Consider the following 72,089-nt stretch of genomic DNA (forward strand, 5'->3'; position numbering starts at 1 on the left):
TCCAGGGCACGATGATGAGTGGGCGTCCTTTCGCCATGTGGAACACATGCATTCCGCTGATGCACGCATACGTACGGCGACGAGCAGCAGCTACCTAGGTCGTCCTCGCTCTACTCGACCATTGCCATCAGCCCGCGCGATCTCAATGTGTGTTCTCATGTGCGGTTCTTTCGTGGTCACATGTACAAGGAACGGCGGTACATCGATCATGTCAGGAAAAAAGGTGACGACGAAGAACAGGGAGGAAGAGGAAGCACGTTGTGGCCACAAAGGTTGACTCCGGCGACCCACCGTATCGATTCTCCTACGGCAGGCACACCGGCCGGCAGGGTGAGTATATTATATTGCATGCCTTGGTGCGTGGAGCACACCCTCCTAATCTCAAGCCATCCAAGCGTGGAGCACACCCTCCTAATCTCAAGCCACCCGGCATTCTGGACATACGCCCTTAAGCTAGCTAGTGTCTTCGTCATCTATGGACGTACGTAGGCAAGCTTGCATCACGAATCGAAGATAACGTAAGCATGCAACAGGTATACAAGGATCATGACGTCTCTGATTTGATCAAAGAAATCAGGGGCTGTGAAGATCCTTAGGCTAGAAGGATGATGATGATATATCCAACCAATGGTCTCTTACCTTTTGCCGTGGTTGATACGTGCACGGTAAAATGTTAACAGAGTAGATCACAGGCTATAGAGCAAAGAACTATTCTCCCTGCAGTATCTATCACCCCTTTTTTTAGGAGATGCAGTATTTATCACCTGATGGCACACTCACCATGCCTTGTGTCCTATTAGACCATCTCCAGCAGCTACTTTAAAATTCTATACTCTAAAATACTATTACAACATCATCTATTACTGTTATAGTATCTCTCATTTTATATATCTCTAGCAAAAATTTTATATCTCATCCACTATCTTCTCTCTCCTATATTAAATAGTTTTTTCTCCAACCGCAATAACCACCAAAGCAGCATCGTTTTTTACATATTCCCGTTGCAACGGCTATTGAATGGCACGGTAAAAGTTGGTGGGACGTTTATTAATTTTATTTATTTGGAAAATATATATATATTCTAAATGGACTGTTGCACTACAAATTTGGTCAATTGTTTAATTCGGAAGGACCAATTTTGTTGGCATGAATTTTTTGAGAGTACAATATTTTCCCGACAACTGCAACTATGCAGTCACAAATGGTTTCTTCCAACGTACGAAAATGGACGGTGCTACCACTGCAATTTTGCTTGTAGAGGAAGGTCACTCGTCTTGCAGCGGAAGCCTCACGACCAGTGACTTCCAGGGGAAGGAAGTGCGGTGGCTTCCATCACAAGACTCAGCATCTCACTATATATATGAGGCTGGGGTACTCGCATATATACAAGGCAGCAAATGAATCCTCGTTTAGCTTGGAAGCAGTGCTTGAGAGAGCTGTGTTTCTCCTCCAACGAATTTTCCGATGAGGAAGATGATATGTTCTTAGAGACTCTGAGCGCCTGGCAAGCTAAGTCAGAGGCATCCCAGTGGCGACCTTGGGGTGGTTCAGTGCCTGGTCACCAGCGTATCCACCGTTATCGATTGGAGGGCGCTATTAGGTTGTACAATGACTACTTCGCTGATCCCCCGTGTACCCCAACTATATTCTCCGTCGCCAGTAATATTGTAACAGAAACTCTCTTGTGTAAGTGTTATATACTGATGTATGTGGGAGGTGCCTAATGATCGTTGTTGGTGCAGGTTTAGGATGAAACGTAACATTTTTCTCAATATTGTGCAGGCAGTTGAGGAGCATGACCCGTGGTTTCAACAGAGGAGAAACGCTGCAGGCGAGCTAGGGCTATCCGTGTTGCAAAAAGTGACTGCGGCGTTCCGTACGCTAGCATACGATGCTCCTGCTGATTCTCTAGATGGGTGCCTCTGGCTAGGGGAGAGCACCATCATTGAGAGCATGAGGTGATTTATCCGTTCCGTCGTCGAGGTGTTCGGCGATGAGTACCTCCGTTCTTCGAACGATGAGAACACTGCTCGTTTGCTTGCTATTAACGAGCGAAGAGGGTTCCCCAAGATGCTGAGAAGCATTGATTGTTTGCGGTGGAAGAACTGTCCGACGGTGTGGTCGGGTTCTTTTACCAGCCATGTTAACACATCGATGATCATTCTCGAGGCGGTGGCGTCGCAGGACCTGTGGATTTGGCATGCCTTTTTCGGCATGCCAGGTTCTCTGAACGACATTAACGTTCTCCACTGCTCACATCTCCTCAACGATCTTGCCGCAGGCAAGGCCCTAAAGGTACAATACTCCATTAATAGGCACCATTACACCATAGGGTACTATCTTGCAGACGGCATGTATCCGGAATGGGCCACATTCGTAAAGCCCATACAATCTCCAGTTGGGAGCAAGCGACAACTTCGTGCTTCAGCAGGTGGTAGCACGGAAGGATGTGGAGCGCACCTTCGGAGTACTGCAGTCCCTGTTTCCCATAGTCCGGGGGGCATTGAGGTTATGGGATTAGGAAACCCTTAACAACATCATGACCGCCTGCATTATCATGCACAACATGATAATCGAAGATGAGAGATTGGATGAGAAAGTCAAACATGTGTACGAGGGTGCTGTTGAGGATGTGCAGCCATCGCACGACCTAACCCCCGCCCCCCAATTGCTAGCATTCAGCCAACAGTATGGTGCTATAAGAAGCAGGCAGGGTCATCAGCACCTCCGTGACGACCTTGTTGAACACCTTTGGTAGATCCACGGAGGAGAGTAGTATCAGTCTCTTCTAGTTCTATGTTAATATGTTTAGCACTATGTCCTATGCAAGTGCGTATTATGTATAGTATGTCCTATGTTAGTGCATATTGGAGTAGAATATTGTATTAAGCCCGGTTTTTATCATGTAAACATGTCAGCAAATGAAAAAAACGCTCAGGCTGAGCTACACCTTTGCTGAAAATTTGTCCCTGTGAGGAGAATGAGGGCTCAACAGCCCAAATTGTCAAAGCAACGTTCAACATAACATAATACAATTGTAGTTGTCCAGCAAATGAAGGTCCATACAGGTTTCGCTCAACCAAATTCACAATCAAGATCACAAATTAGAAGGATGTTCCAGAAGTGGCGCGCCTAGCTGCAATAATGCTATGCCTGAGATTTTTGTAGTATGCCTTTTGGTCCTCATCCATTTAGGAAAGATCCATGTTCATTATGAGCATCTACTTCTTTACCTTTTCCATTTGCATACACTCCTCCTTGAGCCTGAGCCTCTGACGCTCCACATTCATCATCTCAACAAACCTCTCCGCCCTATGCTTCTCAATCCTTTCTTTCAACGAGAACTGGCGGTCAAATATCTCCTTCATGGGGGCAGAAGCTGAGTTCGACAAGGAAGAACCGCAGGTAACCTCCTTCGAGCGAGTGTGGGCAGGTGGCCGTTTAGGACGTGGACTGGCAATGAAAGCAGGGGCATCCCAGGGCATCCCCAGCTTCTGCTCTGAGAGAAGACTCAACATGCTGCGTCGAGGTGGGGCTACCGACAGCGGAGGTCTTCTGCTTCTTGCGCGAGGACTCTGATTGCCACTTGGAATGATGCCGCAACTCCCTCCAACAAGGCAGCAACATGAACTCTTTGTGCTCGACGGCCTGGAACATCTTGCATGCCTCCACGATCTGCCACTAGTAACCATTTTTATCATGAAAATATCATAAAACAACAACACTTATAAATCAGTTCGAAAAAACAACAACACGTATAAATCAGTTCTACACCATATTGTCCTGCCCTCGGTCGTCCCACTCCTCCTAGAACGTAGGGCCCTAGCATAGTGACCGTAGAACTTCTACACCATACCATTGATGAACGTCCACCTCCCCTGCAGCGACTTCTTATTACGGGTAGAAGGGAAGTCTTTGTTGTCATGGAAGTATGTCTCGATCCTCTGCCAGAAAGCCCCTAAACTCTAGTTGCTCCCCACCACGGGATCCATGCTCACGTTCTACCATAAGGACACAAGTAGTAGGTCCTCCTTCATGGTGTAACTTTGTCCACGGCCACCGCCAGCTGCTATCTCTCTCGGTGCCTCTTGGGACTGCACCTCTGCCAAAGGAGGTTGTGTGCCAATGATGCCTTCTTGGGTGTGCGGCACAACGTCATCCCAAGGGATGCCATCATCGTCACCACGAAGGAAGTCGGCGTACTCCATAGAGTCCCTGCACACTAGCAAATAAGCACTGAAATACAACAAGTATTGATTAACTTGAACATGCTTTCCTTCCTGTGAATAAGAAAGACTTCCCCCAAATGTCATATCCAACATTCTTGAAAAAACATAGACAGTTCACACTTTTTCATAACATAAGCAAGAGACACTCGATAACTTAAATCACATTACGCCAAACGTCATAATGGGAGTACCGGAGGTCACGACCAACTACTAGAGGTTAACTGTAAACATATAGGGACCGGCTACCTCGACTCGATAAATCCCGAACACCTAAGTATTAACCCTACCCGACTACAGCCTCCATGAACGATCCGATTCAATGGATATGCCATCATCCGAATCAGTACACAATAGGGTATCTGAGCTCCAGTCAACGGGAAGGACGTGGTCGTCGTCAATGCCCTTTGATCCCGACGCTTCCTCATCAACTGCCACACTTCTATTGTCGGCGTCACCAACATGGTTGGGCACGCCACCACCGCTCAGAGCATCTTCAACTTGGAACACGAGCTACTCCAACTCCGTCGCAATGGTGTCGACCTCCAGAAGCGCTATGTTGAGTTCCACGGTAGCAGGGGTGCTGTCCGTACTCAAGTTGTCGTTGGCAACCTTCTTCAACGCCGCAGCCACCTGCACATGGTCCTGCATCATCGACACAAGAGCTCCAAGCGCTGCAGTGTCCATCTACAAGCATGAAAAAAGCGCTTCGGTGACCTCAAACTATGCCAATGAACGTATATACTAAAACTAGGCATTGACAAGTATATGCACGATCATAGTTTTCAAAACCAAGGGTAATGGAGTCTACCAATATGGCAACAACTACAGACAGTGCAGCAAATATCAACTTCAGACATGAGCAAATATTTTTGAACATGAGAAATACATTTCTGATTACCTAATAGTCAGTTCAGACTCCAGAATGCATAAGCTACAAATTCAGACAGTGAAGGCAATGCAAGAGAGTGAATTTGCTTAATTTCTAAACAACACCTAACAGGTAGGAGCTTCATGCATTCTCTATGAACTTTGAATAGTTTGAAATTAATTAGAAGCTATGAATGACAATGTGTTCTTCTGGATTGCAGATTGCCATGACACTAGGCACATCAATTTGCATACTAGGTTTTCATATTTGAGCAGCAGCCATGGTACAAAAGTACGTAGTAGGGCCTAAGATCACGATACAAATTTCAACAAAATAAAATTTGCTCCACACAAGAGGAGACAACTATACACAAGCATACACGAGCTTCAAACTAGATAATCATTTTAAGCAAGATTCATGCTTCTTTTTGAAGGCAAGGCAATGTGAGTAGGAAAACTGGCAAAGAAGGTACACAACAAAGATTCCAAGCAACAGGAATCTTTGAACCTCCAATGGTCAAACAATCCTCTCCATTTTCACCCAAACCCTGTCTAATTCACAGGAGGGTATCGAAGCAATTGATCGATGCAATTGATCCACGCCAATAGCCAGGTTGCAAACAATCCTCTCCACTTTCACCCTTCAATGTCTACTTCACAGGAGGGGATCAATTGCTTCGACTATTGCAGAACGATGCCATCTCCTGCTAAACAACGCATCACAGTTATCCATTCCTCAAATAAATTCGCCCAGCTATGCACATACAACGGGAATAGCAACATATGAAATCAGCAGAACCCCAGGAAGGAGGAGCAGTGGAGCGAGGCAAGACGAAGAAGAAGAAGCATCCCCGATTCACTGAGGGCGAAGGAGACAAAAGAATAGCTCCTCCCCCTGCCCCCCCCCCCCCTCTCTCGCACCTTCCCTCCGGTGGAGACCAACCAGAGATCTGGCCGGCCACCCTGCAAACAAATCGATATGTGAACCCAGGACTTACCAGAGGCTTGGCGACGACCATGGACCTGCTACTGCGATAGAGCACACCGACCGAGGGGGGACCTGGGAGCGCGGTGGCCGGATCTGCAGCGGCCAAGTCGTCAGTCGCGGGGACGATGCGTCGTCTACCCGGTCGCTGGATGTTGCTCGCTTCCGCCGGCCATCGAGGCCGCCCGTCTCGCCTCCGCACACGCCCGCCAGCTCCCCTTCCACAAAAATGTCATTGTCGGACCCCTCCCCGCAACTCTGTTCAACTCGATACGGACTCCGCTGGAGACCGCAACCGGCCTCATGACGAGCGGCATCTGACGTGGATGCAGGTCATGGGCCGGATACGGCCTCTACTAGAGTTACCCTTAGATCGAGAAAGGTCTTGACCTCTGGGTCCAGGCTTCGGTGCGCGTGCGCAGCCTAGCGGATCGAAAAACAGCAAGAGGCCCATGGCCCATCAATGGATTCCCATGGGCGGCTCGGGGGTTATTGTGCAAGCATAAGTCAATTTTTTTATTTTAAAAATAAAAAATTATAAAAATAATCGTCCGTTTGAAAAAATGGTAGAACTATATTGTCGCCCACTAGAAGGGTGACAAGTGACTATCGCTCTTTCAACAGATTATGTACAACAGGTTAAAAAAATTAAAATACAACATTTTAATGCTGTCAAAATTCAAAACACTATCAAAATAGTCATGTATTTTTTTTAAAAAAAAAATATGGTGTAAAGGATGCTATAATGTAGCTCTCCTAAATTTTTTAACTCAAATCATTACTTGTACAATGAAATAAATAAGACAAATTTTATTGTATAGAGTATATAGTTTAGTTTTGCAATTTATTTCAAATGGATGCTTATTTTTATAACTTTTATTTTCGAAATATATAAAAAAGCTCAGCATTAGTCTGAGTTCGCGAGTTTTTTTATTTTTATATTTTCTAACTTAAAAAATAAAATAAATAGCTCCCTGATAAAAAAATTTACAGGCATAGACGTCTATCGCCCTCTCAAAGGGCTGCAGTCCTTTAAGAGGGCGGTAAGAATCCTTAGCATTCTCTCAAAGGGCGGTTAGCCCTTGCAGCCAACTGAGAGGCGGTTAGGGTACTGTTCCCATGGTGAATAGTACTCAACGCTCAATTTTTTCTTCCCATCTCTTCTGTTCAAAATAGTAGTCTTCTGTTGCTCCAAAAATCTTAAAAATATTTATACATATTCCATAATCCATGTGCAACCCATTTTAATTTGATTCACTTAGAAATCTTGTGAATAATTTAAACTAAAGTTCTCTAAAAAAGGGTACTTTTATAACTTCTAGAAATTGTTAGGGGCATTAAATAAATTCTCAAAAATCTAGAACAATTCACTAATATTCTTCTTTTATGATGGAATAATTTCTAAAATTATTTTTAGCCCTAGGTTATATGGTGAAAAAGTGAGTTCCTTTGTAATGCTCTATTTATATGTATTTTTATAATTTCATGTGATATTCTTCTTTTAACTCTATTTGAATTCAAACATATAAAAAAACTAGGGCTAAAATTTTTTTTAGAAATTATTCCATCTTATAAGAAGAATATTAGTGAATTTTTCTATATTTTTGGGAATTTATTAGGTGCCTTAACAATTTCTAGAAGTTATAAAAGTACCCTTTTTTAAGAATTTTAGTTTAAATTATACACATGATTTTTAAGTTAATCCAATTAAAATGGATTTTACATGTATTATGAAACATGTAAAAAAAATTAAATTTTTTGGAGCAATAGAAAACTACTATTTTGAATAGAGGAGATGGGAAGAGAAAATTGAACGTTAAGTACTGTTTATCACGGTAACAGTAGCCTAACCGCCTCTCGATTGGTTGCAAGGGCTAACCCTCTTTGAGAGGGCGATAAGGCCTGTGCTTACCATCGTGGCATTCTTACCGTCCTCTGGGCGGTAGGCGTCTATTCCTTAAATTTTTTCATCTGAAAGCTATTTATTTAATTTTTTAAGTTAGAAAATGTAAAAAAAAAAACTCCTGAGTTCGACCCCGCGTCGGCCCCAAATATCCCTGCAGTTGGCCCACGAAGGCCCAGCAGCGCCCTGCATCTCAGCTCAAAGCCAGCGCTCTTCTTCCCCACGCAGTTCAGCACCGCCACCCCACCTCATGCGCCCCGCCTCAACCAGCCGCCAGCGTCGCGACCTCCTCCAGCAAACCCTCACCGCCAAAAGCGAAATGTTCCAGCCGGAGACGAAGATTGTTCCAATCACAAAAAAGAACATTGATCCAAGCAAAACAAACTCAAATAATCCAATTTCTTTGCTGCTTCTTCCTCTGCGGCGGCTTCGGGACCTGCCTTGGGCTGGTCGCAGGCTTCAGGACGCTATCCGATGGTGTACATGGTGTGCATCGTGCAGTTGCATCTCGTCGGAGCTCAACTCAAACGCTATCACCCTGGACACACGCGCGCACACACACACAAGGCCAGGCGCGCTACAGTAAACTGAATGAGAGTACTCTGAACACAGGCGATTTTGGTGCTGCTTCTCAACGAATTGCAGCGTTTTATGGACTCGATTAAATAGACAAACTAACATGCGAGTACATGGGCCATTTTCCCGATTCTTCAGCCATGATCTCCCGATATGCCATCCCATGTCATCGGGTCATGGCCTTGACAGAAAACTCAACTAACCTACTAACTTTCAGCTGACGCCTACTGAACAAATCCTACTGACCGGTCTGACCTCAGGACTATTTCCCGAGTTCAACATTTATTCCAAAATGTAAACTAAGACATGATTAGTTATTCTAACAAATCACCCCCTAATCATGGATTTCTCACCTCCACTACGCCCATTTTCTCCTGTAGCTCAGTGAACTTCACACGACCGAGGGACTTCGTCAGAATATCAGCGAATTGTTCTTCAGTGCAGATGTGCTCTATGTCCACCTTGCCTTTATTGACACATTCCGTGATGAAATGATATCTAGTGTCAATATGCTTACTTCTATCATGGTGCACTAGGTTCTTGCAGAGCTCGATTTCAGAATTGTTGTCGATTAACAACTTTAACTTCACTGGTTCGATTTCTGTCAAATCTCCAATAAGCCTGCTCAACCAGACTCCCAGACATGCTGTTGTGGCAGCTAAGATTTACTCCACTTCACAAGATGAGAGTGATATGACCTTTTGCTTGTGTGAAGACCAGGTGATCAAGCTTTTGCCAGATCATTCCAGATGTACTCTTCCTGTAATCCAGGTCGCCAACCAAATTACTGTCAGAATACCCAATCAGTCCAGCTCCTGCTCCTCCTAGATGAGTATACCGACACCCATAATTCAGAGTGCCATTCACATATCTAAGGTGCTTCACTGCTGCCATATGTTGTGAGGTTGATGCTTCCATGAACCTGCTTACCATGCCCACTGAAAAAGCAAAATCAGCACGGGTACGTGTTCACCAAATATCTCAAACTTCCCACAATGCTCCTATACTTAGTGGCATTCACTGCAGCAGAATCACTCTCCTTTGTTAGCTTAAGCCTTATGTCCATGGGTGTTGCACACGGACTACACCCAGATAGCCTTGCCAGATCGATGATCTTCCTTGCATAGCTGCTTTGGCTAATAGAAATTGAACTAGGCTCCTCAATTATCTCAATGCCGAGATAGTACGACAACAGACCGAGATCGGTCATGCTGAACGTATTCCTCATCTCCTGCTTGAAGATGTCGATGACGCCGATTGTTGATCCGGTGATGACAAGACCATCACCTTCCTTCCTCCGGTACACTGCATTCTCCAACAGACTTCGCCTGAACCCAAGCCACAGCAGTACTTCGTCCAACTTTGCATTCCATGAATGCGGCGCCTGCCTCAGCCCATACAAGGTCGTGCGCAAATGATACACTAGATGCTCTTGTTCATGGTTGATGAAGCCAGGGGGCTGCCGGACGTAGACCTTCTCCTTCAGATCTCCATTGAGAAACACTGACTTAATATGTGATGGACTTGCCAGCCGGCGTGCGCAGACAAAGCCAGCAGTATGTGCATGGTCCCCATCCAAGCCACTGGCGCAAAGACTCCGTCAAAGTCAATTCCTTACTGTTGTGCATAGCCCTTCATGACCAACCGTCAAGAGGACCGTGAAGGACGCACCTCTGGTGTACCAGTTATTGTGCCTACGGTAAACGCTTTGTGTTTCACAATCTTGCTGTGTGGATACTTCTTCAACTTGAACACCCATTTGAGGTCGATAGCTCAGTGTCCAGCTGGCAGCTGCGCGAGCTCCCACGCCGTGTTCTCGGCTATTGACTGCAATTCTTCCTTCATCACCTGCCACCAGCATCCTTCCTTGAGGGCTTTCTCAATGTTCGTCGGCTCTTTGCCCATGAGCATGCACAACCCACCGAAGTCTAGCTCGCGTGCGTCCAGGACATTAGTGACATTCTAGATTGGATCGTCCTAAACCGGAGCGGCATGTCTTTGGAGTCATGAGTTTCCCTGGTCGATGGCATGGCCCACTCCACTTCGCTTCGCCTTGTGAGTGACATCTCCGGCGCACCCATCTCGGTTCCACCCCTTGCCTGGAGGCTTGGTGCAGTTTTGTCGCCATCCTATGACACTGGCTTATGGTGTGCACTGTAGTGTGTTCAATGGTGAATGTATCCGTGCGCAGCGCAACACCACGACCCTTGTTTTGTTCGGACTAGGCCCATGGTCGATCTTCCTTGAAGATTACATCATTGGTAATGTGAAGCTTCTTCTCTCTTGGATCATAGGCGCAGTAGGCCTTGCTCCCTTCTTCATATCTAGCGAAGACCATCGAATTAAGCGATCTAAGAGCTTGGTAACGCCAGGGCAAGTCTTCTTCATGTGAACCATAGAATCAAAGGTCTAGAGGTATGACACATTAGGTCGTCGTCCATACCATGCCTCATATGGCGTTCTTCCCTTCAAGCTCCTCATCAGCGCGTGATTCAGGATGTGAACCGCCATCTTCATGGCCTTGGACCAAAATATGGCGGGCACGCACATTCTCTTGAGGAGAGCGTGTGCCATTTTGACCACGGTTTGGTTCCAGCGTCCCACCACCCCATTTGTTGCAGTGAGTAAGGTGTCGTGGTGTATTGACGGATCCCCTCCTAATCACACCATGCGTTGAACTTGCCGTCATGGTCGCTTTAGAACACCTTCAATTTGACATCGCACTCATTTTCACCAAGCGCCTTGATCCTCATGAACAATCTTAACACCTCATCCTTCATGTGTAGTATCTCCACCCACATGAACCTACTTTAGTCGTCGATGATCAGCATGAAATACTTGTTACCTCGTAGCGACATCAGACTGATCGATCTGCATAAATCACCATGCACGAGCTCAAAGATATGCTCGATGTGGTAAGAGGATGTCTGTGGGAATGTCGTTCAGTGTCGTTTTGGCTAGTGAGAAACCATCACACAACTGCTCAACGTGATCAATCGCTGGTATGCCATCGACCATCCTTTTGGTGGTGTGGTCTTGCAATGCCCTAAAGTGCAGATGGTCGCAGCGTGCATGCCAGCACCACGCTAGGTCATTTGCCTTTGCCAAGAAACACACTGGCTCGGTGATGTTCAGTTGAAGAGTGTACAACAAATTGCCATTGTACCTCACTTGCTCCAGCATCAGGAGTGTAGTGGCGAAGATGGTGAGCATGCCATCCTCAATGACCACCTTGCAACCATTTTCATCTAGCTGCCCAAGACTCACTATATTACTGTGCAATCGAGGAATGTAATATACCTCCGTGTGTACTCGATGTTCTTCGTTCTTGCAGGTAAACATGACTACCCCCTTTCCTCGGATCTCCACCAACAAGCCATCTCTAAACTTCATGGTGCCATGTATAGCTTCGTCTAGCGATGCGATTAGTGAGCGATCGCCGGTCATGTGGTTACTAGTGCTGGTATCTAGATACCACACGTCGAGGCTGCCTTCCCTAGGCATCACCTTCTCCACATTGAGATGCATGTCCTATGGCCCGTCGTCCACCGTCTTGTCAATCTCGACCATCAAGAGCATCGGCTGCTCATCCTACACCTCCACAAGATTTACCTCCTCCTTGCACTCTCGGCATGGCTTACTGCAACAGTTGCAAGCCCAGTGCCCAATCATTCTGCAATTGTGGCATTTGTCCCGAGAAACATCACGCGTTCCTCCCTTTGTGTCACGCACACCATCGCTTCTGCGTGCGGACGCCTTGCGGCCACGCCGTTGTATGAGGCCCGATCTAGGACTACCGAAAGACTCCTCTCCAGCTTGGCGATTCTTCAGACGTGTCATCCACTCCTCAGTGAGAAACAGTTTGCCACTCGAGTTGGAGCCCAACGCAACATCGGCATTGTGATGCTCTTCAACTGCCTTGAGCCGACCAACCAGTTCTTCCACAGACAACGCCCCAAATCGAGCAATGTTTCGATTGAGAGTGCAATCTGGGAGTACTTAGGTATGACCGCCTGTAGAAATCACCAATGATTATTTCCTCATCGTGGGTGTCGCCGAGGGTCTTCAATTGGTTTGCGAGGCTGGTGATCCTCATTGTGAAGTCATCGACCATCTCGTCGTGCCGGAATGTGAGCGCGTCGAATTCCCGATGAAGATTCTGTGCTTTGGCCCTATGGACGCGATCTACACCCACATACATGACTTTGATCACTTCCCATGCCAATTTTGCACTACTCTTCCTGGCGAGACTGGCCATCATCTCTGGCGGGGCCGCCCAGAGAATGGCCTCCAGTGCCATCCATTCTTCGAGAACGTTGATGATGTCAATGCTCACCATGTCGCATAGACCACGAGCTTGAAGCATCACCTTCATCAGTGCTGCCCAATCGGTGTGGTCGGTGCGCATGAGGGTGGGGTAGTTTGTCGTTCCACCAATTTCCCGAACCACCTTATGTACTGCCAAGTTGCGGTTGCCGCCACCACCATCTGGACGCGTAGCTCGTGGCATTGCGGATCATCACGACTGGCTCTGAAGCCATTTGTAGTTGCAGCTCGTCGGAGCTCAACTCAAACGCTATCACCCTGGACACACGCTCACACACTGGAACTCGCTGGGTTCAGACAGAAACAAACAACGCTCAAAGATGACAAAAATCGACAAGGCCAGACACGCTACAGTAAACTGAATGAGAGTACTCTGAACACAGGCGATTTTGGAGCTGCTTCTCAACGAATTGCAGCATTTTCTGGACTTGATTAAATAGACAAACTAACATGCGAGTACATGGGCCATTTGCCCGATTCTTCAGCCATGATCTCCCGATATGCCATCCCATATCATCGGGTCACGGCCTTGACTGAAAACTCAACTAACCTGCTAACTTTCAGCTGACACCTACTGACCGGTCTGACGTCAAGACTATTTCCCGTGTTCAACATTCCAAAATGTAAACTAAGACATGATTAGTTAATCTAACACATCGGTGCACACGTCGGGCAAGGCGCGGAAGCTTCAGGATGGAGGGACTTCGGGAGGTGCGGGTGCGTTGATGGAAGCGGCGGCAGGGCGCTGGTGTTGCGGCGCGCAGAGAAGGAGAGAGAGGGGGATGTGAACAGTGGATTCCAGTCGCCGTAGATGATATATAACATTGCCGGCGGCTCGTGCGCGTGAGGAGCCCATTGCTTGCAGCGGCTGATGAGCCGAGGCTTGGAACGGATGGAAAGCTTAGGCGGAGGAGGAAGTGTGCGCGTCGTGAGCTGGTGTCCTAGCGCGGTACCAACCCAACGGGCTGTCACCTCGTGGCGCGCAAGCCTTTGTTTATCAAGAGCGAGATATCAAAGAAGAAAAATATATGTTAAACAAAGAAGAAGAAAAATATATAGCGGAATAGGTTGGGCCGGCAGGTGAGAGAGAGTTGGCCGTGTACTGAGCTTGAATCAGGAGCCCAGTGTAGGATACCTCCTTTTGTCATCTTCTTTGCACGAGGGGTGTTGTGAGGGCGTGTGGGTAAGTGGTGGCGATTCTGGGTGGATCAGATGGAAATATTATATGTCGCCTAGGGGTACAGTTGGTGTGCATTAGTCCAATCCACCCCCTCCCCTCCTTTCCGCATTCTCACTACTTGGTGGGCCATGCTCGCAGTTGCTTCTTCAATCTGGTGTCATGCTCGCCAGCAACAAGGGTTAGGGTTAAGATCTAGAGATGTCGGGGTTAGAGATTGGTGGCTACCAGCTAGGCGTAGAGGGAGCGGTTCGTAGGCCAAAAGCAAGCCTAGTGGTGCCAACGAGTGGTAGACGGAGTGGGGCATTGCTAGCCGTAAGGTGTGGAGGACGGTCGATGAGCGGGCAGTGTTGGGGGAGTCAAGCAAACTGCTCAATGAAGCTAGGTTAGCATGACGACAGATGACAAATCTGGATCCAATGATGACGCAGGACTAGATCCCGTGGCAGCATGAGCCTGAATTCAGTGATGGATACGCTATTGAAAACATAGTAAGAGGGCAAGGTGAGTGAAGAACAAAAGCTTGCCGAAGACGAGGAAGGAGGGAGAGGGACGGCTCATTGGAGGGCCCGTCAGTATTTGACGAGTTGCAGGGAGGAGACGGCGTGAGTTAGGAGAGGTGCGTGACGTGAGGGTACTGTCCCCTAAGCTACATATAACAGGCCCCTGGACCAGGTGCAGTGTGCAGCGCCGTGGTTATACGCGTGCTTGGCGTCTTCAGCAATTGTCACCACCTGCTAGAGCTGGTGTATGCTCCTATACCACTGTTTGAGCTTGGTATTATTTTATTCCAAGATGCAAAAGTGAACTCATGTGAACGTCTCCAAAATGTATTAATCTCGAATTAGGAGGCGTCGTGGGTTTTACCTGTGGAAGAGCGAGGCTATCTTTCTTTGGGTTGGAAAGCAGCTTGACCGCTAAGCTACCGCGTTTGGTATCAGAATCGGATACAACGAAAACTTCGTTGTCATTTACCGTGCAAACATACTACTTGTCGACGATTTGCAAATTGCTAATCTAACAAACTTATTAAAAAAATTAAAAATATTTTGAGTAAACAAATCATAGAAGAACATGGGGTTTTTATACAAGTTTGGATTTTTTAGGATAATAACCATACGCCATGTTTATTTTGTATTAATCTAAGTCTGTTACAAGAGGTATATGTCTAGCTTAGATATATCTAAATCTAGTCGGAAATTTTCTTACTCGGCTTCGGGTATCTTCTAGTTTGTTGAAAGGTTTGAGCGACTTCGACTTCTATAGGCTCTTATTTAACTTGTGCTCCGCAGTTTTTTGGCTCTATATATATATAGGGGTGTCGTATGTTCTCTGGTAACCTCTTTTTTATTTTTAGAGATAAACTTGCCCGTTTAGAGGATGCTCTGGGATATCTTGAATACCTACGAGTAGTTTTTTTTTTATTCAGAGATTTTCTTCCTGAAGATAGATATGTTCCAAGAATTACGAAAACCATATGATGTCCTGGATACAGTAACTATCCTATATCCATCATCACTATTATATGTAACTTGAACCATGCTATGCTGGTGTATAAAACCATATCAACGGTTCCAGGAAAATCCTGCAGATTTCGACCGAAAGCTATAGAAATTTTAACCACGCTACTAACCCCATGTCAACTTGCCCATAAAAGATGACAGCCGCTCGTTTGGGTAAATGATCCAATGCACCATACGAGGCAATCCTTAGACAATTGCACCGAAGCCGACTAGACGAGCACCACAAATTAAACAAGGAAAAAGCCTATACTAATCTCTGGGATGCAGTGTTCTTTAGAGATGGACCACAATGCAGTTAGCTGTTAGCAGCTTTAACTCCAGAATGTGTGCTCCATAATTTCCCTATTCCTATTATTCATATTTAAGTAATACATTCGGATTGTAATAACGAATCAAACTGTGTTCATTTCAAGGTGCAGAGGCCCAAAACTTGTTAAAAGGCTAAATGCGTACCGAAGCATCATTGCCCATGCCATATTTTGCCTCAAGCCCTCAACCATATGAGTCTCGCTAGCTCTTCGAGCTTGGCCTATTCTACGCACGTTTCGAGCTCCAAATGAGCAGAACTTGAACTTGGACTAAGCTCGCAAACCTAAAGACCACGAGCTGGACTAGTTTGGTTTACTTCTTCCTGATTTTCCCTCGCCTGTTCCCCTCCCAATTTTTCGAGACGAGCTTGATCTTCTCCATCTTTGACTGCGCTTTTATACGAGGTATTATATTTGAGGTATAGTTTCCCAGTTTTTTAACTGAACTCGAGCTTTTATGATCTTATTAGAGATAAAGTTTATATTGAAGCGTAGTTGTTCTGCTTCGTCAAACCAATCTCGAGCGCAAATCTAAGCTGAAGGCTAATTTAGACTCGGCTCGAGCCTGTACCGAGCTCACTTGAGTTCAGCTTGCTTAATTATAGCCCTACACCAGGTACATACATACATGCACACATACGCAAGTGCTTCTAAGTTATAACACGCATAGAATTGTAGAGGCTACATACAAATTACTAGCCCAGCAAATGCGGACATACATTCTCCCACGAAGATCGATTGTACCCTTGGTTCTAACAATTAGCTACTGTACCAAACGTTATTCGCAGACCAAATTGATATCGTTTTATTCCACACAAGAGCATACTCCCTTCGTTTCATAATGTTTGTCCATAGCCTACTGTATCCATCCATGAGGAAAGTATTAGGGTTTAACAAAAATCAACAAGAAATGATCATCTATACCCTTATTAACTGATATGATATAACCGCCTTCTCTTTCTCAGAGCATTTAATTAGGGATAAGAGTGAAAACGTTGCAATAACTACACTTTTGATCTGCTCAATGGACAAAATTTTGAAACGCATTCTCCCGAGGCCATGGATAAACATGGTGAAATAGAGAGAGTAAATTTTAATTGGTTTAACTTTTTGTCATAAATTACAAAAGGCGCTTACAAAACATATATATTGACAAAAAGCATATACACCAAAGAGAATAGCAAAGGGCCAAAATATCAGTGTTTTTGTAGTTCGCAAATGGGAGTACAACTTTTGAATAGTAGTTGGACTTAAACATGTGGCAACAAAGTGAGAAACAGAAAGGGTCGCCACTACAACAGAATAGGTCATCCGAGTCGGGTCATCAGTGCCGACTAGGCTAGAATCGGCATTGATGAAGTATCAATGCTAGCTCGGATTAAAAACCGATATTGATACTATAAGTGTCGGTTTATTATTCGAGCCGCCACTGATAAGGAGTGCGGACCCAAAATTTTGATGTCCTGTGATTTTAGCTGGTGCCCTCAGGTCCGGCTTCATTCTCTCTCCCTTATCTCTTGGCGCATGCCCACAGCTCCGCACTCCATCACTGGCCTCTCTCTCTATCTCCTCTCACTAGCCTCTCTCTTTCACCAACCTCTCTCTCTCTCTCTCTCTCTCTCTCTCTCTCTCTCTCTCTCTCACCAGCCTCCTCCCACTGGTGCGCGGTGTGCAACCTAGTTCGCGTGCGGACCTGTCGGTGGATCTATGGTGGCACCCAACGCACGCACGATGAAAATGGAGACCACACCAGTGAGGAGCCAACGCGCACACAGGAGGTGGCGGCAGCGTCGTGAAGTTGCAGGAGACGAAAGGATCCACATGCGACCCAAACCCTAGGAGATGAACACACTAAAGAAGAAGGGGTCTAGGAGCTCCGGCGGCCGCATCAGCGACCAAAAATCGTAAGTACGCCTCCTCCTTTAGGTATAGGGTTTGAAATTTTGTGGGATTTGCACTACAAAAATGAGATTAGGGTTTCAAATTGAGGACACGTCTTAGGGTTTGACTTTAGGTTCTAGAAATTCCCCAAAATTGGGTTCTAGGGTTTTGGATTTGGGGATAAATATTAGCATTTGACTTTAGGGTTCTTGAAAATTCCTTAATCCCCTCCTTCTACTTGCTATCTGAGCCCCATTCATCCCGATCTGAGCCCAAATTGTCCCCAGTCCGATCCGATAAGCACATATACACACATATATATGTAAAATGACTAGTTCGTGTTCAATCCAAAGCCAATTAGGACCAAACGTAATCACAGATAGCAAATCATGAACATGTCTGATAATTAAAATCAAATTTGGCAAGGTCTGACAACTATTACTAACATTTTCATAGTTGTCTTGTATGTTGTGCAGAGCATAAATTACCGAAAGAGAAGCTTCGTACCACTAGTATTTGAGAAGACATTGAAGCCAACTTTTGACATCCCAAGTGAAGATTGAAGATACTGTAGCTGCAACTAATTTTTATTTTCTCTGCTGGGTTCTGAGAAATCAGCAAGAGCAGCCACCATCTGTGATTTGAAGAAACATAAAAAAAATCCCGGAGACTTCAGTTCTCATCCAACAAGCTTGCTTTCAACCATTTGCTTTTATTTTCCCTAAGAAAATGTTGAGGATAGATGATCATTTGCTTTTATTTTTCCTGAGAAAATGATGAGGATTGATGATCAAAAGATCTCTATCTGTATGAGCAAATGTTGTTGGTCAATGAAACCGAACTACCATTTGCTTTTATTTTCCATGAGAAAATGTTGAGGATAAAGTGCTCTGCAGTACTTTGTAAGCTTGCTTTGTGTGAGGATAAATGTTGTTGGTCCATGAAATCGAACTACCAATTGCTTTTGCAGGATTTCTTTGTGTGCTGTTTTCTGTAAGGGGAAGGCCATCAGTGCCGGCTTGTTTCACAAACTGGTACTGATAATTTAAGTATCAGTACCGGTTTATTTTTATAAACCGACACTGCTACTTATTAACAGTGTCGATTCATAAAACAGCATTGATAGTCCGTGAATATTAGTACTAAGTAATCAGTGTTGGTTCAAAAACCGTCACTGATAGCGTTTTTGAGTAGACACTAATGATTGTTATGTTGTAGTGTGCATAGCTAGTTTTTATTGTCTTATGTATCTGCCTTGGTGAAAATGCTGATTGGCTCACTGCCCACGGTTAGGCTTAGGTTTCGATCGGCACACTGGTTGGTCGAAGCAAGCCCACATGGTCCTCCAACAAAATTTTGCAAGATTAGTTGGGAATGGTGAATTCACGTGCACAGCTGGGGGCACGCCAAGAGATCTCGATCACCAAAATCTGAGCACATGCATGGTTGTCTGGCTAGCTTCTCCTTCAATTTTGTCTAGTACAAACAAAATGGAGGCTTCAGGTCATTGTTTCCGTTTCAAGGGATTCCACAGTGCCTCTAAAAAAAAAAGGGATTCCACAGTGCAGTGGTCCCGTTTTATTTCTTTGGCACGCATTGGTCCGGTTCTGAAAAATTTTGTTAATTATTTCTAGCTCTTAGACATGTGGTTCAGTGGGAGAGGCTCTACTTCTCATGTACTTCTGTCAGTTTGATCTGTGTTTCTGTAGCAAGATAGATGTAAAGTTAATACAAGAGCGTCAGAAAAATACAAAAGATTTGGTAGAATGATGGGCTATAACAGTAGGTTATAAATGCCAATTATAAGTATCGTTTTATCAGTGTCAATTATAAAAAAATCATTATTAAAAATATATCAGTATCAGTTTTTAATCTCTCACACCTCAAAAACAACTAAGACGTTAAAAACAGGTATTGAAACCAACTATCAATACCGGTTCAGCTTACAACCGGCACTAGAGGTATGCTCGGACCCGAATTTTTATTTGAATCACGTTTTGACTCGTCTCACGTCCATTCGGCTCTGATCTTATCTTTTTGGAACAATTACAAAGAAATCACTACTTTCGGTGTTATTGTAAGCTTACTACTAAAAAATTAAAAAATACTATTAAAACTGTCATTCGAGTAATATTTTTTTTAAAAATAAAAAATCATAAAAGTATTTACAAATACCCCTATCTCTTTCTCACGCGTCCTCCACTGCAAACTAGCCTCTCTCGCAAGCCAGCACGCTGCTAGCTTCCGTCCTGTTCTCCGCGCTGCTCTTCGGAGGCGCAAAGGTCTTGCCCGCATGCGTTACTTCTCCCTCCAGATTTTTATCGCCGGGGATGCTTAGATCTCCTCGTTCCTGTTCTTGGCGTCCATAATCAGATCTTTTTCTTTCCTCATTGCCTTTTTGTTTACGATTGTTGTTCCTCCGATTGTTTTCCTTTAGCTTTTCGTTCGAAAAAAAAACCTAATTCTTTTGCTCCTTCCTCTATGTGGAATGAAACTCAATTTGGTTTTATTATGAGCATCTTGCATGACGCTGGTTACATTATCTTTTTACTGTGAATGAAAATTGAGCCTCTTGGCATTTTACTCTAACGTGAATGAAAACTAGAGTGTAGGTTTTGAAATATAAATTATTTTCTAATTTGTTTGCTCAAACATATTTTCTAAAATTTAGGACTGCTATGATATAGTATATTGTTCATCATGGTTGGTAATAAAGTAGAGTGTTTTTCAGTTATGAGGCATGCCACGTAGTTAATGGATTCAAATGAGCATGTTATAAACGATACAAGTCTAAACATGAAGCTGTTGGGGCATACAACAGTCAAGTCATCTAAGCTGAGTTAAATTGGCTAACTTTAAAAATAAGGAGAAGTGTGATTTCACGTGTAAAGATATCGTAATCCTAGTTCTGGTTATAATCATCATTATTTTGCTATGTAATATGATGTGACTTGTAAGATCAATGTGTCACTTGTCAGTGTGTTTGTGCATATTTGTGCATATTTTGCTATGTAAGATGTGACTTTTTTTTAAACGTGATCATAATGTACTCAATTACAATATTGTATGTGTTTGTATTATATCTATCAACACCTTTATGGTTATCTCACTCTTTCGACAGCCTCTCTCCCTCCCTCGTTGGTTTTATCTCTATCTCTCTCCTTCCTTAGCTCTCTATAAGTAGAATACTCAACCATTCGTCGTCATCGTATGCAGAACTCCCATAAAGGGATGGTACCACCAACCGCCGATCCGGCCTAGGTGCCAAAAGGAGATGTAGTTCCACCATCAAACATTGAAGAAGGTAGACCGAGTTACTACCTCAACCTGGACCAAACAGATGCTTGTGGAGGCGATGAGGTAATTCATAAGTAGATGAATATATCTGTTCTATATATTATCGTATATGTTCTCAATAATTATTTCGCTTATGCTCATATGCCTGATGCACTGGAGGGTCACAACAATGAGCAATCCCAGGAGCGGCATCGTGCCCGAGGTCCCTTGAAGATGCCTACATGACGATTTGTGATCATGGAGGTCTCACTAGAAGGGGAGCCAACTGCACCAGAGAGAGTTATGGGGCCATATAAATTAGTCTGTGGGATAGCTGTTAAGGATCACGTGTCCATCAACTACAGATTGTGGACTCATGAATGAGGTGATCCGCATGTAATTCCTGATTCAATCAAGAACGACATCTTCTGACCTAAGATATTAGAGAGGTTCGAGTTCCCTGCAGAGACAGATATGGACGTAGTTAAGTGTAAGGTGCGAATGATTATGGGGCTTTCATTTATGAATTGGAAGGGCACACTGAACAGAACCTATGTGCAGAAAGGTACAATGCCAGATTTCATCAAATGGCCACAACTGGAAAATCATTAGCAACCCTTTGCGGAGTAAAAGTTATCAGAAGAATCACAAAGGTTGAGTGAGGTGAACAAAGAAAACTCGAAGAAGAACGTCTACCTCCACAAAGTCGGCAGTCGTGGGTACATGAGGAAAGAATGGTAGTGAAAACAACAGCTAGATGAACTACGAGAGAGAGGTGTCACACCTGAGACGGAGGGCTGGATTAAACAATCGACGCGCTTCCTTCTTGGGTGGGGTGCTTCTTACTCATATGATGGAAGCTTATGCTTTATGACCTTCAAAGACTAGGAAGTGACGCAAACTCCTGAAAAAAGCTTGTGGAAGCCCACACGCAGTCTGCATAAGGCTCTTTCAAGCTAGAAAAGGATAGGGATGAGCTCATCTTGGCCCTAAGAAACAAGGAGCACAGTGGTCGCACATGAGGCATTAGTGTGATGGGTTGTAAATATGGATTCCCAGACGTCGTTGACAGTTACAAGAGTCAAAAGAGATCCTAAGTAGAGCGAGATGCAGAACGAGAGGCAGAACAAGGTAGGATGATGAAAATATTTGAACAAACGCTACAACGTGAGAGGGAGCATAAAAATAAAAAATAGCATAAGCAGTACAATAAGCCCTCATGCATGAACGTGGCACCATTGGGAATGAACAAGAATGGCCGGCAGCATCTCTTAATGTTGCACGTTCCAACCTTGGTGGTCGTTGCAGTAGTTGTGCGTCCATGGGAGTTCCGAGAGCTGACTCCATCACTTATCTCGTGGACCATATCAAAGCACGGACACCGTGCGAACTACACATTGGTGCTAAGAACATTACCATCAAGGTGGCTTCCAGCGTGACTTACCATCGTGACGCCCATGACCTTTTGCACGGACATCCGATACCGGAGGGCTACGTCATGGTTGAAGTAGATGAGGCATTTGACAATTACCGTCATGTTCAGGTGGACTACCCCGCAGAGGAGGGGGCGAACACTATAGGAGAGAACGAGCACATATTCATCATATGGGAGAAGGTCTACATAGTGTTTCCACTAGGGATAACTCCTCAGAACCTCTGCTCTCCACTGCACCCTGGGCCATCGTCGCCTCGTAGATCTCCCTCTCCTCAGATATATCCTAGGAGAAGTCCACCTCCCCAGCCATTGCCTCGAAAAAGTCCACCGCTCAAGAAGCCAACACCATCAAGAAGCCAGCCATCATCTCAGAAAACATGATCAGGTTCTGCATCATCCAAGCAGACGATATCATCTAAGAAGTTGGTGCCATCTAAGAAGTTGGCGGAACTCAAGGATGTCTATTCACTTACTCCTAAGGAAACCAAAAAGATTATGGACACCAGTGTCACGGCTCATTTCCATCCTCCACAGAAGCCTGTTGTGCCTGAAGATAGCATGAAAGTTTTCATGAATATAGCCAAAGTTAAATAGACGACGGCGGCTTCAAGAAAGCCAATGACTAACTACGAATGCATCAGCAAGAAGCAGGCTATGAGCAAATCAGGTCCAATCATTTTGGATGCTCCAAGCATTGGGGACTTCCTGGCTTCTTCTAGATTAACAGCCGAAGAACTAGCATGGCTTACTGTGAGAGCGGATATCCCAAAGCTGGACATTACGTGGCTATTTGAGTTGAGCAAACATTTGGTTAAATCAGGTATAGGAAGGAACCTTACAACTCAAATATGTCGATTACATCAGTGGTGCTTGGAACAGTCCAGACAGGATTTTGAGGTGTTCCCTATAATATACAGAGAAGGATATTTCCTCAACGGGGATGGCTCCTTAAGATGCCCTCGATGTGGCTATAGTCAGAGCGTGAACTCTGCAAGTGACTTATGCATATAATTCATATTATATGATCTTGTACCTTCAAATTGCATGGCTAACTTCTCTGTTTCGTAGAATGGGGATCCACACATGCAGACAAGAATTAGATACAAAGTAGAATTCATCGATCTCGGGCTTGTGAATGAGGAAATTGTAAGGGATAGTCCATACTTTACCGAGGACTATTTATTAAAGTGTCTGCTTCACCACCACCACAAGAAATCCATACTCTTACCCTACATCTTTGAGTACATATTTGCGTGCCAGGGCATTCTCCTTTTATGCGCAACTCAATTCTAGTACTAATTTGCTATGGTATCACATATTCCTGCAGTTTTCATTGGATCCTCCTTGACATCCACCCAGACTTGAGCAAGATCATTTTCTTGGACTCGCAAAAGAGAGATAAGATGACTTACCAAGACCATATTGACATGCTAAATAGGTAAACTCGATCATTTAATCTTCTCATCGATTGAATTTAAGTTTAATTGGTATTCATATTCATGTACAGGCGTGCACAAGATACTTCAAAAAGAGTGATATCTACTTTCCATTCAGGACGCAGTACGATGTAAAAACTGACTTTTTGATACGTAGGGAATATTTATGTCTTGCATTTCCTACTAAATAAAAAGGTTCAATTCATTCCATTGACGAATCATTTCCTCTTGAAGTGTATGAGGCAACCACTCGACAAAAATCTCTACAGGTTTTATGTTTTATTTTCATTCACACATTCAGCCCTGACAGAGATGGTTTCCGCAGCACTCCAAACTAAACACAAGTGCATTACAACCTACGAAAATACATGCCCTTCAAGAACATATCACCCTGTTCTTCATGGAACATGTTATTAACCCAAACGGCGAGTTTAATAAACCCATCGTGTCATCGATGCATGAGACTTTCAGATGACACTGTACCTTCTAGTAGAGAGTATGCGACAAGGAGAAAGTCTACCAAGGGGTTTGACAACTTATTATATTTTGATAAACAACACAATATTAATGAATGACATTAATTACTATGTCTTAATGAAGGACATGAATCGCTATATATTAATGAATGTTTCTTTATTAATTATTGATTTATATTAAATATATTGATTTATATTAAATGTGTGTCTCATTCTATGCATGTATATTGAGAGGGAGAGAGATGGAGAAATGGAGGAGAGAGAGAGGGAGGACAGAGAGGAGAGAGACAAGAAGGGAGGAAAGAGAGAGGGAGGAGAGAGAGAGAGAGGAGAGGCAAAACACTGTTGGCTGAAGGCTTCAGCTGGCAGTGATGCCTTGGACATCACTGCTGGTCGAAACTACCAGCCGGTAGTGATAACCCACTTCACTGCCAGTCCCCCAGGCAGGCAGTGATAGTCGGGGACTATCACCGCCCGTTACCCATTGCTGGCTCCAAAACCAACAATGAAAGGGGTTTTGGAGCTGGCAGTGAAGCATGTTTATGTAGTAGTGACATGCTAAGACTCCACCATAGCAGTATCATCTAAAATGGTATTAAAGACTTCCTGGCAACATAAGATCAACATCGATGAATTTAAAGTAAAGATATCTATATGAATGTAGATGTATGCACATGGCATGATCTTCCTCACCCTTACCCATCCACTGGTAACGCAAGGGTGTGCGTTGTACCCCTCCACGGGCAACGTACGGCGTTGTACCAGTATGGTCGCGGCTATAAGATGGCGAGAAAACATTCAATGCAAGATGGCATGCTTATGATATGCTTCATGTATAGCCAACAACATAACTTCTAAGCTATGCATAATACTTCAAGAATTGCATACCATGATAGAGTTGCATACTGTGATAGAGAATAACTGCAAAGCGATGTATCTTGGTTCTTGCACTTCATAACTTAAGAATCAAGTAAACTTCGGAAAAAGTAAATATTAAGGTAACAAGCTCATACATAAACGAAAAACATAACTTCCAACATAGGTATATACTTCATGCTTCGCATACAAAGAATATGAACAATTGCAAGAAAGAAGACATGACCCACTTCCTTTACTTCATAATCTAGAGAAAACATCCAATCTTCAGAAGGTAGAAAGCAAGTAACACACTCACGTTTAATTTGATAAATTATTAGTAAGTGTGGCAATTAAAATATGGAGGTAACCAAATAACAAGTTAAAGCATAGCTATCCGCTATATTCACTTGCCTTCACCGACGATGAAGGTAGAACTAGCTGCGTCTCGAACGGCACCACCTGAACAAGTGCATGAATTAGCACCAAAATGCCGCAACAACAAAAGCAAAGGAGACATGCTCCTATGCCTGAAAACCCTGCAAACATGACAACAAAGGTCTACGGAAAGATATCTACCACTTAGATTGCAAGACGCCAAGCGAGAACCTCCTCTAGCTAGCTTGAAGACTAAAGAACAAGACCCAATGCACGGTCTAACCCTCACCGGACATCGACATCGATTAGCCAAAAACTCCTAAACCTCTTAACCAAAAAGAACAAGACTAATGCCATCAGAAAGATAGTGACTAGACCTAAAACTTTCATTTTTAGCCTATAGTCTCATTTGACACCGATTAGGCCTCAACTTCCAAACTAAATCGATGCACGCAACAGATCAAAAAAATCACTAATCTGACAACAGAATCGACCATTCTCAGCTATCCACAAGCATCTAAGGACTAATTAGAAGTCAGCTTCGTGGAGAAGAAGTTGAATTGACGATGGCTTCGGTGATTCCCACCAAAACCCCTCCTCTTTCCTCCTCCTTCCTTTTCTTCTTCTTCTTCCTCTTCCTTTTCCTCTTCTTCTTCCTTCTTTTTTTCTTCTTTTCCTTTCTTCTTTCTTCATTTATTCCCTTTCTTCTTGGCCGATTGACCCTTCTTCCCACCCCTCTCCATGCCCACCCCACCCCTGCTTCCCCCTTGCGCCACTGGCTGATGGCACGGCAGGAGGCCAGGCAACAGCAACTAGGCACACGATGGCGGGAGGCGGCGATGACGGCTGCGGCCAGGTAGCTAGGGTTAGAGAGCCATGGGGAGTTGGGCGGATGGGGGTAGTTGGGCGAAGTGGAGGTGGGATTGGCTCCCACCCAATCCCACCTAAGCCTTATCCACATTTTTTTTATTTTTTTCCTCTTATCCAATGGTCTAGATTTTTCAGGCTTGCTACAGCTTCATCGTGTGTCCAAAAGGGGCATTAGATAGCAAAACGGAACCGTCTCGATGAGATCTGCGCATCTATCGTATCCGATCGTCCATCCGAGCAATGGTTCAAAAGGTCAAAATCCGCACTGCTCACGGGTCCCACAGTCAACAAGTGAATGTTCATATTTTCGGGTATTACATTATCAAATTACAAGAATTTTGGTTATTATAACGAAGAGAGAATGATATGATAGCCACTTGGGACACAATCTTTAGAAGTCGTCGGAAAATAGATAGTGTTGTGTCCTAGACACATTGCTCAATTCAATACATTGGAAGTATATAGAAGATGGTGTATGTCTTATATCGGAGTTTTCATGCGGTGTGTTAATAATCTAAAGAGGAATGAGTTAACATTGGAGTTCGCATAATAGAAATGATTTCTTTGGCTAGTGAACCTTTCTTGCATTCCTACTTGGACTCAACTACAGCCCATGCATATCTGAAACAAAGCTTTGGCCGGTATGACGAATTGACGATGGTGGACCGTACCCAGGTTGTCCATGAAGGATAATAATCTTCAATTAACATGTAAGTTTCAATCCTTCTTCTCATGGGAGTTTTAATTTAACCCCTTATCCTCTCTGGGTTAAAACGGGTCTCTAGGAGAGCCACAAATCAGTATAAATACAAAACATTTATACATACATACATACATACATACATACATACATACATACATACATACATACATACATACATACATACATACATACATACATACATACATATACATACATACATATACATACATACATATATATATATATATATACATATATATATATATGTATATACATATATACATATATATATATATATACATATATATATATATATATATATATATATATATATATATATATATCATAGAGAGAGGTGCTGGAAAAAATAGGGAGATTGGATCACAAGATGATTGGGAGGATACATAAACCCATATATATTTCAAACAAGACAAGCATCTGGTAGCGAGTCTTGAATCCATCAACTTTGCAAGAAAGGTAAGCTAACAGATAGCAAGATTAATTAGATGATGACATCTCAAGATTTGCTTACCAAGATATAGCAAATTAGTAATTTATACAAATTAGACACATTCTCCAAATTTGATAGACCCTCTTCAAAGTAATGCAATGCACCAAAACGCTGCTGCAAAAGAACAACCTAACTAAAAAGCAACAACCGCCAAATGTAGGACACAAAAAGGAAGTTAGTGGTCGAGACATATGATATACACTCCACCCTGCGCGCATTTCCCTTTCCAAAGACCAAAACAAGACAAAGGGGGAAAGAAGCGCAATTAGCTGATATAATATTAAGAGCTGGAATAAAGAAATTTGCAGCGTCATGGGCATCCGCGCACGCGTCAGATCCTGATATGTCGAATGTGGCTAATGATGCAGATATGTTTATCATTCATTAGACACCAATCAACAATGAGGACGAGGTAGACGAAATCAAAAACCAGGAAGAGCTGTACTCTTGCTTCCAAAGGTCTTGTCGTACTTCTATATATGCGTTTTTCCATCTGGTCCTAGAATACTTCCTTAGGGAAGAACAGGCACATCAAGGCTGCAACCAATCTCAAAAGGGAATAGGAATAGCTGTCCTGTATAGAGAATCAGAAAGAGAGAGATTAGAAGGCCAAAGTAGTCTTTGATCTCCAATTAGTCAGAGGAGAGAGATAGTGTTATTGTGTTCACCAAGGTATATCCAGACCTCCTTTCTCTTTATTTAGATCTGTATTGTGGGGAGGAGATGGGGAGAGGGAAGATAGAGATAAAGAGGATCGACAACACGACGAGCCGGCAGGTGACGTTCTCGAAGCGGCGGAGCGGGCTGTTCAAGAAGGCCAAGGAGCTCGCCATCCTTTGCGACGCCGAGGTCGGCCTAGTCGTCTTCTCCAGCACCGGCCGCCTGTATGACTTCGCCAGCAGCAGGTTTGTGTTTGCTTCTTCCTTGCTTGTTTGTCTAGCTCTAGCTCGATGTCTAGTTATTAGATCTGCTAACTACCAATCAAACATATCGCGCGCACTCTCACTACTAATCGTTAGGGTTTGGGTTACTTCAATTAGGGCAGAGAGAGAGAAACTTCGTACTACTGGTACCAACTTGGTGATATTTTTACTTATTTATGTGTCTTGGAAGGTGAAATGTAAGCAATTTGTGTAGGCACTGTTTTATTTGCCAGCTTCAAGATTCAATAAACTGATCCAGCGGTGAATCCAGGAAATATTAATTTATAGGTCGGGTTGCTGATATATTTGACCATATCAAGCGGCATCGTGTCTTGAGTCATTGCAGTTGCACAATAACTTCTTTTATTTGGGCATCATGAAGATAACTCTTGGGAAAAAATGATGATGTCGCCTATGGTGTATCGTAACTCGTATCTCCTTCAAAATACTAACTTGAAACACAAAATGAGATAGAAGACAATAAATGTTAATATTTGCTGCGAATTGTAACATTTGTCCTTTTCTTGATGGGTTCGAACTTGACATTCTACACATAGGTACAGTGACAAGCACTATTATAGAATGTAACTGACAGTGATAATATATCATTGATGGTTCTTAAGATCTAGACGCAAAAAAAAGCCATGCCAATAAGAACCGGCCGTGATAGTGGTTATCACCATCGGTTCGTGTAACATGAACTAGCAGTGTTATATACGAACCAGCAGTGATATTCAAATTATCACTATTGGTTCTTAAAAAGATGTGCATAAAAAGACATGTCTTTAATAATCGGCAGTGATAATATTTATCTTAACTGGTTTGTATTCCAAACTAGCAGTGATAAATGTTTATAATTGTCAGTTCTTAAAAAGACATGCATAAAAAAGTACCTTTAATAACTGACAATAATATTGTTTATCACTGCTGGTTCATAAGTTGTATCGACGAAGCAATAATTGAGGATAATGAACCGACAGTGTTAATTATTATACTGACGGTTTGTATTCCCAACCGGCAGTGACTATTTTTCTATAAATTGAACCATTCTCCCTCAGCTGCGCCCATCTCTCGTTTTGCTCTCCCTGAAGCCACTCCCGAGGGGTAGTGACGGTCAAAATGGAGCGGTGGTAACTGGCCATCTCCACTACGGCCACATCTATCCCTCATGCCCAGCTTCAACACCACTCACACAAGCTCCTCGTTGTAGCCACCGTTCGCCGAGCTCGATGTCCGTCGTGCCCCTCATCTCCCGAGTCAACACGCACCTTCCCCGTCTCCTCATCTCCTCTCCCCACGGTCTCCTCTCACCGTCTCCTCATCTCCTCTCACGTCCTCCGAGTAGGTAGTCGCCTCACATACGTTTGCCAAGCCCACCGTCTCCTGAGCCAACGCGCAACCATGTGCCTTCTCCATCTCCTCTCTCCATGTCTCCACTACGCTAATGTTGTGTGAAGATAGTTGTGGCAATAGATAGATATAAGGGAATGGTAAAAGGTACAGTCAATTCAAATTAAGTTTGAGTGCTAAAGATTGTGATTTTGCCGTTCGTTTAGAGTTACTATTGTTACTCTCTCAGATAGTAAATTCAGTCAGCTAGCGCACAACATGTATAATAGATAGGGCATGGCTGCTGTATCAGGAGCTCTTTGACGTGAAACATCTGAAGAGCTCTTGGTACAACAACTTTGCAATATCTGTTTCTATTTTTAGATTTAGGTCTAAAATACTCTACAACGAATATTTTGACATGGGGTTTCTGTCTTAAGTTTGGCATCAAACTTAAGACAGATCCTCATGATAAAGAGTTCGTGGTAGAGTATTTTTGCATATATGAAAGGATTATTACTACTGGTTCATGCCTTGAACGAGCAGTGGTAGTGATTATCACTGCCAATTCATTTCACTACAGGTTCAACGCCTAAACCGTCAGTGATACTTACTATCGCTGTCGGTTCATAAGCTGGCAGTGATAATCATAGATTATCACTGTCAGTTCACAAACGAGTAGTGATGTCAATTTTGAACTGACAGTGATGACATTTTCTGTAGTAGTGAAGGCTATGTAACTTCCTCTTTCTTTGAAACATTGTTTTGTTGATGTACTATCTAAACCAAAAATGATGACATGATTGCATATATATAATTACACTTGAGAAAATATCATGAATGATAAATATATTGGCAATCTTTTTCTTGTTTCTTCTAATAACACATTTTGAGCCTAAAATCCAAAGGTTGTCATAACACTCCATAGACTACATGATCAGTTTTTCTTAAACTTTTTATGTCGAATTGGGTGCCCAAAATCAAATTACGATTTTATGATTGCACTTGATATGTTGCCTATACGTATGGGATAATAGTGTGATTGCTTATCTGGAAGGTACACAACATTTCTAAGGGCTAAACCAATATGTGATTCTAAAGAAGGATAAACAAAGACAGCTGAAGTTTCACAATTTTCGCTCTCCTAATTTATTTATTTCATGGTTACTGTGTGATACAACTCAAAGTTGTGACAAGAAGATGAGTACTAAGACTTTATTTCACCACTTTAATACAACCCAAATTAAGAGCATAGACTTCCTCTCTTAGATGGTTATATTTTGCTCTCTATCTCTGTGATCTCTTATAAAATCCTATAAGACCTCCACGTGTGCGCCCAACAGTAGTATGTGACAAGAAACTAAGTGGCTATTGGTGAGGTTACTATATATTCAAGAAATGGTGATTTTGAGAGAAACAAAACAATAAATCTCTAGTCTAATACTATACACTCAAGAATGGCTAGCTTCTATCTAAAAGGCTATGTAGTATTTAAATTCTTATAAGTGGTAATATATCCTATAGTGAACATATATTGGTTGCCTAAGAACTTCTTTTAAAACATCATATCTATAAATATTTATCTTTTTATCAGAAGGAGTTTATACAACATCCTAAAATATTGGATTGTAAACCGTTACACTTATTACCTCAGTGTTCCTCAACCGGAGAAAATAATCCCCTAACATAGAGTTTGGAGACGATTTGTGAGGTGGCAAGACATGGCCAACATCGTTTGTGATGATTTAGCGAATCATCTAGCCCTTGTTATTGTTCTGGAATATTACAATCTTCGAGGTATGCTTCACTAATTGATTCACAACAGTTGTTTGTGTTCTTGCTAGTCGAAAGGGCATGCTAGATACTTCACTTTTATTTTGTTGAGAAGACTAGCTCAAACATCTTCGGTCCTAATCCTTAATAAAAACAAGAAAATAAAAAATGATTCATTTGCACAATTACTCTTTTGGGTTTTTACTGTTAAAAGGAGATTTTGTGTTCATTGTTCCTTTCCTTTCCTAGTTTTAACATCCTTGTTTTAATCCATCGAGAAAACAACTAGATGAGAGAAATTACCCACCCAGTGCAGATGTCTTCAGTTCTCTCGCTCTTAACCACATGGATAAGTTTAAGAAGTATATTAGTCTTTTTGTCTAAAGATTGAACTGTCATCAACATCCCACTGAGATGTCATGTTTTAATCAGCAAAAACATGGCATACAACTGTTTAGTGTCTCGTTCTTTTGGCACCACAAGTATCGTTACTGTATATTGCAGCATGAGCACTTCCTGTCAACATTCTAACGAGAAGCTGATTTTTTGTGGACCAGCATGAAATCTGTGATCGAAAGATACAATGAGGCAAAAGAGGACAACCATCTGATCATGAGCGCAAGTGCGGAGGCTAAGGTATGCGATACATACAATCCATATTCGTTTGCAATATATATAGATAAAGTTAATTTGTAATTGTGTTTAAAATAACTTATAAGCATATATGATTGACTCGTATGTGTACGATAGATAAAGTCGATCAGACGTTCCGTGTATAGAATTGCTAATGTATATGTAGTTGCATCGCAGTAAATATTCTAAGACTTCCGGTATGCTCTTTCCAGAAGCTCAATACATACATTGCGAGCATAGATGGACAGGAGCTATTTGGTCCATCTTATTTTTCTAAACTTCTGCTAGAACTTGCGGGTGAACTTCACACACAAGAAACAGTAGATGATTACTAAATCCTACTTGTTTTATTTTTCGCAGTGGCATTCTGATGACAAAAAAGCACATAAATTCGAAAGAGTACAGCATTTAACCTACATTTTTTGAGGCATCCTGCAATTTTTGCACAAGCAGGGTGATCAGATTAGGGGCTTAGATATCAGGTTTTCTTGCATCGCAGTAAATTGTAGTCCGAGAGAGTATTCTGTGAGCCGAGAGAACATACAGCGTCCATGTATACAGAGTACATAGCTAGCGCCCAGTAGTCGAAACAATGTTGATCAATGTCTGGGAAATAATATGTTTGTGTTCAATCAGAATGGATTACAAACAGGACCGGTTTTGTTGCACTACTGTAATCTTCCCGCAAACAAGATATTTACAGGATCAAAGAACTAAAATAGACAATAAGGAAATATATTAGCAATATCATGAGAAGTATGACCTTAATGCATATATCTGAAATATCAAAGTAAGTAGTACCTGTGGTATCAATCAGGGTTGATGTTGGAGTGAATTGCCTAAAGAATCAAAACAAAGGTGTTAGTTACTCATAATTTTCATTAAGCTCAAGTTACGAGACAGAAGTAACATAAAGATGAGTCACACGGCATAGCATATATCACGCTGCTTCGACAGTTACGTGGACTAGTTCAGATTTAAATGTGTTCGCCAGGTTCTTTCACATGGCTGTCAATATAAATTAGCATATTGCATCTTTAACCTTCTCCTCAGTTGTTTGCATGCATACTTTGGGACAAATACACTAATCCGAACAATGCGCAGTCAAATGTCAATGCATTGAAACCAGAAGCTTATACCTTCACCATGACAAACACGAACTGCATCTCTAAAGCACTGGTTAGAGAGGCTGGATATACTCTCATTAAGTCATAACACTATATTCTTCAGCAGTCAACACCTCCCAGTATGTGTAGAAAAAATGACACCATCTACACTGCCAGCACCCTTCTTTGTTATCCTGCTCAAGGCCACCCTTGCATAGCTGACAAGAAGACGTGGCACTGAAGCTTGAGGGAATTGCCTGGCAATAGACTGTGAAATTGCCTGGCAGTAGACTGAAATTCGTTTGTTTCAATGATGATGTGGAGCAAAGTTAAACAGGCACCTTTTTCCCCTACTGTAGTGGAATAAACAAGCTTTACTATATACGTTATGATTACGCATGGGCCATCCAAGTCCAGGAAACAAAGGAAGAACTAAACAGATAGTAATGAAATTTTCTAATGATGGCTGCAACAAACCTGAACATGGATGGCACAAATAAACTCTTAGATCTACATGCATTTTTCCGCTGGTACCGTACAAATAAACTCTTACATGTTAATTGGACCAAACGAAACACAGATCATGATCAAATTTTTAATTGAATGCTGCTTCGATCAGAATATATTGCGGCTGCATTTTCAGATGGTAGACATAAACTCTTAAATGCTAAACAGACCAAACTGAAACACAGGTCTTGACTGTTTTTAACTCAATGTTGGTCTGATCAGAATATGTCTACCACAGGAGAAGAATATCAAAGTGAACACAAGTTACTTTGATACTCAGATCAAGTTATCTTAGAAAAGATAATTAAATATTCCGGTTAAGTAAACAAGGATGGCAAACGAAGTAACAACTACCAGTTTCAAGAATTCAATTGGGTTGCTAATTACACAATATCCAAAGAATTAATTGGTACTATAACATTAACATTTTCAAACCAAAGATATCCTCATATGATCTGCTAGTACACACAAATGATATTGTACATTGAGCCTGCAATAGCCTTGTAGCACCTGCTTGGATGTTGCATGTTTAAATCTTAATTCCACATGCTAACAGTTAACATACAGAACATATGGCTGCAAAGTCACTCATCTATGTTAATTGATAGCTTTTTTGTCTTTCTAGCTTTGGCAAAAGGAGGCGGGAAGCTTGAGACAGCAACTGCATAACTTGCAAGAGCATCATCGGTATGACCCTCAGCCCACCTACAATACATAATGCAAATCATTATGAGTACAAGAACGTGTCCATTGCATTTTTTTTTTCCTTAGTATGCATGCTACTGCTAATAATCATTAGATAACCATTTTACTTAGTTCTGAAAAAAATAACACCAGTAGAGAAGAGAGGCCATATATTTTCACTTTTTATGCTCAGACACGGAATCAATGGGAACAAATTCTCAGCACATGACGAATGATCACAATATACAATTGGATCAAGGTTCTAGGCCTCTATTATGCTACGTCCAGGAAGCTAAAAAGTGACCAAAAACAAAGTTGGACCTTATAGGTCTTTAGGTACACAATCCAAAATGAACTGTACTATACTTTCCTCAAGTGTATGGCTCCGCTTTATTTCTGTACTTAATTAAATTTGTGTCCTTACTCCTTCTACACAAGAATTTTAGTTTATGCATTAGTTGAATTCACCTGTATGCTTGTTAGCCACGTTCTGCATAGAGCAGTTGAGCTTACACTGAGTATTTATGACCAACAAATTGTCACACTACAAAATGATGTGCTCAAAAAATAGGTTTTAAGTCGAAAAAAATAAAATTACACATAAAAATAGAATGACAGTTTACAAGAAAGGCACTTTATTTTACTGTTTTCTCATTAAACATGAAATATTAAAAAATCATGTGCATTTCCAGAAAAGCATAATGAATGTGCAACTCAATGCATCACTGCAGGCAGTTGTTGGGTCAGCAGCTTTCTGGTCTGGATGTAAAAGATTTGCAGAATCTAGAGAATAAGCTGGAGATGAGCCTAAGAAATATTCGTCTGACGAAGGTTACATTGCAATTTGTTGAGGCTCTATGCCTCCATCATCATATAGTTCTATCATGACATGGATATCAATGATTAATTTTGACTAACTTTTACTTAACAGGACCAACTGATGATTGATCAAATTCAAGAATTAAACAGGAAGGTTCGTTCGTACAACTTATTCAGAATTACTAATTTATTCCAGTGACTCACTTTTATAGAAAAACTTCTTATTTGACTTATAGGGAGGCCTAGTGCACCAGGAAAACATAGAACTATACAACGAAGTCAACCTTGTTCATCAAGAGAACATCGAGTTACAGAAAAAGGTACATGCATCTGGGAACTGGGAACTGGGAACATTTTGCCAAACAGAGATGTAGCATGTACAAGTCATCTTTTGTTTTTCCATTCCATTTGCTCAGTGTACGTGAATATCATTTGTTTTTTGCATTTAGGTGTATGGACTCGTAAATGAGGATCTGACAGGTACTACCATTAGATACAGTATTCTGAATACGGAGAATGAAAATGTTCCAGGTAATCTTGGGCTGAGTCAGCCACAGAATGTGGAAAGAGAGGAGTCAGGAACACCAAGTCTGAGGTGAGTTCTTGTCCAAATTCAAATACTATTCAGATTCAGCAAACTACATGAGTTAATATAGTTCACTGAAAGTGCATCAGACTTCAACTGCAGTGAGGATGACCAAAACCAAGAGACAAGCAAACTATAATCTTGGGTTGAATTACAAGACCTACCAGCTAAACTTTAAAGCTAGTAGAGACAATAAATTATGCATGAACAAGAGTGTTGATTGTACTTCAGCTTTTCATATTACTTGCTTGGAATTCATTCAGATACCGCAGAGTTTATGTCATGTATACTATTGTTCTGAAGTATGCAGCAGAAAAGGGCTCAACACTAGTTGGTAACATGTTAAGTATACAAAGATGATCCTGTACTGATTAGAACTTAGTACAATAAAAATACATTTACTTTTAAAATGCAAAAAGAAAAGGCATGGAGGGCACAGGACAGTGATTTTGTAAAATAACGATCTTAAAGAGAGGCTGGTGTTGGCCAAATCTAACATGGGAGTAAGCAGTAACAGAGATAAAGAATTACCTTTGGATAGGAAAGCATGGAAATTAGCAACCATGACCTATAATAGTGACCTCCAAAAACCTAACAGTATGGGCATATAATAGGAAATTGGCTTAAGACAAGGGGAGCTATTTCGAATTCCCAAGTTCTAGTAAGGGTGGATGTCATCTTTTAGTCTATATGGCTCTGCCGTAATGATATTGTATTTAACAAAAAAAAAACCCTAACTTTAATGCAGAGAATTTTCAGGAGAACCTATTAGTTACGTTTCTGGAGGCTCCTACAAAAGAAAACATAAAGGGAAGATATTCTGAAGTCATGTCATTCTTTAGAGGTGATGGCCATGCAAATCTTTATCAAGATTGGGTAGTCGGTTAATAATAGTCTACGTGCTTAATGCTATGTCTTTTCCTTATTTCCTTTATATCGAATCATCAATGATGTAATAATGAATTGAGGCTATACGTATCGGAAGATACAAAAGGTTGGAACTCTTTCCTTTATCTAAAAAATTAAATATACTTTTTTTACTCTTCTATATATATTATATCCTTTGTTTTGGTTCTTATTGAGTTTCATCTCTATCCTACCTAACTTGTTTGGGACAAAATGTTATGGTGTTGTTGTAACTATCTTTAACATCAAACCAGAATAGCCCGAGTCTGCTGTACTACATATTACTAAACAAAACAGACATCCAAATGTGCACTTGGTCTCAAATCTGAGAGCTGCTATAATGCTATGTCACAAACAGAAAGTCATAGACTCTTAGCAGGTCTGGTTAGGGTGGAATCCATGTACGCAGTGGGCACTGCTCAGGGTCTGTCAGACTGTCACATATCCATGTTTTTTTATGTACAGCTTATTTCACCCCAGAATTCACGGGATGCATTGTAACTACACCCTTTACCCACCTTCACTATATATTATATTCTTAAGTTCTATTTGTATAGATTACAAAATGAAGACAAAGCGACACCAGTTTCAAGAGAACATGTAAACTTAACATTCTACTTCCAAGTACCTCTAAGAGTGCAGATTTTCAAGTTTATTTTGAATTAAAAGGGGGTCTTCTTCAAAGCGACAAAAGGTCATCCAAACACAGTTCAAATTAATTGCTTAGAACCTACCCCTCCAATCACAAATACTCGACGTTTTGGATAAGATCCAATCAAACTTTTATCACTAACCTTGAAGATTTGGGAAGAGGGTCTCTCTATTAGTCTTGATGTCTATATATGTGCAACATATGGGCCTAGAACATATAGGCCGATGTTGCTCTCGAGTTTGTGCTTTGGTGAAGAAGTCTGCACCTTGCAATTCTGATGACACATACTAAAGAATAATTGTTTTCCGATGGCAATGACCGAGCAAAGGAAGCATCAATACTATTATATTTTGTGAGTTCATGCTTCATAGGATCATTAGCAATTTGTATGACTCTAGTGTTATTACAAAGGAAGAGGCGTGGGTGCTTCACAAGATACTCCAAAATCATCCAACAACCATCAAAACCAAACAATCTGTGAAGTGATAGTGGCGAGTGCTCCAAGTTTTGTCTCTGTACTAGAACTTGACACAACGGCCTACTTCTTGGACTTTCATGTAAGAGGAGAAGTACCAAGAAGAATACAATAACCAGTGATAGAACAACAATCCGTCAGATCACTCGCCCAAGTGGAGTTCAAGTAAACATAAAGCTGAAGCGGGCGAACGAGCATAGAACAAACATTGAGATGACATCCCCCTCAATTAACATAGTTCATGAAGTAAATGACCAAAATACACTGAAGTAGGAGCACTCACAAACTGGCTCCAAATATGAGTTGCATGAGAAATATCCGGCGTAATGACAGTGAGATAAACAAGACTACCCATGATATGATGATATAGAGAGGGAACCTTAAGGAGGGTGCTATCAGTAGAGCTAAGCCGCAAATGAAGTTTGATAGGCGTAGCAATTGTCCGAGTATTAGTAATGTCAGAGCAAGCAATAATATCCTAAATGTATTTTGATTGGAAGATATAGTACCCGTTTGTTCAAGATACAACCACAATCCCTAAAAAGTAACCACTACAAGAAATTCAAGCATCTATGAAAAAATGGTCATGACAAAACCTGAAACTATCACAAAATGGTGATGATTCAAGACATTTCGTCTTGAGTATGTAGTGGAGTAGTTTCATCAGGTATGTCTATGATGAACGGGTTCCTTCACATCAAATATCTACTGTTTTGTGACATTACTATATGTCATTGTCATGAAAACTATTAGACAGTGCCTAGTATAGCTCAAAGAAGAAATCCATTTTGTCACAATTCATTGGGCCAAAAAAAAATACACGAAGCACCCTGATTCCCCCTGTTGCCCGCTCCTGAATCCCTCATCGTTTCTCATCAAGCTTGAAGACGTCGACCACACAGTGCCCACACCCGTGACTCTACGAGATCTAGTAGACAGAGAGGGAGAGCTACAGCCAACTAGCGCTCTCCACTCAAGCCACCTGGCAGGGGATGGCGGCTCCCCACTCTTCCCGCATGGCAACAATGCGGTGCAGATCCTCGGAGCACTAAAGGCTAGAACACATGTGGATAGTGGCTCCCTACTCCAACAGGTAGTGGGGCCCCCACATCTGGCTAACGCAGGTGCCAGGTGGAGGTGGTGGTGTTGCGCTGGTGGCCCAGCCAAAAGGCAAACTGGTGAGGCACAGAGGCGGTCAAGCGATGAACGGGCAACAACCGACGATGACACAACGTGGGCTGCTATCAAGCACAAGGTATGAAATCTGAAGTACTCTGAAGGTAAATTAGAATTTAGACAATCACTCAATGTCTCATTCTGTTGATCTAATCAATGATCTATAGAATTTAAGAGATGTTAGGTTGAAACTTGAGAGCAGAGATGCCATGAAACTACTCATTGAATTGTTTCTTGACATAAGCAACATGCTCCTTATCATCTCCTATACTTTACATATCATCAATATATAGGACAAGAAAAGCACACCCTCGTGAATATAGATGAACAAATAAAGCAGGATCATGGTCCCTAGGTGAAAAACCAGCAACCTATATTACAGAAACAAAACACTCAAACCAAGTGTGAGGAGCTTGTTTGATACCATATAAAGCATGCCGAAGACAACAAACATATCCTGAAGGAGCATTAGATCCTGGGGGTATCTGCATATAAACTTCCTCATGCAAATCACCATGAACAAAAGCATTCTTAACATCCATCTGAGAGATATAGTCTAGGAATGAGTAGTGGCCACTGCAATTAGAGTATGAACTATGGTCATGTGAGCAACAGGGGCAAGTGTCTCGTCATAATCCCATCCCTGAGTTTGTTGGAAACCTCTTGCAATAAGACATTCTTTGTATCTCTCAAATGAACCATCTAACATGGTCTTAATTTTGAACGACCTCTTATATGTGATGGGAACTGCATGAGACAATAAGGGAACAAGATCCCAAGTGCATGTACAATCAAGTGCAGCAAACTCCTCAAACATAGCAGACTGACACTTAGGAACACCATATGCCTCCTAATAAGTGGATGCTTCATCAACAATTATTGCCATGAACAGTACCTGAGACTAACAACAGAGAGCACAAAGGAAAGATCTGAGAGAAAGAGACATAAAGATCTAAGAGAAAGAGAGAGACGAATTTGAATGACAAATTCAAATGAATGTATTTGAATTTGAAAACTGGATTTATGATAATTCAATTGAATAACTTGAATTGAATTGGATTAGGATAGCTCAAATTGAATTTGAATTAGAAATTGACATGATTTTGGAATGAGGATTTAAAATATGATATTTGAACTTGAATCCCAATTTCACCAAACTGAATTGAATTCACGAGGCCATTAAATCTCAAACAATTCGAATTTGCATTCGAATACAAAATTGATGAGGATTTGAATGAATCTGGCTTTGGATAGGATTTGAGATAAATGAAAATTAAGTCGAGAGATTATTTTGTGTACGATATAAATTCAAAGAGAAATATTTGAATTTGAAACCAATTTGAATGAGCCAAGATAAAAAAATTAAGATTTGAATTGAGCGTGGATCAGAGAGAGATTGAATTTGATTATAGGAAAAAGGGAATTTGTCCAGAATAATTCAATTATTTGAACTAATGATCAAGGTCAAATTTAGGGATAATTAAATTATTCAAATTACGAATTTGAGCTAAATTGGGAGATCAATTTTCAAGGATTGAATTGGATTAGGATTCATCCAAAAAGAACTAAAATGGATTTCAATTTGAGAGAAATTCAAATTCGAATCACCACACAAAGAAACAAGGACACCGAGAAACCAAAATGCAATTGCTCGAGTTGATGCAGGTTTCAAATTTAGAAATTGACTCTGGTGAATTTTGGAATGCATAGTCAAATAATAATATACATGTATATGTGCACATACGAATATGTACATACACACACATATATATTTCCTAGATTTTATGTTAGCTTAATTAATTAAGGAAAAAATAAAATAGGAGTGGATTTTGGCTATTTTCTAAATGCTAAAATGCAGGGTGTTACACGAGTAGTCTATAAGATAGTGATATTTGCGTTCAGCAATGTCATTCTGAGCATGAGCCCAGGACATGAAAGCTGAGCATGAGTGCCCTCAAATGTGAGAAACTGGAGAAAAATAGAAGACAAATATTCACCTCCAAAATCAATAAAAACTCTAATAGATGTAGAAAACTAAGTGTGGACTGTATGAGCAAAGAACTAATAAATAGAACACAACTGGGAACTATATTTCATAAAATAAATCCAAGTATACCGAGAATGGTCATCAACAAAAAATGACATAATGGCCACCTTTGGAGGCAAAAGATGAAGGACCCCAGACATCTGAATGAAAACTAGAATTACTTGTAAAATTTGGGAGCTACACTTGTTTGCCAAGTTTGCATCACTTACAATGAAAGCTAGACTCAATAGAAATATGACCAAGATGACCCTGATGAATCAAGGTAGACAAGTGAGATCCACATGGGTGGCTGTCGGTGTATCAGGAACCGGGGGTCCCTGAGTCCCGAGGCCAGGCCAGCCATCCACCACGTGTCACCATCCCGCGAGGTCCCTCCTGCGGGGTGAGGAAAGTCCAAGTTCCGGGAGAAGGTGCTCGGGGCCACAGTCTTTGGTTTTCGAGCACCCCAGTTCCCCAACGATCCGCAGAGTCTAAGTACCGGGAAGAAAAGTGCTCGGGCCGGTGCCAGGTCATCCCCGAGCGCCCTAGTTCCTCGATGACCAAAAGAGCTAAAGTTTCGGGAGAGAGTGCTCGGGGCTGCGAGCGGCAGTCCCCGAGCGCTCGATTCCCTGAAGATTCCACACAAAGAGTGCTCGGGAGAGAATGCTCGGGGCTGCGCGTGGCGGCCCCCGAGCGTTCGGTTCCCCGAAGGATCGGGCAAGAGTGCTCGGGAGAGAGTGCTCGGGGAGGTGAACAGTACCCCCAGAGCACTCGGTTCCCCGACGACCCAGAAAGGCTTCCGAGGGGTCCACCGATGAGGTGTCCGCCAGTCAGAGGCCGAAGCCGCATTCAATGAGCGTGCGTGGTCTGACACATCCAACTGCTCCCGCCGCAGTGTCAGTCCCTGCCATGCTTTGGCAGGGGGGGCGTGGGGCTATTAATTACACGGGTTCCGTCCCGTATCATCCGGTGTGTCTCGGGATAACATCGCCAGGATCAAGGCATTCCGCCTGCCGCCCTGCTGTGGCAGAGGAACAAGACAGGGTGGGCACACCGGGTGGCTCGGTGGCTGCCCGGTGGGCCCTCTCAACAGCGCCCGTTGCCAGGGCGTCCACAGTGACAGGTGACCGGATGCACGCCGCGTTTTTCCACCGCCCCAGTCACTTCGCCCAGAGGAGATGATGACGCCTTTCTCAGTCAGGGTGTCTCGGAACTTGTGCCCCTTCCTTCCTGTTCGGGGTATGTTGCGGCTACCGGGTGCATAAAAGGATCGACACACAGAGGAAGAAGGAAAGAACAAAAAAAAACCAACGAGGAAGACGAGCCCCACGACGAACCAAGCAAGCAAACAGAGACATTGTGAACAGGCTTGAGCATAGCTCCAGCCGAAGAACAAGGAGCCTCAAGCTCTTAGATAGATCATCTTTCTTGTAACCAGCTACATCCCTGAGGGATCTCCCCCGGGACAGTTATTGCATCCATACAGGAGTAGGGTGTTACGCCCCCGTGCGGCCCGAACCTGTCTAAAACTCCGGTGCATTTACTTCTTTCCGCACTAGGTCGTCCCCCTCCACGGGCCGTTGCATTTACTCTCATTCATTTCTCCGACGAACTTATTCAAGATCATCCCCCCCGGCCGAATCTCTAAAAAGGGGTCTCTCGGGATCCCTGCGACAGGAGTTAATCCTCCGACAGTGGCCAAGATGATGATGCCACTTGGCGAAATATGAAGCTGATGATGACACAGTTGATGGCACGCAAGCAGTGGACCCAGTGTAAGAAGGAAGACACAATATGTCCAAAATGTAGAGGCTAGGAGAACCTCTACGGCGATGATAATCTCAATCACACTTCCACTTCGATGATCCTAAATAAAGCAAAATGAATCATCAAATCCAATAAAACTGTTTAGGTCATCTAGTTGACCTACTGAACAAAGATTCATATATAGTTGAGGTACAAACGAAACATCAGGTACAGAAAAATAAGAAGAGTGAAGGGCCCCCTAATGAGTAATATGATATGATGTGCCATCAGTTGTATGAACAGAAGTACCATCAGTGACTGGCATACAACCAACTGAGGCTTGTCGAACCTCACATAGAAAGAAGCCCTTGAGTCCAAAATCCAAGATTGAGGAGTAGTGTCAGTGAGGTGATGATAATTAACACGAATCCACTGGTGTGAACATATCAATGTTACAAATAAGTTCACATCTCACTACTTTAGAAAACCCTATCACTGCCGGCTCCAAAACCCCCTTCGCTGCTGGTTTTAGAGCCAGCAGTGGGTAATGAGCAGTGATAGTCCCCTAGGTATCACTGCAAGCTAGTGATTTCGGCCAGCAGTGATACCCGTAGAATCACTACCAGCTGAATTCTTGAGCCGGTAGTGTCTTGACTCTCCTCTCTCTCCTCTCTCTGTCTCTCTCCCTCTCAATACATGCATACAATGAGACATATTTAATGTAAATTAATAATAAAGATACCTTCATTAATACATAGTAATTAATGTTCTAATTAATTTCCTTCATTAATATGGTGTTATTTGGTGATATATACATTGTCTAACCCCCTTATCGTATACTCTCTACTAGAAGGTATGATATCGTCTGAAGGTCTCTCATGCGTCGATAGCACAATCGATTCATGAAACTCATTGTTTGGATTGATAACATGTTCGATGACGAACCCGGGAATCTGTTCTTGAATAGCATGTATTTCCACAGGGAGTATCACACTTGTGCATTATTTGAAGTGCTGCGTTTGAAGAATCCAAAGAATTAGTCCTTGAACACATATAGAAATTGAAAATAATGCATCATTTTGTAATTTCATACCTCAACATCATTAAACCTGACACCGTCTCCATCTCCGCTAAATATGTGCATGAAAGTAAGAACACAGAATCCATAGAGATTGTTACCGGCTGGTTGCCTTATACACTTCAAGAGAAAAGGATTCATCAGTGGAATGAATTGGACCTTTTTATTTAGTAGGAATTGAATGATATGAATATTCCCTACGTACCAGAAAGTCAGTTTTTACATCATACTGCTTCCTGTATGGAAAGTAGACAAAACTATTTTTGCAGTATCTTGTGTACATGAATATGAATACCAATTAAATTTAGATGCAATTGACGTGAAGATTAAATGATCGAGTTTACCTATTTAGCATGTCAATGAGGTCTTTGTAAGTTGTCTTATCTCTCTTTTGTGAGTCCAAGACAATAATCTTGCTGAAGTCTGGGTGGATGACAAGGAGGATCCAATGAAAACTGCATAAATATATCACACCATACCAAATTAGTACTAGAATCGAGTTGTCCATAAAAGCAGAACGCCCTAGTGCTCAAACACGTACTCAAAACTATAGGGTAAGAGTGTAAATTTCTTGTGTTGGCGGTGAAGCAGACACTTCAATAAGTAGTCATCGGTGAAGTCTCGATTCATCCATACAATTTTCTCGTTGACAAGCCAAGGATCGATGAATTCTACTTTATTATCTAATTCTTGTCTGCATGTGCAAATCTCCATTCTACGAAAGAGAGAGTTAGGCATGCAATTTCAAGGTACAAGATCATATAACATGAATTATATACATAAGTCACTTACAGAGTCCATGCTCCCACTATGTACACGTCAAGGGCATCTTCCTAGTACAATTCATATAATCACTTGAACTTCACCCAGAAGTAGTCATCCTTGTTGAGGAAATATTCATCTCTGTATTTTACGGGGAACACCTGTATAGCCTGCCTAGACTGCTCTAAGTACCACAGATGTAATCGACGCATTTGAGTTGTAAGGTAATTTTCTATATCTGGTTTGACCAAAGGTTTTCTCAACTAAAACGGCCATCTAACATCCAACTATGGGATTTTTGCTCCCGCAAAAAAGTTGTGCTAGTTGCTCTGCTGATAATCCAGAAGTAGCCAGGAAACCCCCCAATGCTTGGAGCACCCTCAACGATTGGACCTGATTTTCTCTTGGCCTTCTTCTTGTTAATGCATTCGTAGTCAGTCGGTGGCTTCCTTCAAACAATATTAACTTATTAAGGACCCTGAGTCAGTCTTTTTCATATGCACTGCAATTCCATTTGCCTACTTATATTTCTTCTATCATAGGTTCAAGCACAATCCGTGATTGAGCAAGCTGACCAACTTGTACCAATTGCTTCTATCAATATCATTCACATCTAAAGCCAATACGCTCATCTACAACTACTACACATGAGCAACACTTCTTCTTACATATGTATCTAAGAACAACACTTCTTCTTACATATGGAGGGGGAGGAGACAGCGGTGACTAGGTGCTGGTCCTCGATGAAGGCCTCGGGGAGAGGGACGGGGACGACGTTGGGGTGGAGGACGGGGGCAGAGTTGGGGAGGAGGATAAGGATGGCGTCGGCGAGGAGGATGAGGTCAGCATTGGGAAGGAGGATGACAACATCAAGGAGAATGGGAATGACGTCGGGGAGGAGGAGGATGGTGTCGACGAGGAGGACGACAACATCAGGGAGGATAGGGACGGTGGACTCAAGCTCATCGGTGCGGGCTTGTGGTCCTCCGGTGGCATGGGCGAGGACAAGGCGGAGGTGGCGATGCTTGAGGACAACGCGGAAGGGGAAATTTTTTCTAAGTTCGGGAGGCGCTTCACTGTCGGCATAAATGGTGTGCCAGCAGTGAAGGGGGGTTAACTACCGGCTCAAATGTGTGCCAGTAGTGAAGGGTGGATTCACTGTCAGCCCATGACGATAGCCAGCAGTAACCACCACCCTCCCCCCCCCCCTGCATAGCGAAACAATTTTTTGTTCTGAGCACAAGCATCTAACCTACGATCTATGGTCTAAGACTGAAAAAAAACCAACCACTGTGTTACTCAAGTGTATTCAAAAGTGTTCGATCTATCTACATTTTTTAACATTCTATTGACCTCCAATCCTAATACATATTTATTTTAATTTGAACTTGCTATATACCAAAATTAAGTTTTCTATATACCTAAATTTCATGGTTAAATTTTCTAATTCAGTAAAAATGGAAAATAAATATTGTTGGAGCTTGCTATATACCTAAATTTCATGGATACTTTTTTTAATTCATTAGGTAAACAAACCAATTAGTCCTTCATTAATACATATTAATTCATGTCCTTCTTTAATATGTAAATAATGCTACTTAATCTAGCTTAACGATTCACACTTCATTATGATCACGGCATACATAGGGAGGTTCATCGGTGTTTTCCATGAGACCTAGATCGACATCCTCTCCGAAAGGAGGTAACACATCGAATTGATTGTAGTCTTTCTCATCAATGACATTCTCCACTCCGACAATCCTTCTTTTTCCTTGAAGAAGCACTTAGCACTCCTTGTTAGCCAGGTTCGGGTCCTTTACATAGAAGACTTGCATAACATCTTTTGAATCTATAGTAGGTCTCCCTATAGCCATTGTAGTCATAGCATCTATACAGACACTGCTATTTTGGTTAGCACTCTTATTATCTCATGCTCTTGTATAAAATGTATAGCAATTGATGTCATATCCTTGGAATATGAGGATTGTAGCGGATGGTCTGTTAGCCAACACATTCAATTAAGCACACTATATCTGTTTATCCATCACATGTCTGCGTAACCAGGTGCTGAAATGATCTCGGTGCTCTCACGTGATCCAAACATCAAACTTCCCTGGGTTTTTGGTGGGTAGCATCTTTTGGTGTTCTTTGACATACGGGCCATCTACAATTGATTGTCGCAAAACTACGAAATATGCTTGCGTGAATGAAACAGGGTAGTTTGTGCGCAATGAGTTTGCACCTATGGTCCCTTTCCCATGTAGCCTCCTCTCATGGCGAGATACAAGCACACCAATCGATTTAAGATTCATGTAGTCGACGTAGAAATCAATGACCTCATCGGTTCCCTAGCCCTCGGCCATGAAGCCTTCCGGCTACTTCCGATTACGAACATATTTCTTCATAACTCCATGAACCTCTCAAAATGGTACATCTAATGTAGAAACACGGGGCCAAGAATCAGTATCTCTTTCACAATGTAAACAATGAGATGCACCATGATATCAAAAAATGATGGAGGGAAACACGCCTCAAGCTGGGATAGAGTCTCGACCACATCTTCCTGCAGCTTATCTAGCTTGGTCGAATTGATGGCCTTCTGTGATATCGCGTTGAAGAATGAACACAGTTTTATGATTGGGTTTTGGACCTTCGACGGCAGAATACCTCTAATTGCAATTGGAAGCATCTGTGTCATCATCACATGACAATCATGAGACTTCATTCCAGTTAGTTTTAAATCTTTCATGTTTACTAGTCTCTTCATGTTGGTGGAGTAACCAGATGGAACTTTGATTCCATGCAAGCACTTGCATATTGCAATTTTCTCCACTTTGCTCAGACTGTAGCTAGCAGGACCAAGATATGTTTTACTAGTCTCTTTTTGTTGCCTTCTTCCATATCTTTAGGATGTGGATCATGTTTGAGTTTCAAATAATTTAGGTCCTTCCGTGTTTGAATTGTATCCTTTGTTTTGCCAGGTATGTCTAGTAACGTACCAATCAATCTATCACACACATTCGTCTCAATGTGCTTGACATCAATTGCGTATCGAACCACTAAATCCGGCCAATAAGCTAGGTCATAAAAACATATTTCTTTTTTTAACATAGGAGCTCTAAGATTAGATTTTGGAACTAGTGTACTCCCAGTCCCTTTCAAGGATAACCCTAAGCCCCATTACCATGTCATATACCTATCTCTCAGTGCGATGCTTAGGAGGTGATCGAGCCTCAACTTTCACATCAAAAGCTCTCCTATTGCTACGGTACAGGTGATCCTTGCGAAGAAATTTACGATGACCTAGGTACACCATTTTTGGTAGTTCTTCAACCACAAGCTCTCTGTTTTATCCAAGCAATGCATACATGCAAAATAGCCTTCGATAGTCTAGCTCGATAGGTTACCAAAGGCTGGCCAATCTTAGATTGTTACGAATAGCATTGCGCATAGAGTGAAGTTCTCTCATTTGTATTCATCCCATAACCGCACATCATCATTCCAGAATGCTACAAGATCTTCTATTCATGGTTTTAGGTAGATATCGATATCGTTGCCAGGTTGCCTCGGCCCTTGTATCAGTATCAACATCATAATGTACTTCCTCTTCATACACAACTAAGGAGGAAGGTTGTAGATACAAAGAGTCACAAGACAAGTGCTATGACTACTGCTCATGTTGCCAAATGGATTCATCCCATCCGTACTCAACCTAAAAATTATATTCCTCTCATCTTTTGCTAATGGCTTCTTGTATTTCCTATCAATGTTCCTCCACTGCATAGAATCAACGGGGTGCCTCAACATTCCATCATCATTGCGCTCCTCAGTGTGCCATTGCATCAATTCGGCATACCTTTTGCTTGTGAATAAATGCTTCAAACAGGGGACTATAGGAAAATACCACATCACCTTGACAAGAGGCTTTTCTTCTTTCCTTCACCATCGATATCATCATTGTCACTCTTGTACTATGATGCACCACAGACGAGACACACTTCCAAGTCTACATGCTCTTAGTGATACAACATGCAACTGTTTGGACATGCATGTATTTTCTATACTTCTAACCCCAATGGGCACAAAGCCTATTTGGCCTGGTACGTGTTTTCTAGCAACACATTTCCCTTTGAAAGCAATTTCTTCAAAATTAGTAATAACTCTGTGAAGCCTGTATCAGACCACCCATTGCTTGCCTTTAATTGTAGCAGTGAAAGCACGATATTCAACTTTGTGCGCTCCTTCTTGCAGCCTAGGAACAATGATGTTTTAGAGTCCTCTACCATACGCTGAAACTTTTAAAAATCTCTTACATTGGTGAAGTTCCCCTCCCTATCATGCAACACTGCTCCAGATCATCGTCGTCATCGTCAGATAACATTTGCTCTAGATCATCATTGACCAGCGTATCTTCGACAGGCAGCATATCAGTATATTCATGAACCGACATATTGGTGCACAAGTCTTTGTCTTATCTACCAATGTATTATCCTTCTTGTATGATCTCAGCTTCACCGTGCTCAGTCCAACAGGTATAGCTAGTTATAAAGCCCCTTGACATCAAGTGGGAATGTATCTGCTGGGTGGTGGAAAACTTCTTTTTGTTCTCACAATAGACACATGGACAACACATGTATTGATACTGTGTATTTGACTTGTGCGTCGTGGCTGTTACCAGGAAATACTCCACGTCGTTCTTGTACTCTGCGCTCACACGTCGTTCTTGTACTCTACGCTCACACAGCTCACATCATTCATCCATCTTCTGTCCATTTACAATTATATCATTATTGTAAATCCAAATTCAAAATATCTAGAAGATTTTGTAGTCACCAACAAATAAATTATCTCATCATCTCCTACTGGTAATTGGCCCGGGTTAGAGGAGCCGCCTTTTGTATGCTTTCGCGTCCACTTCCGAGGGGTGTTTGTTGATGTCATCCCTAGAAATTTTCATTATTATTCAACCCTTATGTATGACTAATTAAGTAAAAATAAAAAATAAATACGCTCATACATTAAGTTTCTATATTGAAGCCTGCTATTTAAGTAAAATATAGAAAATATAATTGGATCTTGCAACATACCTAAATATCATGGCTCAATTTTCTAATTCATTAAAGATCAAAATAAATACTCTCATACCTAAAGTATCCATATTGGAGCATACTAATTAATTAAAATATAAAAAATATAATTGAAGCTTGCTACATACCTAAATATCATGGCTAACTTTTCTAATTTGTTGAAATCAAAAATAAATATGCTCGTACCTAAAGTTTCTATATTGGAGCTTTACAATTAATTAAAATATAAAAATATAATTGGAGCTTGCTGTATACCTTAATTTTATGGTTAATTTTTCTAATTCATTAAAAATCAAAAATAAATATGCTCAAACCTATAGCTAATGTAAATCAATAATAAAGAAAATTTTCACCATAAGCTACTAATTGAAGCTTCCATATCATAAATGAGGTATAGTTGCATCTACATTGTCTTAAAATATCATGGCCATAGGTACATCTTCATCATTTCAAAATCAAGAGCAATTTAGCAAATAAAATTCAACTACAAATGAATTGGCGATGAAGTTACATACCTTGTAACAACTAGGGCGTGAGGATTCCTCAAAATTTTGAAGCCCCTAAGAACTTGGTGACCAATAATAGCTATCATCAAGAAAGAACAGAGCTCCACTCTGTTGTTCTTGGGAAGGATAGGACGACTTTTATATAACCGAGACATTACTGCCAGCTCATATAACCAGTCGGCAATGATTCCCTGCTCTGCCCTCAATGGCTTTAGGATACAGTGATAATGGAGCTGGGCATCACAGCTGGCTCAAGCCATCAGCCGGCAGTGATTCCACTCATCACTACCGGCTCGTAAGCCACGTGATAGATTCTTCCCGCATGGCTTATGAACCGATAATGATAGACTGGCATAGAAGATAGGTTTTGTAGTAGTGATCTCTTTGGCTAACCCATGATGCTCAAGACTTATCCACAAGGAATATTCAATATTCGTGACAATGGCACTTGTCACTTTTTCATCATCTATCTGCCAAGCCTTCATAGCGGCAGCACTAGAACCAGCCTTTGATTTATCAATAGGTGGATCATCAATCAAGTGGAAAGCCAAACCATAAGTCATCAACACAGTCTTCATAGAAAAAGGTCCACTCTCGATAATTCTGATTATCAAGCTTGATATCAACCACAATGATATTTCTTGAGAACTGTGACATATTTAAGTACTACCTATCTTGTGCATTAATAGATAAGTTACCACCAACAACAAAGAAACTCTCCTGCAACAGAGAAGATCACCAACAGTAGGAGAATCTCCTCCACCACGTAGCACCAGATGGAATCACCAACTGGCAATGGGGCATACAACTCCCCGTGCAATAGAGAAATCATGATTATTTTAGAAAATAGAAAACATTCAGGCTTTTTGCATCTGGGATGCATACAGCCACCATCATTATTATAAAGTTTTGGCTAATAGCCAGCAACAATAAAGAAATAAAGTATGGTAAAAAGCATAATGTATCTATTCTGTAACTAGAACGCCATCCATGCTTTGCAAAGGTTTCCATTGCCACCACCTCCAGAGCGTGGCATACCTTCAAAACATCTTCCCTTTGTTCCTCCTTTTGTAATAGTCTCCAGAACCTTAGCCAATTGATTCCCCTGAAAATTGCCTGCATAAATGACATATTTGTTTTTTATTAAACACAATATCATTACGACAAAGCCAGATAGCCTAGAAATGGTGGCCACCCCAACTAAGATTCTGTTTTTTCTCTTTGTTCCCTCCTTCCGTAACTAATTGCCACAATATGAGCTATATCCCTAGGTCTATTAATACCCAAAGTTATTCTGACAATTTGCCAGATGGTCTTAGCTAGGGAACATTTAAAAAAAAGATGTTGAATACTTTCATTGTGATTACAAAAGCAGCACTTCAGACTACCCTTCTAATTTCTTTTTGCCAAATTATCTTTGGTCAAGATAACCCCGCAACCTATATACCATAGGAAAATCTTATCTTTAAAGGGAGTTTTAGTTGCCATAGCCACTTGTCGAAAATCGTAGTGGGTTGATTCATCATTTGCTTATATATGGATTGGACTGAAAATAATCCACTTCCATTTAGAGCCAACTTGAACGTATTTCTCTCATTAGAAAAGATTTGTGTGAACTAATTGCAAGGTTAAAGTTTGCCATTCAATTACTTTATCACCTACAATTGGTCGCTAGAAAGATAAGTTAAGAGGTAAGCTTTGTATGACTTCCACGACAGTGGCTTGCTTGTGCCTCACAACATTATATAGAGATGAGAACTTCATACTTGATGGACTATTTCAAACCAAGTATCATTCTAGATTCGAGTCTGGCTCCCATCTTGTACAAGAAAAGAACCCCATTTAAGGAATTCTTTTTTGATCTTCATAAGGCCAGATCAGAAATGTTAATAATCTGGTTTGACCTAAACTTCTGTGAGTGCCTTGGAACCTAGATACTTGTTTCTAAGTAGTTTTTGCCACACCCCATCCTCATTAAGAAGCTTGAAAAGCCATTTGCTGAGAGACAAATATTCATGACTGAGAGGTTTATAATACCCAAACCACCCAGGTCTTTTGGTTGGCAAAGAATTTCCCAATGAGCGACCATAGATAATCCAGTCTCTTTATGACACCTCAAGGGATTTCAGAAAAAGACATCATGAACATGGTAAGACTGCTTAGAACAGAATTTAACGAATCACTAAATAACTATCTTGACAAAGGTCTAGACATCATTGCCATCTTGGATGATTTTGCTATCAGTCATGAGTCTAGAGACGATAATTTTAGAGCTAATGAGTTCGCACAACAAGCATCCGGTGTTTCACGCAAGAGAAACTCACGTCGAGTTGTGTTTTTATAACTTTGAATATAATATTACGGGTGTGCCAGTATATAAAGTATACGAAAGACAGGAGGATGTAATAGTTGGAAACATGTAAACTTTATTCATTCATGTCAAATTCATAAAATATAGTTTCTCTCATTATACATGTTACTCCACGACACACACGATATCTGACTATCTCAATGATCGGGCGATTGCTTTGTCTTGGTTCCTGGGGCTTCGTGAAGTGACTCCAGTTAATTACGCCCATCTTCAGGCTACCTCCGATTAAGCTGTGCTAGTGGTCATCATATCGAGGTCATCTCCGAGTCTACAAGGCTGTAATCACATGCAACAAAACAGAGCAAAGTGATAGCATTAGAAATAAAAGCAGTAAAGGAATGGGATAATAGTCTAGCATGAGTTTTTTGGACTGTTTATGTATCCCGGATCATCATCAGCCTTGTATGGGTCTCAGAATAATATATGTGTGAAGAGGTGAGCCAGGAGCATGGCACAACGTGTACAGCAAGGCCACGACCAGGAGCCCGGCACCATTCTTTACTCACTATACCCCTCTTCGGGCCTCGGACTTGTCCTCATCGGCCGTCTCCGAAGGCAACAGGCAACGCGCCACGAAGGCAAAAGCCACACAGGCAAAAGCCACAAATGCGAATGTGATCACTGTGGGCCACAAAGGCGAATGTCGCAATAGCACATATATTTTTCTGAGATCAATGTTATCCATCAGCCACTCAGACACAATGCCACAAAGGAGGGTGATCACTGTGAGCCACGAAGGCTCCTGCTGCAAGGGCACTATATTCTTTGTAAAAAGCATTAATGGACTGGCTGTGTGGCCATCCGATGATGAGTTGATGACAATGTGTAAGTTGTGTTCCTCAACCTATGCTGTGCTGTGGTAAGTAACACAATGCCTAGCTTCCGATTGTCAGTTTTCTTTGGAATGCAATGATCGTTGAGAGGTAGATGACATGGGTTTTATGTGTATGTTTAGTCTGGAGTACTAATTAATTAGATTGACAATTCTTCAGTGCTAGAGTGTAGCCAAAGGTCACCGCATAACTTTGCTATAAGAGAAGATGTGAACGCCAAATTCAGAACTAGCATATGAGTGTAGCCAAACATCACAATGGCATGGTATACATAACTTATTTAATATGTCATCATCAAATATTTTAATCCTGTAGTATACCTCTGGAAGGTTAAATAGCCTCGATGCTTTACAAATAAACTAACATATTTGGTCAAATTTGCAAAGTTAAGTTATGTATAAGATGACACTTCTGAAGTTCCGAACCATATTTTTTTCTACCGCCCATAAAAAGGTAACGGAGCGATGAAAGCCCATCAGCGTGCCACTAGCGTGGGCTGTGAGGGCTGCAACGAAGAGGAGCCCCTTACCTGATCGGTACCCAAGGCCCCCATTCCGTGACATCACATCAATCCAGTTATATATAATTTATATTTTGTTATATATTAAATAAATATCGTCCTAAAATAAGTGCAGTTAAATTTTAAAAATTTTGAGCACTAATATACATAAAACTATTAGAATTTAGCACATTTAAATGATAGTAGTGGATTTATCCTAAAAAATTCTTTAACATCATCTAATTTTTATTAACTTTTACCAATAAATAGTTGTTCAAAATAATAGTTAACGTGTTTGTTGAAGACCGTATCAATATCTAAAACGACAAAGATTATTATGCAGATCTTTTTGAGAGCGGAGGTAGTATTATACATCTAGAGCGACGAGGATTATCAGGCACGGCGTTTCTTTCTAGTTTTTGTCTTACTCAAATCAGAGACCTAGGCCCTTCCAGCAGGGCCCGAGAATTAGGTGGCCCTGTGCTAAATGTATCTAATCAGACCCTCAATTTAAGATATCAATGACAAAAAAGTTTCTATAGTGTCAGCCTCAACATCATCAGTGTCATCACTATGTCCCTTATCAACAGCAGTATCAAGAGTTCAATTTTCAGAAGTAACATGAGATTCTTTTACAATAACATATCAAGAGCACCATTTTCAGTTAGCTTGTCAAGTCTTTTTTTTTTGCTTCTTACTATTTTTATAACCATAATCACATTTCTTATTTCTAGGACATGGCTAGAAAATGAAACAACACCAAGTTGTATAGATAGAAGAAAACAAAAGGTATTAAAAACTTTTAAGCAAAACTAAAGATCCACACATCAATATATTTAGATCATACTACCTGGTTGTGCTTGGTGAAGAGTGCAGTCTTTCTCGCGGACCTGAGGACTGTGAGGCCCCAACTCTGCACAGATCGCACGCCTCCGAGTCCAATCGGCATAGCAAAGCACCATTGCCCCAATCGAAGCACGATTTCAAAGAGATCGGTACAATGAGAAAAGAACACGAGATGGGGAAGAAAATTGCAAAGAAATTAGGAATAAAAGGATGTGAGTGAAGTGGATGGATCCATTGACACCAACGGGATCATCTCGCGGAAATCGTTAGTTCGTTGGTAGGAAAAGAATATTGACGGGTGGAATCAATTTTTGCAGGAGTTAAGGAGTTGTTTAGGAAACAAATTAGGAGAACTGAGCAGAGAGAGAAAGAGAGAAAGAAAGACGTGGGGAAAATGATGGAGTTGTTGCGGTGTTGCGCCACCCAATTGCAGCCAATTAATAACTAGAATTAACCACTAGTAATTATGCACAACAAGTTATATTTGGGTGGCCTGATTTTTTGAGCCCTAAATTTTTTAGGCCTTGTGCAGTCGCCCATGCTGCACTTGCTAATATACGGGCCTGCCTTCCAGTTGCTTAATTTAAACAAATGAGATGGCAGCATTAGGCCAATAATTGCATTGTTTCCTCCCTGCAGTCACGTGAGGCATATGATGCAGATGTGTCCGGATATGTCTCGCTGGGAACTGCTAGCGTGACGAATTGTTAATGGTGCATTATTGGCGATTGTTTAATCCAGACAGAGGCCCTCACTGCCCCCCAAGACATTCTGCATCTTCTTATAAGTTAATCACACCTTTAAACAAAGTGAGCAGTCTTTAACAATTTGATAATTTGTTAATCAGAAACGTTAGGACAAAAAGGCTGGGCGCAAATGCAGCTCGCCACTAAAGTTCAGAGCTTTTGTCCACCTGTTTGGCTAGCTAGTTTCTTCAGAGTTTTCTAAGCAGAGGATGCATTTTTCTTTGCTGCTGCTGATTATTGAAAAGTTGATATGATTTGAAATTTCAGATTATTGTGCCATTGGGAACCTTTTGGTAGTATAAAATGGAGTATAGTTTGACCAAAGCAAATCGATGGTGCAAGTCGGCGGCTAGTTAGCTTGATATCGCTGCGTAAGTTTACAGCTAGCTCATGCGGCAGCAGTGGATTGAGCGGCAGCGAATCTTTAACATCCCATTTTTCATGGATGAGATCGAATCCTTCGGATTAGCAACGAAGTTAGTTTAAGTCCTCTATGAATTCAAAGGGATTTTGCCTAATCTGCACCTATCCATACAGGTCCTATCGGGGTTCATAAGGCCTCCACGAACGTGGACTGTGAGCAACAAACCCAACCATAGAGACCTATTGTGATCAAACTCTATTTAGCTATGTCCTCCGAAGAACTGAAGGTCTAGAACTGAACGTGGACTGCGCTCTCAGGCATGGCCACGGCAGTTTAGGGCCAGAACATCCTTGATGATGATATCTGGCCTGCGCTCTCTCGATCTCCGTCCTCGATGGCTGCTGCTTGACAGCGGCACCTTTCAAGGCCGGAGTCTAATGGACTTAGGCGCAGCGGCCATAGACACTCAGTCACTCGGGCTGATGGCTCAACGGAGGCGGACGGAGACTCGTTGGGGAGGGCTATGAGATGAGCAGCTGAAAAGAATCTTGATGGGGTGAAGCCTTGCAATGTGGACAGTGGCACCGGTCCTGCAACTACTCCACCTGTGCGAGCACAAGGTGCACGTCCCTTCACTTCCCATCCCCTGTCTAATTCTAATAATGTCCAATCTTTTTCCTCTCGGTATTTCGTTAGGGCAAAATAGTTTGGAAATCGAAAAATCTACATATGACTTACAACATTTGATGGATCTTACTATTTCAACTAAACAAAGCAATCAACCAAATGTAATCAGTTAGAGCAATCTGATGTAAGTGAGGATGAGTCGGAAGCCGATTGGGATGGCCCGATTCTATCTCACTTAGTGCGGGAAATTACTGAGGTGGATATGGATGAGGCGATGCCTGAAAATATCATATGTGACCTTAAGGCTAGTAGTAAAAAACCCAAAGCATCCACCTCAAAGAAAAAAGGTTACTGGCCGGAAAAGGCAAAGAAATCTAAAAAGACAAACAGGTGATAAATGAAAGACATTTTCTGGAATGGCAGGGGTCTTTAGGACTTGGCCAAAATCAGATTAATTGCCAATTACAGTAATGAGTACCTGCTGGATTTTTTGGCCCTACTAGAGACGGGGAAGCATACCGTTGATGCAGGGCTACTAACTCGCTTATCTAGCGGTCAGGACTTGCAATGGCATTATCATCCTTCGCGAGGAAGATTTGGAGGTATCCTTGTCGGTATTAATGTATCTTTCTTGGATATTGAGCATATCTACTATGGGAGATTCTTATCAGAATCCATCTTTAGAACAAAAATGACTCCTTCGAATGGAGTTTAACTGCAGTGTACGGTCCGGTTCTAAGACAATCTAAAATATAGCTTTTTGGAAGAGCTTGTTAACTCTTGTCGAGATAACCCGTATCCTATTTGGTAGGCGGGGACTTCAACATTCTTCGATTCTAAAGTGAGAAGAATAATGACAAATTTCAACCCAGGTGGCCTTTCCTGTTTAATGCAGTCATTGACAGCTTGGATTTAATAAAAATTGAGCTATCAGGCCAGCAATTCACTTGGGCAAACAACCTTCAAACACCCACTTTTGAAAAACTTGATCGTGTGCTCATGTCTACAGAATGGGAAGAAAGATATCCTTTGGTCATTGTCCGGGCTCTTGAGTGGACTAAGATATCCGATCACACACCTATTCTCATTGACACAAGCAGCTTGGTCGTTAGGGGGAGTACAAACCCTTCAAATTTGAATTGGGATGATTACAACGTGAGGGATTTGCCAAACGAGTGATAGAAATATGGGGTCATCCGGTAGCTGGAAGGAACTCAATGCAAAAATAGACAAGAAAAATTAGTTCACTGAGATGTCATCTTAGAGGCTGGGCATCAAACACAGCAGCAACGTACAAACAGAAAAAGAAAGAACTCCTGAAAATTATTGATAACCTCAACCGGATCTCGAAATCACGGGGGTTTATCATATTGGGAGATAAACAAAAAAAATCAGGCTAATGAAAACTTGGCTAAGCTCCTGCATGAAGAGGAGCTAAAGTACTACCAAAGGGCTAAGGTAGATAATATATTATATGGGGACAATAATATAAGATATTTCCAGATGATTGCAAATGGCAAGTATAGGAAAAGTCGTATCTTTTCCTTAGAACAATAAGAAGGCAAGATTGAGGGTGAGTCTCAAATCAAAGAATATGTTACAAAATTTTATAAAAAAAACTTTTTGGTCCACCAGGGATAAACCACTTCTCCTTGTTGGAATCACAGCAGGATGTATTGGGCCTGGAAAACGACCTTCTATTGGCACCTTTCTCTGAGGAGGAAGTACGGGATGCACAACAAAGTACCCGGGCCAGATGGTTTCCGGTAGAGTTCTATTAGAATTAATGGGATGTCATAAGAAATGATCTTATGACATTGTTTCAGGAGTTACAAGATGGAACTTTGCCGATACATAGTCTTAACTTTGGTATTCTCACTCTGCTACCCAAAATCAAAGATGTTGTCTGCATACAACAATATAGGCCCATTTGCCTTCTAAATGTAAGCTTGAAAATTTTTACAAAGGTGTTAACCAACCGTATAAACGGGGTAGCAGATTGGTTAATCCAACCCACTCAGACCGCACTTATGAGAGGGAGGAATATCCATCAAGGAGTCATGATTCTGCATGAGATTATTCATGAGTTGCACCGCAAAAAAAATGGACGGTGTCCTATTAAAGCTCGACTTCAAAAAGGCTTACGATAAAGTCAAGTGGTCGTTCCTGCTACAATCACTCTGAATAAAAGGTTTCTCACCTAAATGGTGCTCTTAGATATATTCTTTCATTTTGGGAGGTAGTGTAGCAGTAAAGGTTAATGATGACATCAAAAAAAAATTCCAAACAAAAAAGGTCTACGCCAAAGAGACCTACTCTCTCCGATCCTGTTTAACATAGTTGATGATATGTTGGCAATTCTCATCGGGAGAACCAAAAGAGAAGGTCAAATTGACGGTGTAGTTCCTAACCTTGTGGAGAGTGGTCTATCTATCCTGCAATATGCGGATGACACCATTCTTTTCTTGGATCATGATTTGGAAAAAGCAAGGAATCTGAAAACTTTGCTCTATGCCTTCGAGCAGCTTTCTGGACTGAATATCAATTTTCACAAAAGTGAATTGTTCTGTTTCGGACAAGCCAATGAAAATGTGACACAATACACTGAACTTTTTGGGTGCTCTATGGGGGAGTTACCTCTGCACTACCTGGGAATTTCTATTCATTATGGTAAGTTAAAGAAATTGGATTGGTCGAGTGTTGTGGAATGGATCGAGAAAAGACTGAGCATTTGGTTGAGCAAATACTCGTCTACAGGTGGACGACTCATGCTCCTCGACTCAATTCTCAGCAACCTGCCTACTTACATGATTATCTTCTTCATCATTCCTAGGGGAGTGCTGAAGAAAATTGACTACTACCGCTCCAGATTTTTCTAGTAGAGAGATAATCATAAGAAAAAATACCGTCTAGCGAAATGGAGTGTCATGTGTCAACCCTAAGACCAAGGTGTTTTAGGGATCAGAAATCTTGATGCTCATAACATGGCCATGCTTTGCAAATAGCTTTATAACTTAGAAACCGAAGAAGGGACTTGGCAAGAAGTTTTGCGTAACAAATACCTTGGTTCCAAACCTTTGTCTCGGGTGATTTGGAAACTAGGTGACTCCTATTTTTGGGCCGGGCAGATGAAGGTGAAGCATATCCTTTTCCACCACGGTTCATTTGTCATTAAGGATGGGTCTCAAATCAGATTCTGAGAGGATCAATAATTGGGAAATGCTCCTCTTAGTGAGCAGTATCCAAGCATGTATAACATTGCACAAAACAAGGAGGACATGGTTTCTCTCATGCTTCAGTCGAACTCACCTGACATCTCCTTATGGAGGAGCCTCGATGGCCCAAAGTTGACCACTTGGAATGAGTTGACTCATCATCTATGCTCTATCTCTTTATCTCATGGGCGTGGCGAGTTAAGGTGGAAGCTATCACAAGATGGAAAATTCCGTGTGAATGTTCTTTATCGCTCTGTAATATATCTCAATGTGCCAAACATGAATAGAATGATATGGAAACTAAAAATTCCCCTAAAAATTGAAGTTTTCCTATGGTACTTGCACAAACGAGAACTTATAACAAAGGATAACCTTGCAAAATGACAATGGCAAGGTAGTCAAAAGTGTTGCTTCTGTCACTAGAAGGAGATAATTAAGCACCTCTTTTTTTATTATGTTGTTTTGCCAGATCAGCATGGTTCATAGTACAAGTGGCCTCTAATCTTTACCCACCATGCATCACAACTAATATGTTTGGTAACTAAACAATGGAAAGCTGATATAATGATTGCCTATGCCGCCTTTTGTTTGTCTATCTGGCTATGCAGAAATGATATTGTCTTCAATAAAAAAAATAATGCTCCTCTCCTTTGTATGTTATCTTTTTATGTACACAGCTCTATACGTGATCTATTATGTAGCATCAGGATTGATGTCATTTGGTAGCTACAGCATGTGCACACTTGGAGCAGACGGTCAGAGAGTTCTTTACCCATTTTGGGTAGTAGTGTAGACTCCGCATAGCAGATTGATCCCGACCCACTTTTCAATGTATCGCTTTATAAGAATCTTTTGTTAACCCGTTTTGTTTTTTATGTTGATTGTGTGCATCTTAGTTATGCAGAGGCCGGGATATGCTTTTGGCAGCTGTATCATCTTGATATGATGTTAAGAGTTAATAAAGCTTCATTTTAAAAAAAAAAGCTATGTGGTTCCTCCGTATTTAACAAACTCGACAACCCTAGTAGCAATGACGGTGGAACCATAACACACCAACAACGAGCCGGGAATGTGGATGATGGCAATCCATTTGGTAGGGATGCAAGGAGAATATGGTGCCTGTTGAGGTGATAAGGAAGGCTATCGACCACCTTGTTTAGTGGCAACCACCAATGCAATAGCACTCTGCTGATACTTTTTTGTATGAGATGATCACAATTTCTGTTCACGTAGAGATAAATCATTTGCTTTCCCGTTCTCCCCCCTTGGTTCTTGTCTTTGATTTATCTTTTTTACATGTAATTTATATTTTTATGATATTGTCTATCTCCTTGGCACATTTTTTTTAGAGAACTCCTTGCCGCATTCAGAGGAAATAAACAAAAAATTTGTTGGGTTAAAAAATTTACATGTTGATTACAAATCTTCAAATATGGTATAGATCAGATTTGTTCCTTTGGATGAGATATTGTGTCATTGCCATGTCACGTGAGTACTCTACTAAAATAAATTGAAGGTCAAGACCTAAAATTTTAATTTACAGATTTTGGACCTCTCTCAACTATTTTGTTGTACAGTAACTAGTTCCAGTCAGGCACAAACCGGCACTGATAGTCCTTTTTAGTGCCGGTTCTTAGTGGCTCACTCATTTTTTGCGCGCGAGAGATTAAGAATCGACACTAATACATCTTCAGTCGCGGTTACTGTACAACCGACACTGATATGGCACTACTTTTGACTAGTCCTGTAGTAGTGTATATTCCAGGTTGGCCTCTAAGGATTTGATTGGTCATTGTGAAATAATCTGATGGCATATATTGCAATTTTGCTAGTATTTGGATATAGAGTGAAAACCCATTTTTAGTTGTAGTAGCCGATTTTATGAGGCTGCCTGTTCATGACTTGCAAAACATTTGAACCATAACACGCTAAGATAGTGTAGGATTTATGCAACTGTGACCATAAAATATGCTGTCTTCTATAATTCACTCTCCAATAACATATAAGTAACACTTTGAACATCGACAAGTTTCAAAAATATAATTCAACCATCAATCTCTATTTATATAGTTAAGGAAGTTTGAATATCTCGTTTACTTTTTACTGAACGTAGTAACATAAACATAGGTAATCACTACATTGCCAAGATTACAATTTCATATTCCTTGCCTTTTGCTCACATGAAGCACAAAATCAGAAGAATTATTTTGACTAATGCGGAAAAAACCTCAGCAATAAGAATATTTCATTTCTATTGCAATGGAAATAACTTAACAGTACATAGACCAGCTCTCGCAAGCTGGCTTATTGCTTCTTTTGATCTGTCATGCTAAACCTAAAGTACATGGTTGTGGAGGAAGGTCTCTTTACAGACTATAATTGAACTTTCTTCATTGTATTCCAGCTGGTTTGGCAAAGGGAGGCAGAAAGTTTGAGGCAGCAACTGCATAACTTGCGGTAAAATCATCAGCACGACCATGGTCCAACCTACAGCAAATAAAAAATAGGAATTGGAACAATTTTCCACATGCCAGTCATGAAATAAATTCACTCTCTTGAGTATACCTTTAAAACTAAATGAAATCCAAGATAATAGTTCTTGAGCATAGATGTAGACTATATGCATGGTTTCAACTACCCCATGGAAATCAATGGGCATATGTGATCCTCAGCAGAGAAACACATACCCGATTGCAACTGAAAAATCCATCTTCTGTTCCATGCCACCAATTTAGTTTTTCATCTCCTAAGTGCCATTGTTGTCATAATGAAGGTGACCGTAGTACCACACAGGGGATGAAAAAATTCATCCCCTGTGTGGCACTGCCATCCATTATGACAGCGATGGCACACAAGGATAGGATAGAAAAAAATAAGTGATGGCATGGAAAGTACCAAAGATTTTTTTCAGTGGCAAATCGAGAACTTAGTTAACATTCAGTGGCATATGGGGAATTGTCTCATTGTTAAGAACTCCTGGCACAAGTAACAATCTTCTATCTATTAAACGTTACCAGTACTTAGCTACCGTGACTTAACCATGCTTAGTTAGTTCGACACTTTGGAGCATGGATGCTGTAATTACACTGATACTGATCTGCTTGAATTGTTTACCAATACCGTCACATATGAGAGTAGCTCCATATGAATGTAAGTTCGTCGTATACTGATTCCCTCTAGTGCATATCACATGATATATGAATTCATCCTATCACAACTTTTATGCCTTCAATACGAGGTTCATGTACTCCTGATCAGCGAGCTTCGTACATGTGGAGGTCTTACAGCAATGGTCATCACATCAGTATAAACAAGCACCAAACTCAACACTAACTTCCAGTAGTACAATGTTTTAGTATGCATAGCTTGTGAAGTGAACAAAGTAATACACTCCAGTCACTCCCAAGGGATAGCTAGGAAATCAAATGCTGATGCTCAAGACTTTGGAAATCTAGCTTTAAGTGACAAAATTACCTAGAATAGAGTGTAGTCACAACTCACAACAATATGTTATTTTTTACATAAACCCTTTTTCCCTAATAACAGCTCGGTTTTCACGTAAGATCATTTCCTAGTTGACAGTACAAACCAGATAGGGTGAATAGGCTGAGAAGAGATTAATCTTTACGTGAACTTTTGTATCTAATTAATCTAATTAATCTGAAAAGTTCTCATGACAATTGACAACGTTTTATTTTTCATAGCTTGTGAAGAAATCTTACAAGTTTCTCGCAAGTTACGCAGTTGCTGCCTCTAGCTTGCTGCCCCCAGATGCAAAACCTACAAAAGTTCACGTAAAGATTAGTTCAATGAAATATCAAGTATCGCACATAAGAAATATTAACTATTTGCTATGTTATCACCACAATGAAGTGCTCATCAATATTGGCCACCACCATAGAAATATTTACACACGCAATGATGGTAATATGCAACTTTAAAAACCCCTTCGAGGTTCCTTCAATTAAGGTCTGTGTCTCATGTACGTTACGATGTCATCTTTTTCCGACAGCTTATAATAAACTTTATGGAGGGATCTTCAACAGATCCAGTGGCATGTATCTAAACATACCTAAGATGCAAGCAATCAGATCGAAACACATGTAGATGATTCATCAACCTGGAATAATAGATCAAGCACGCAGTGATCAAGCCATAACAAGATCTGTGCTGACTCTTGTATTTTATGTTCCGCACGGATCAAAATACTGAAGTCAAACAGAAAAAGAAAAGAGATTTGGGTGAAAAAAACTGCAAGGTGTTTTATGCACACATCCCTTGATGTGCCATGAGATCTAGGAGATCAACACAAGCTTCAAAAGGCAAAGCTGACAGCAGATTCACATGCAGGGTGGCCAGATCATAGTACTAACTATATATGCTCCATGCATGACAAAATCAGAAAATGTTCAAAACAAAAACTTATCTTGCTCAATTACTTTAATTAGTTACCTGGATATACAGATCAGATCTTTAATCCCATGCCATAGCACTAAGCTTGCTTCTCCATAGCACAGCTTGACCCCTCATCACTCGTAACCCTAGAAGAAGGGGGAAGCGGAACACAGAGCTGAGCTGGTGCAAAGAAGGGGACGAGACCGAGTCTACTTTTATAGCCAAAAGAGCAGAGATGAGGCCACAGGCAGTGGGGGCCAAAAAAGTCAGAAAAGTAACTAGGGAGTTATTATAAATTGTATTAGTGGAAGGAAACGTCACTTTGCATTTGCAGACAAGAAAAATACTCCCACTTGCGTGGAGTAGCTTCGCTCTTGGACGCCGCCTGTTTAAAATGAGTACAATCTTTTAGTTCATGCTGGGTCTTGGTTACAAATTAGATTCCCATTAAAAAAAATCATCACAAACAGGTAATGACAGACAGATGGGCAGCTCATTTTCAATCCACTTTTGTAAATGTAGCTTCCAAGGTATGGTCTTGCATGCGCACATAATTCCATTAGCCACCAGTCATGGTTAATTGGTAGTAACAGTTTGAACATGGTTAATTGGTAATAACAATTTCATGTGTCCGACATGTACATACCTATACTTTGCAAATGGCCTTGCATTTGTTTACTTGCTGGTTGGGCTGGCCACGGTTTCGTCGAAGCTGCGTGCGAGGGGCACAGGGCACGAATCTTTTTGCCTCTTGGATTCTGCCCTGTCAAGCTGCCCTTCAACTGGGCTCACCATCCTAAGCTGTGCTTTTCATCACGAGTGTCTGGATCTCGATCCATCGATTGGCTTCATTAGAAAAGGAAAACAATGGTTAGAGTTATAAGCTGCAATTCGTCCGTCCAAGTCCAACGGTGCAGCTGCATCATATGTACTTTACTAATGCTTGCTGTTACGACAGATTGACAATTATTGAGTAGTCCTATTCCTTAGTGCATTGGGACCTGTAATGTCATTGTTATGAGCGGGAGTGAAACGGTGTAATGCGTACATTGAGTTGTTCCTCTTTTGTTAGAGTACCGGATAGTTGCTCAAAGCATGAACATGCGAGAATGCTACTAGAGGCCGCAAGGTCAAACTCCAATATACCTACGAATTCAAATAACCCACAAGGAGTATTGAAAACAATGGCTGTAGAATTCAAACGTTGGTGGTCAATGTAGGAAGCCATATGACGGGAAAATGAAACTGCCAGTTGTGTTGGTATGGGAAAAACGAATCGCAGATATAAACCAATTCACCAAGAAAGAAATAGGAGAAAGATGACCAAAATCCTAATCATGCATATCAATAACTGTATTTCACTATACCTAAGTTTCATCGTTGTAAGATCTCCATAGCTCTACTCGATCAGGCTTCAATTTCCCATTAAACACTTCAGTCGCGTCCCTTCTACCAGAGGCTTAAATATTCCTTTTCCATCATTGAGATGTGTTCAGCATGAGTTTATGATCACAAATGCAGATTGCAACATCCCACTCGCAATGCTCTGACCTTTTTTTAAGAAAAATCAAGAGCAAATGATAATGAAAACGTTGATATGCACATTATTCCACAAAGGAACAGGATGGGAAAGGAGACATCAATTGCACCCGTGCATAAGTATCACATACGAGCATTGTTGTTAAGGCGGTAAGGTGAGGCATGGCGACCCACCCCCTTCCTATCGCCTAGGCGCTGAAGGCAAGGCAAGGCGATGCCATACACAAAGCCATACATGTAGCAGAATGTACTTCTAGAGGAAAAATGGAAATAAAAAGGGGAAAAAAAGATAGACAGGCCAGCTTAAGGCATAACCCACTCAACCAAGTCAGTCCAATTCGTCCCTAACCCACCCCCAACAGGCAACTAAACCTAATTGCACCCCTTCTCTCTTTGTCCTCCCCACCACGTCTCCTCCCACCACCACAAAAAAGGTCATCAGTGCTAGCACAAAAATAGCATCAGTGCTAGTTTTTGATCCAGTATTGATACTCGTTATCAGTGTCAGTTTGTAAGTTCAGTCGGCAGTATTGCTATTTTCCAAAAAAAAAATGAAAAAAAAAAAGAAAATCAATCATCTCACATAAGCAAATCGAAAGCATTCGGTAATCATACCATAAGTCCAATCATCTCACAACAGTGATTACAATCATCTCACCTAGAACAATCGAAAGCATTCAGTAATCATACCATATTACAATCATCTCACAGAGCACAATCTTTAAGCATTCAGTAATCATACCATATTACAATCATCTCACATAAGCAAATCGAATAACATCAGCAAACCAATCCGAGTGTGGGATATCTGAAACATTTCCTTCTACAGGAATTGAAATGGTCATTCCAGGAAAGAAATTATTGCAACTAATTTTTACATGCCCAATTCCAATACAAACTTTGGCAACTGATTGCATGATTTCACCATCAATACAAGATTATGCTGACCTAAACTACCCTGGTAGGATAAAATGAGCATCCCTTATGAACTTAATCTGAAGAACAAAGTACTTTCTCGAAAGAAAAAAAATAGCCAGTTATTCATCCTTATGTTTTCACCTTATATAATACATTTATCTAAAGTTAGTATCACATACTAACAAACCAAAATACGAAAGGAATGCAGATCTAACTACTCTGAAGAAGGGCCACACAACAGCTGAAACGGAAGGGGGGCAAAGATGCAGCAGCTTGCCAGTGGTGTGTAGAGACCCATGACCACATATTGAACCACATTTCTTTCGATAAATGGCAGGAAAAAAAAAGACATAGAAGGTGTAACCTAGCGCCAAGAAGACCGCAATCACCACTACCTGCACCCATCAACAGGGAAGCAATACACATAAGGAACAAGAAGAAGAGCAGCAACAAAAATAAAAGATAAAAAGGCACCAAGCAAGAAGTGGACCTGAAGAGGATGGTATGGCAGCTACCATCCATGCCTCCTCATTGCCAATAATGAAGAAAAAAGAACCCCTCTTCGGAAATCGACACCAAGAAACGGGGAAATAACAACGCTCAGGAATCACCAGATGTTGATGAACCAAGAACCATGGTTTTCCCCCCTTTTGCTTTTCTTCCCTTCTGGTGAGGGAGGCTGGTGAAGGGAGAGAGATGTCGGTGAGGGGAGAGAGAGAGAGAGAGAGGCCAGTTAGGGAGGTTGGGAGGAGGAGGCTGGTGAGTGTGGATGTTTGGGCGTGAAGAGATAAGGGAGAGAGAAATAGAGAAAGAGATAAGAAGGATGCCGGACCTGAGTCATGAGCTAAAATTAGACTATATTAAAAATTTTGGTCCAGAGATTGTATTAGTGTCAGTTCAAATTATAAATCGACACTGATAGTATCAGTGTCGGTTTATAATTTGAGCTGGCACTGATACTGGGTTCAACTCGGCTTAATCATTGATCGAGCGCAAAAAGTTACGAACCAGTATTGATACTTCATCAGTACCGATTCTAGCCTAGCCGGCACTGATAACCCAGTTCGGATGACATGTTCTATTGTAGTGTCCCCAACCACCGCCATCTCTCTTCCTCTTCTCCCTCTCGTCCTGCCCCTCCCACTTCATCATCCTCCAAGCTTCTTACTATTGCCCGACTGTAGCTCACCACTGCCCCATCCATCTCTATCTCCCAGGCATCCACCCCACAATCTAGACCAGGATATGGTGGTTGGAGAGGGACGGATGGCGTTGGAATCATAACAGAGAGGGACGGGAGAGGCCAAAATCGAGCAAGAGAGGCGTGGGCGACGGTGGAATCGATTGGAGAAGGATGGGCAACATAGAGCATTAGTGAAATCAAGGCATGAAAATAAAGCGGAAGCGACACCTTAAAAAGCATGCATCCAAGTAGTAGCTCCTAGCTCCCAAGCTGAATAATTCAACATTGAGTGTGACAAATGGAGTTCTATTTGGTTTTCTTAGGCTCAGATAATCAGATGTTTGCTCCCTTTTGTTGATTCAGATTAAAACATATGTTATTTACCTGATAGCAACTTATTTGGATTATACAGTGTTACCAGGACACGGGTGCAAGAGTCGGAGTCCAACTTAGGTGCGGGTGTTCAACTCGGCAAACTCGAGAATATAGGATTCGGGGATGATGATGATGATGACGATGATGATGATGATGATGATGATGATGATTATTATTATTATTATTATTATTATTATTATTATTATTATTATTATTATTATTATTATTATGTTTTAAACCTAAGTATATACATAGAAGATATGTATAACATATAGATCTACCTCTTCTTTAATACACTATAAGAGAAAATAAAATTGTAGTTCTAATTTACAATCAATCCACTAGATTGGTTAAGGCTAAAAAGAAAAAAGAAAATAGAAAAGAATAAACATCAAATAGGGTGTCATTTACTCATGTGTTGGCCCATCCCCATCCAACTTCCAAACACGCCCTAACTCCTCTAGTCGGTAGCCGCACGCACGCATCAAGCAGACACACACTCATCTCCCCCACCGTCGCCTTCTCCTCTTCTCCCCTGTTGCTCGTATCTAAGCGACAGCCGGTGAAACGGGATGGGCGCCGGTGCACTGGGCCACCGGTGCGCAATGATATGTTGCAGGTACGTCTCCTCCTCCTATTCTCTCCCTACCTTGGACACGGCCAAACGCATCAGATATGTGGATATGTGTCGCACTGTATCTGACACGAGTCAATGTGGAAAAAAAATTCGGCAGGCGCGTGTTCCTGTAACACTTGGATTATATGAACTGTTAAAAACATAGAATCAATATAAAAGAGAAAAAAAGTGAACTAGCAAACATTTCCTATGGCTATTCAGCCTGTCAGCTTCAGAAAGTCGAATCATATGTGGTTTTGTTCTTCATCAAGTTGTGATCTAATTCAATGCATCGACCAACGCCAGTGTTCTAAGTACTGCTTTACTTTAACTGTGAAAGTTGTTGGCAGAAAGGTAGATAGACATATCGTCGGTAATCAGCTAAGCAAACTGACATAATTTTCTGAAGCCACGTCACACGCCTGATGCAAATGTCCAATGTTGTGTTAATTCGGGATAACTCAATTGATTGTACGAAATTTTAATTGTGCATTATTACTAGTACCTTTATTATTGTTGTTGTTTTTTCATCATATTTTTAATTGGATCTTGTGAGTTTCATCTCTAGCCTATCTAAACTTTTTTTTTTAAGAACACTAGTAAGGGAAGCCCCTACTAAAAAGCGGCCATTATATTAAAAATAAATGCAAAAGCATACTATACAACGATTGCAAAAATTGAAGTCACGACAGGAGAAAGCAAGATAGACCAGCCTAAACAATAAGGCTAATCAATTGAGAAAACTTGTTATGCAAGGAACCTGTCATTCTGTGAAGCTGCAAGCGCACAAAGTCCAAGAAAGCATTCTTCCATCCTCAGAAAGCTGGATTGAGATGTTGAAAGATGTTAGCGTTTCTTTGGTTCCAAATTTCCCAGGCTGCAAGAGTGAAGACTTCCCAAAAGAAAGAGAGATGGAATGCTCTTGCCGCTTCCTCCAACATGTCGAAGAAGTTCACATCTTGGTTCCAAGTGATGCCCAACATCTGACGCTGAATAGGCAAGCAAAGAATAGGTGGAAGACCGTTTCTTCTATATTTAGATTGCAGATGACACAATTGTAGTTATTGTTTTGAATCCTCTATCCTTTCCTTTTGAGAATGTTGTGTGTGTTGACTCTATCTCTGAAAAGGAGCTAGATGAACACTTTAATCTTTTTGAGCATTTGACATTCCAAATCTTGATGAGGGGGGTTGAAGGGAAGATTTCCTTAAAAGGCAAAGCATAGAATTTGAACGAATAGTATTTGTCATTGCCCCAGCAGTACTTCCAGTAGTCTTTGTTTATAATCTAGCTTTGGATGTCCTCAATCTTCAATTGAAGGATCAAGAATTCCTGGAAGGCAATGTTCGAGAGAGGAGTGTAAAAATTCCTGTGAGGATGAGATCGCTCTCTGTAAGTTGCAATTGAGACATTTTTGTCCTTGGTAAACGAGTACAGGTGCAAGAGAAGCTCCTTAAGATAGGCCATGCCAGAGGAAGATGGTGGAACCCGATCCTGGCGAGCCCGTAGCAACACCTCTGAAGTGATCCGAAAAGGACATAATGTCGTGCCACCGAAAGAACATCTAGGCCTGGAAGCGTGTGGGACTCTGCCATTTGTATAGTGTGTGTTCCAATAAGATGAACCCAAGGAATATCTAGCTTGTTGTAAATTTTGTGGAGGTGCTTCACTAAGAAAGCTTCATTTTGCATAGATAGGTTGATGACCCCCATTTCTCCTTTATTCCTAGGTATACATATTTGCTTTCAAGCAATTAGAGCCTTCCCTTTTGTCGATCCATTGGATCCCCACCAAAGGCAATTCCTCCTAGCCCTGTCGATCACTTCAATTGTCTTCTTTGGTAGTTTGAGAGAGCACATTGCATAAGTAGGAAGTGAGGATAAGGCTGAGTTGACCAACGTGAGCCTACCCTCTAGGCCCAGAAGAGAGGATGTGGTTGTGATTCTTCTCTCAATTTTGTTCATGATGGTGGTGAGATCTTAAAACTTTGGTCTTGTAGTACCCATAGGATGGCCCAGGTAAGGAAAAGGCATCGAACCAACCGAGCAGCCAAAAACGCCTGCAAGGATGTTGGTCTTCTCAGTTGACAAATTTATGGGAACCAAAAATGACTTCTTGAAGTTCACTTTAAGACCCGAAGCTTGCATATAGCTATGCAGCAACCCTTTCAAACAAAAGAGTTCCCGTTGGTTAGCCTTCATAATAATGATTGTATCATCTGCATACTGAATGATAGGGAACATATTTGAATGAGGAAGGATCAAAGGTAAAGATAAGACGCCTCTGTCTCTAGCTTCATTGATTAGGCACTGGAGAAGATCAAATGCGATAACAAAGAGGAGAGGTGAAAGAGGATCACCTTGCCTCACCCCTCTTTTGCAACTAAAGTTATTACCCAGGACCCCATTTAGGAGAATGGAAGCAGAACCAAAAGAGAGAATTTCTTCAATCCATCCAATCTATTTGCTGCTGAAGCCAAGACATTTCAGCATACTTAGGATGAGGTTGTGGTCAACCGTGTCAAATGCCTTCTCGAAGTCCAGCTTGAGGATAATGATTTCTTCTTTTGATTGGTGGCATTGGTGAATATATTCAAACTCCCACCCCAAACAGTCTTGAATATCTCTTCTTTTGATGAAGTCGTACTAACTTTTATGGACTAGATCAAGAATCCTGGTTTGCAACTAATTGGCAAACAGCTTGGTGATGAGCTTGACAACAGTGATGAGCAGAGAGATAAGCCTGAAGTCATTGGCTATCACCGGGTTGTTGACATTGGGAACTAGGGTGACATGGGAGAGGTTAAGAGATTTGAGGGACAGGGAGCCCACTTCAAACCCTATTAACAAGCCATAGAAGTCTTCCTTTATGATGTGCTAGCATTTCTTGAAAAATAACCCATTGGAACCATCCGAGTTAGGAGCTTTGTCAGAAGGAGTTTTCTTAACAACATCATCAATCGCCTCAGAAGAGAACATGTAAGCAAGAGAATCCAATCCTTCTCTGGGGTGAACAAGGGATTCAAGTTCAAAGACCATCTCAGAATCCCCAGCAACTCCCATTCTACCACTAT

At 41.5% G+C, this 72,089-nt stretch overlaps 1 protein-coding gene and 1 long non-coding RNA gene across 3 annotated transcripts; one reads left to right on the top strand and one right to left on the bottom strand.

Annotated features, from left to right (window-relative positions):
* Positions 1–28,117: 28,117 nt before the first annotated feature.
* LOC133895676 (MADS-box transcription factor 23-like) lies at positions 28,118–36,636 on the top strand. Of its 2 annotated transcripts, none has more exons than XM_062336144.1 (8): positions 28,118–28,620; positions 32,298–32,376; positions 34,612–34,673; positions 35,402–35,501; positions 35,602–35,643; positions 35,726–35,809; positions 35,939–36,084; positions 36,165–36,636. In XM_062336144.1, the coding sequence occupies exons 1-8, from the start codon at positions 28,439–28,441 to the stop codon at positions 36,178–36,180; spliced, it is 711 nt and encodes a 236-aa protein (XP_062192128.1). In that variant the 5' UTR covers positions 28,118–28,438; the 3' UTR covers positions 36,181–36,636. The 2 variants fall into 2 exon arrangements, with proteins under 2 accessions (XP_062192128.1, XP_062192127.1); XM_062336143.1 differs by having other exon boundaries at positions 36,178–36,636.
* Positions 36,637–62,337: 25,701 nt separating this feature from the next.
* On the bottom strand, positions 62,338–64,563 carry LOC133895880 (uncharacterized). The gene is made up of 3 exons (XR_009905669.1): positions 64,443–64,563; positions 63,713–63,770; positions 62,338–62,477 (listed from the first exon to the last, which is right to left on the bottom strand). It is a non-coding gene; the product is annotated as an uncharacterized LOC133895880 (long non-coding RNA).
* Between the last annotated feature and the right edge of the window lie 7,526 nt (positions 64,564–72,089).

This window comes from Phragmites australis, chromosome 16 (assembly GCF_958298935.1).
Source record: "Phragmites australis chromosome 16, lpPhrAust1.1, whole genome shotgun sequence".
NCBI lineage: Eukaryota > Viridiplantae > Streptophyta > Magnoliopsida > Poales > Poaceae > Phragmites > Phragmites australis.

What these genes read in the sequence shown, in the direction of transcription:
- LOC133895676 (XM_062336143.1), top strand. Translation starts at nt 28,439, where the DNA reads ATGGGGAGAGGGAAGATAGAGATAAAGAGGATCGACAACACGACGAGC. An exon ending in TATGACTTCGCCAGCAGCAG is followed by an intron (nt 28,621 to 32,297) that starts GTTTGTGTTTGC and finishes TTTGTGGACCAG; the next exon opens with CATGAAATCTGTGATCGAAA. An exon ending in TTCAAGAATTAAACAGGAAG is followed by an intron (nt 35,644 to 35,725) that starts GTTCGTTCGTAC and finishes TTTGACTTATAG; the next exon opens with GGAGGCCTAGTGCACCAGGA.